The 72,089-nt window shown below is 41.0% G+C and overlaps 1 protein-coding gene across 2 annotated transcripts; it reads right to left on the reverse strand.

The window, feature by feature from the left end:
• Positions 1-1,351: 1,351 nt before the first annotated feature.
• Positions 1,352-23,890, reverse strand: LOC149300773 (ubiquitin-conjugating enzyme E2 E1-like). Of its 2 annotated transcripts, XM_089484833.1 has the most exons (5): positions 23,724-23,890; positions 20,223-20,273; positions 5,680-5,812; positions 2,098-2,245; positions 1,352-1,449 (listed from the first exon to the last, which is right to left on the reverse strand). In XM_089484833.1, the coding sequence occupies exons 1-5, from the start codon at positions 23,888-23,890 to the stop codon at positions 1,352-1,354; spliced, it is 597 nt and encodes a 198-aa protein (XP_089340959.1). The 2 variants fall into 2 exon arrangements, with proteins under 2 accessions (XP_089340959.1, XP_089340960.1); XM_089484834.1 differs by lacking the exon at positions 20,223-20,273.
• Between the last annotated feature and the right edge of the window lie 48,199 nt (positions 23,891-72,089).

Raw genomic sequence — 72,089 nt, forward strand, 5'->3', positions numbered from 1 at the left:
GCCTGCCCCCCACATTATAGGTTGTAGCCTTTATACTAAAGCATTGTTTTGGGATAATGGGTTATTGATCAGTTTGCTTACCCTGGGAAAGCTGATTTGCAACTGTTGTCTTATCTGAATTCTGTCACAAATGCAGTGATTAACAGACTTAATATTTTCAGGTCCCTTTACTGTGCGGTGGCTGTATCAGGGGGAATGTGATGGGTACTTTACAGACATATCCAGACAGCCCAGACACTTTCACACAGCTGGGGGGGTTGGAATAAAACTAAACTCCAGGTTTTGATCACATGACTGCTGACAAAGAAAGAATGTCCATTACCATAAATAAGTGAAAACTGAGGGCCTCGTGCCCCGTTTGGGTCTTCTGCAAAGACAGGAACAACAAATTAAGCATGAAAAAAAATGGGGGAAGCCTTATTTTTGTCCTGGCAGAGCACAAGTTGCGTTTACTTCATTGTTTAAGCCAGTTTAACAATGAGATCTGGCCCCTAGCCTGAACGAGCTTTCAGGCAGGAAGGGCTTATGAAAAGCTTTGAGGTCTCCATGTTCTGGTCCTTCATGTGGACATCAGTGATAAAAACGCAGGCATAAGCTCTTTGTTTTTCATTTTTTTTTATTAGCACAGTAACAAATGCAGACTTTATTAGCCCACAGACATATAACAATCCACTGAGTAATTCTTACCCACCTTTACAGTTAAACAGCTTAAGGTATATTTCACTACAGGTTCCCATAAACATATCTTTTCCTCAAGTTATTAGACATACAAAAGGGAAAACAAATAATTAAGATTCCATAATACACAATAATATCTGTTTCTTCATCTCCCAGTCCTGGGGATGACCACCTCTTAGTCCTATCGATAGCTGAAGACTGCAGATCAGAATTATGCAGGCTCGTCTGGTACACGTTGAACACCATAGTTCCTCCTTTGTACAACAAAAATTATTCAGATCAAAAACAAATTCTTTACATAGATGCCTACGGTATAAGCAGTGTAACTGTACAAAAACTAAAGTTGCTTGAAAAGTTTATATATTGCAACCTGAACAAAAAAAGCAATAAGGGAAAAATAATTTTACATTCTTTGTACTCCTTTTATAATAAGCTAATATTTCAGAGCTTGGCTGTCGTACAAAAAAGAAGTCCTTGTTCATACTACTGGTCTACTGCAGAAAGATACCTTAAGTTACAATAACAAAATTCTCTGGAAATAAAAGACTGAATAAAATCTGTTATAGAAATACCCTATTCTTTATCAATTCCCACCCTCCCTTGTCCCCATCAAATTAACAAGCAGCTCTCGCCATCACAGACAAACAGGTGAGATTTGGGAACCATATTGGGTCTATGTGGCATATCTCTTGGTCCACTGTCTGGCCATTCTGTCATGCTCTGCTCTGTTGGTCATGTACTGGGTGGCAATGCTTCCAACGAGAGGATCAGCTGGAAAAAAGAGGAAACAAACTTTGGATGAAGTAGGGAGACAAAACATTACTGACCTTTGGAAATGTGAAAACAACTAGCAAGTAAAATAACCACCTTATAGAATATGCAATTTCTACGCTTGTTAAATTGTTAGGTGAAAGTTTAGACTTCACTTGGTACATGTATTTAATATAGTGTACCTATACTAAGAGTATTTCGTGAATTCACAAAATATTTACATGGCACTGGTCACCGACCAACACAGACATCTCAGCTTGCCACATTTTCCTCTGAACTCTGCACATCTAAAGTGTTAGAAGACTCGGCACCACTGAACTACCAGTGGAATTTGGGAAGAGTCAGAGTAATATATTTTGTGCCCATTATAGCAACCTTGTGGGAAAATGAAGTCACTTGGTGTCGGACCCAAATACAAAATTATGAAATCGGAAACCCAAATCAGATACCCCTCTAATCTCTGCTTCAAGAGGGGTTTGTAACATTCTGGAGATGGACATGGCAGAAACTGCCATTGATAAATTCTATGTACATCTAATATGGAACCCCGTCTAATAAGGAGTTTCTGGGAGTTCTGCTTTAGCAGGAGCATTCCATAATGTCTTTTAGTAAGGGGTACATGCATTGATTACTAATCCAGCATCTTACCAGGGTTGCAGTCTGTGAGCAGTGAGCAGATGGACAGGAGGACTTTAGAAATGGTCAGTGCTGGGCTCCAGTTATCTTTCAGGATATCGAGGCAGATCACCCCCTGGCTGTTAATGTTACAGTGGTAAATCCGTGTCCGAAAGGTCACCTGTAGGAAAAGATAAAAAGTAAGTTTGTGTAAATCTGGTTTGACGTGCACATAACATTTTTGTATACACACAGAAAGGGCCCACTTTGCATGATTATCCACTATCTTTGTCCGCTAATATGAGAGTTAAAGAGCTGAAACCTGGCTCCTTACATATGCCAGGGGTCTTGTTCGAGTAAATAATGTTATAGTATAGAAAAATGAACAGCGAACCACCTGTATATAGAATTATTGGCTATTCCTGTAGTCTTCTGACCTCTTGTGGTTATACCAGGGTATTGCAATTACTAATAACATGCCTCCTACCATAAAGGCTATAATTATTAATAAATTCTCTCCAACAAAGACTCAATCGGAAACCAAGGGGACACCGTCACACTATAGGTAAATGCTTTACCCTGTTTAAAGCAGCTCATATAAATGTGACAAATTATAAAACTGCTGAACCTCTAACAGAACATTTTTAAAGCGTGTTTATAACCCAATCTAATCTGAACTATCTGTGAGTGGGCTCTTAAACCACTGCCACCTTAAACAAGTCAATGGGGGGGCAGCCAGTGCCAATTCAGATACCTAAAATAATGCACCCACATATTAATATGCAGTATGATGCATTAGAGTCCAAGCAAAATGGACTACAGCATGCATTAGAAAACTAAAAGTGCAACTGTTCATACTTGGCACCAAATGGCATTCTTTTCACTTAAAATACGTAGACGTTCCAGATTTTCCAGATACAGTTTAGTTGCGAGCACATCTACTTTGCCCTTATTTCCTGTACCATGAAGCATCCCGAAAATCTTATGTGCAGGAAAAACCGAAGTACAATATAGATTGATGTTTAGGTGGGTCTCCCATGCTCCAGAATCAACTTCTCTTATCAAGTGCAAGACCTGCTCACCTTTATGCGTTAAATATACACAAGAGATGTATAATTAACAACATGATTACCAGCTAAGACAACACCTTAATTACTAAATAATTACTAAATAAAACCAGGGGAAAACAGACATTACACACACACATGATTCGATTTTTGGCTTACAAATAATAACATCACAGTCATAACAGCATTATCAGTCTTTTATGTGCGTCTTTCATGGACTGATTACCTATGGAGTGGGTACACCAGTGTCTATACCTCCGGTCTCATCAGTGACGTATTTTTATTGTTTAACATTTGCACACCGATAACATATACATACAGGACTTCACTACAAGAGGGCAAAAGGTACCACATCTATATACTATGACACATGCTCATAAATAAACACACATGCCAGAATTACAACATATTGTATTTGCAGCTCCCAAGCGTACAATGTGCATTCTTTAACCCGACTGAAAAGGTACCTTTAAGAGAAGCTGCAGCTCCAGATCCGTGCAGTTTTCACGCCACTATTGGCTGCTTCAAATCAGCCAATCAGTGGCAGGAAAGTGCTCATACTGAAAATGGAATGCAGATTTAAAAAACAATTTAGTAGGGACCCTCTGCTATCACATGCTTTAAAGTGCATATGAGGCAAGGAACGTCCTTTTAAATGAATGTTTGGAGAACCACTGTTCAATGTTAGATTGATGCACTGAAGAGCTACAAAAATGTAGATGCATGAAAGCTTGCAGTGGGTTAAAAAAAAAAAAAAATTCAGAAAATTAAATAACCCTTAGAGCACAAAAAAAAAACCAAAACAGGAAAGTCATTTTGTGGAAATACATCATTAGGCAGAAAACTAGAGCTTGGATAATGTCTATTTCTTTATGACTGGTAGGCAAAATGGTTCATGGTTCCCTGCTTATTTCTACAGTGTATGAAAACAAGCATACATTGTTTGCAGTAAAATGCCTTCTGTATTTATTGCTCCAGTGTTTGGTATCAGAGTAATGTACAGATAATGAAGCGGCACTTAGATGCAATTTGCTAGTATTCAGGTAATTTGCTCAAATGCTGAAAATGTGTAATTTAAAAAAAAAACATCTTCATGTACATTAGTCATATCAGAAACAGACAGACTTTCTGAAAGCTTCATATAGAAAACTGCTATCTAAGCAAGATGCTTGCAGCAGCTGTGTATTGGGTGAAATGCCTATATTTCCAACCTTAGCCGACTCGGTGGATCATAGGTCCCTGCAGTTTCCCCTCCAGTGGAAGTTGCCCAAATGACAACAGGAGATTTGGGATTATCGGATTTCATGAGACTGTTTTAAACTAGCACGTAAGCAGCTAATTATTACAATATCAGAGTCGGGTCATCCACATTCATCCATCCATCCAATTCATTTTAACCAGCAGGATCTAAACCCAAGACACTGCCACGCGTTGAAACGAGAAGTAGATGGTGGCCGATATTTCTTGGAGACCCTGGGGCTGGAGCTATTCTAGAGCGAAATCAACCACGCTTCATGACCTCCTCCTGTAACTATATGTACACTGCTTCACAAAGAAACTGAGGCTCGACTTTGACTATAAAATATGATCTTTTTTCCCATACCCTAGTCTGGTTCACATGATATACATTCAAAACTTTTTGTATTGATGCATTAACACATCCACTATACAATATTGCAGAAGTAAAGAGTGCAATTCCTGTTAAGTCTAAGTGGAAGAGCAGCATTAATTTGCAGAACACATCGTGATGGTGCAAGATGTTCTCTTTTCAGATCATGATACTGTAGGGAGAAGAAAGCAGACCATGTGGTGGATGTGTGCCCCAACTGCCTTAGATAGCTGCTTATGTCTAGACCAGGGTTTTCCCAGTGGTCACTGGTTACTGTAAGTTTGAAAGAAAAATATTAACCCAATAATCCTCAACGGTTAGGAGAACATTTATGTATGTGTCTAGAAAAGCAGTCTTCTCACTCTGGTCTCTTGAGAAAGGGTTGGTTATTATAATCACACACACCGATTGCTATAAGCTCACTTTTTAAGTCTGTGCACCAGAATGAGATTTCATACATAACCCCCCTTATATTTTAGCAACATTGGAACAAAGCTTGAAAAGTTGTCCTCACCATTGTGATTAGTGAAATGGTCTTAACGCTGCTGACTGCTATGTTAATATGACCACTTCTCAAACATAATCCCCAGCGTCCTCTACGACAGAATGTATAGTACCTGCCCCATAAGGAGATAGCACATTGCAGTTGTCATATATACTCTATTTAGAACTGTTTAAAACGCATCACTCTTGCATTAAAAACAGATTTTGGAAAAATAGTTGCCTGTGTAGGACTATGTCACAGTACTCGTTGGTAGGTGTAGCCAACAGGTCAAGCTGTGGAATTAGAATTCTGATGGGGGTAACCAAAAGGCACACTCATAACCTTTATTGGTTTTGTCAAAGCATTGGGGCTTGCAATGTAGCTTCTTGTTGGCTACCCACAAGGGGGGGGGGGGACAAGATGACACAATCTGGCTTTAACAGTGAAATACTGACCTTCGGAGGCTTGAATGGGTATTCTGGTGTGAATGTGATATCCAAGAAAAACACCCCTCCTTCATATACAGATCCTGGAGGTCCTAGGATTGTTGATCTCCATTCATAGATATTATCTCCCTTTGGGCCAGCACTAAAAATAAATAAATAAAATAAAAAAAGATAAGACATTTAGTTTTGTTCTGTTATAACCCATTTTTGCTTTACTTGCTTTAACTGCTGAAATGTTTTGTAGTCTTTCGTCGTTTAACAATGTACTAGGATATTCGGAGGAAGAAATAATTTAAATACAAAACAACTCCACTAAAATTGCCCAGAAATAATCATATTTTTGTGCAATGTGGTGAACTACATGTTTTTTTTCCCCCGCAAACAAAAGCAGCGCAAACATTTTTAATAGCCCAGTAAGAAGGCAGCTAACACACTCCGCTCTGTCCAAGAAAGTTGGAGGTCTAAGTAAATACGTTATCAGAGTTGTGTGTGGATACTCAAGGGAGGAAAAAAAAAATTTCAATGTGACTGCAATGCCAGGATCTACGTATAAAAGAAGCAAAAATAAGATCTTGTTTAATATATAACAAACAGTCTTTTGTTGTATAAGCTGCTGCTTATAAGACCCACCACATGTACTAATTCAATCATTCTATTACACATCATAGTGCCTTCTTAGCCTCATTGCACTTATTATGTTCTCGGTGCCATGCGATATGGGATTCAGAAATCCCCTCCATGTTAAGGTCAGTCTGGTGACCACATAAGTCTACAGTGATTCTTTATCTTCAGTCATTGAGAGAAACATAGAATATATATTATATATATTCATATTCTCCAGGCTTTGTGTCTATGGTCACATCTCTCATTTTGGATGGGAACATGTCTTAATTGGGACTTTTTACGCGAATTCGCGATCTACTGATAGACCCGTCAAGGCATATTGTAGAAGTGTTTTTTTATTTCTTACACAGGAGACAACTTGTTTTTCCATTTGTGGCACATGGTTCTGAACACACTCACACCTAGCACAACAAGGAGAAACCAGGCGATGGAAAGGTACAGAGGGATTTGGGTCCTTAAAAAGGAAACTTGGGAGGTATGGTCTAACTAACAGCTTTAGCAATATATTAGATCACCCAGTACCATGCAAATACGAGGTTTGTAATACACTGAAACATTCCATGTGTGGGACTATTACAAATACCTAGAGGTTCATACGTCAAATTAGACTTCTGGAGTTTCCTGCTCACCTCTATAGACCTTCAGCAGGAAACACCCTCTTCTGAGGTTGCTATTTTCAGAACTTCCGCAACGTGTGGTCTGTGGCTTTCCAAGCATATAGCAAGCAATAAGGACTGTACACATCACACAAAAGGTCTACTTTTCCAGTATGCTCTTAACAGAAAGTCACAAAAAAAGGTATCCTTTCAACTGCTACTATAGATTTGCATGGCTAGAACTTATCTAGAGATGTTCACAATGCTTTTAGTGTAAAACATACAGATTAAAGTTAGCCATGGCATGATAGTTTACTGATTGAAGAGATTTACAGAATGGTGTCTAATTTGTATTCTAAATTCACTATATTATTCCTACATTATAGCAGTTGGTGGCGAGGAGTGCAGTGAAGGAACCTCAATGCCTTTCAGAATGGAACATCTAAAACATACGAAGATACAGCAGCAAGGTGACAACTCAGACAAGGTCCTTGCTACAAAAGACACCGAAGCAAAAGGAGTCTATATGAACAAGATCATGGGCAAAGCACCAACATTGTTCATGGTAGACATTTACTGGGGTCTGTGGTGGACAGTTTAATGATGTTCCATAGACCTTCTCAAACCTTGCCATGGACACTGGTGTCCTTGGGAAGACACTTTGCCTATCCCTGAACAAAATGTGTGCCACAGAGAGATGTCCGGCCTGCAAGGAAACATGGATCACTGGCTGACTTGTAAGACTTACAAATCGTAATTTGTGAACAACAAAATCATAATCTTCTAAACTTTTAACAGTGTACAGATCTCAAAAGCATTGAATTTTATATTGTTCATAAATCACCAATATTTCCCTGAAGCGAGAAGAAAACTGATGCTGGCCGAGCATTTTCCTGTTCCTTTAAAAAACATCTCACACTTTGAGACGGAATGCATTGCCTTTTCTGTTATTCATGAGAAAGGACCATGTACGCCAATAGCGTTATACAAAATAACTGGTTCAAAATGTAAAAACCATACGCTTACACAAAGCAATCAAATACGGGTTTTTTAAGCCATCAATAAAAACGTCTTTGTAAAGCCTATTAGTCACGGGGAGCACACACTACACAAAATTTGTATCACATTACCCTTGTTCTTTTATGTCTCTCATTTAAAACGGTTTCAAACTAATCTCAGTAACCTTAAGAGCAAAGCTGTGCGCACAAAACCTCAAATTTCCAGACAGGGCGACAGGAAATAGAAGACGATCATTCACAGCTATTAACCAAGTTCGACGAGAAGAAATGTGATTGGAATTAAAAAACAAAAAGACACAATAAAGGGTTTTTTAAAATATTAACAAAAATTGCGTGTAAAAAAACATGAATTAACAATATTTTATTGTATATACATACACGCATACATTTCTTATTTATTATTTCATAGACACACTTGGAGCAAACCACATTCCAAAAGTTTGATCAGCGAATTCAGCTTGTGAAAATACCGTATGGTTCCAATTATATGCTGCACGTTTCCCCCCCAATTTAAATCTTAGGGTCTATAATCTGGGGTTAGACATTCTCAAATTCACCCTACCTTACCCGCCAACAGCTTCTGTACCCCCGTCTACTTTCCCTCAGCTCCGCTTCCTCTCTTGCATTTTATAGCTGTGCTGTCTTAGTCAGATTGTCTCCTTGTTAGGCCACCCAGCGCAGCCCCCCCCCAAGGGGCGGAGCATCTGGGCTCCCCCCATTCCTCGACTGGAAAACAGGGTGAGCCTGTGTCTGGGACTCTGGTCTGCTGTGAGAGTACTCTTAATTTAGAGCCCTGCACGGGACTGCTTTTTTAATCCCGCTCCCGCTGTTTTTAATCCCACTCCCGCCCGCTCCGGCAATGTGGGTGTTCTGCTCCCGCCACATTTGTGGCCAATCCCGCCCGCCTCCTTACCTGATTTCCCACGCAGTCCCGCATGGCTGCCTTCGAGTTGTTCCCTCACAGCGTCTCTTCTCTTGCTTTGCCCAGGAACAAGGCGGAGTCACAGGAAGTGATGTCACATCACATGACTCCGCCTTGTTCCTGGGCGGAGCAAGATAGGAGACACTGTAATGGAGCAGCGAGAAGGCAGCCTTGCGGGACTGCGCGGGATTACCGGGACCCGCAGGTACAGTGCCTGACCGCCCGTAAAACCGCCCGCGCCCAAGGGACCCGCCTCCCAATGCAGTCCTCTACTCTAAATCGCCAGAATACCGCAGACAGATTCACGAAAAGAGGTGCAAAACGCTTCTCTTTCTTTGCAAATCTGTGCCAGGAAGCTGCGGACCCGTGCTGGGACGCCTGACAGAAGACCTGGGGAAAAGCTGGCGAAGACAGAAGAACAAGATGATGCAAGAGAAGCGGAGCTGAGGAGAGAAAGGAGACAGGGACATGGAAGCGGTCAGCAAAAAAAAAAATAAAAAAAAAAAAAAATAAATAAATTGTATTTAATGCTTGTAAATGTGGGGTTTTCTTTCACTTTCTCGAGGTACTCTTCACCACTTGGTTCGGAGGCATCCCATTGTGTTTCTCAGAACAAATGCTAGATCACTGCAGTGGGAAGGGTGTAGCGGTCTAATATATTGCTTCTGTGAGAACTTGGAATTTATTTGACAAACTTCCCCCAGTTGGCAAAGAGGGCAATAATGCCAATAATAATACTCAATTTATTAGAACATGAATGTCATTGTGGTCTGATGCTATTCAAATGTTATAGAATAACCAGCATTGTTGCTCGTTGCATATGGAAGCAACTTAAACATGCCAGCAGATATAAGGATTTATACATATTATACGTATATAAACAGTACTGGACGTACAGGGGTTTAATAAAAACAAGAACAGTTTAGTGTGGGTTACACAGACGCTGCACTTTCATTAAATAATTGGGAAGCCTCATACTGAACTATTAAATTGTATTTCCTTAATTGCCTTACAATATCCTTTTGTTTTTTTGTTTTATGTAAGTGGTAGTTTGTGAAATAATGTATTTTTCCCCAACATCAGCAACTCCGCATACACAGAGTATTAAAAGTCTAGACATTCCCAGTGTGGCGGAGGAGACAAGGATAGCATCTTTCTAGCTGTCCTTGTCTGATCTGCCATCTCGCAGTTTGGTGGAGCACGTCAGCTCTAAATCTTGAAGACATCTCTACGTGGAGGCACACGGGTATCACATAAGTTCTTGCGGGGTGAGCTTTGTGAGCCATATCCTTCCAAGAAATACATGTGAGAATCGTAGTAAAGAATATGTAATACCGCCAGCCTTACAAAGCTACAGAGCTGCCTTTTAATTGACCCAAAAGGCAATAAACACATACATTGGGACATTCAAAGGGGAACCAAATGGAAGAGAAGAGGATCCCATCAGGTGCTGAAGCTGCTGGAACCTAAAAGTTTGAACATACTTATTGCTTGGCCATTCACTTAGCCATACAGGAGAATTTGGTCTTTTCTTGGTCATCGCTAAGGCAATCAGCTACCACCAGAGCAGGCATTCGCTGGCACCCCAATTCTGTGGCATAGTTCCTTATTATACACGTAAAGGTCGTGTAAGAAATCAATCTGCACCAACTCTTCTCCTCGATCACATCTAAAAAGACCACAAAAACACACACCGTACACTCGTCCTTCGCAGAGAAGCGACAGCCTATTCGTTTTTCAAAAAAAATGCATGACAATTTCCTATGGTTTTTATTTTATTAGAAGGGACCATCTGCTCAAAAGATTCCTTACACAGGCAGCTGAATAACTGGAATGATGGTTCACCATTCACAAACGGTTAAAAAGGTAATAGCGACCAGAGAGAAAGCGGCCGTCGAGACGAGAGCCCTCGACGATACATCTTATTGCAGTTCTTCGTTGTCTGCGTTTAATGGGCAAGTCGTATTAATGTATGTCTATTCACCATATCCAGAGAATTCAGATTTATGGCTAATCTGTAACCATACCGTGCTTCAAAGCAAACACCTGTGCTGAACTGTAGCGAGAGATCATTCTGTAACCACGAGGAACAATAAAACTACATCTCTGGCTACTCCGTTCTGCTCTACTTCACACACGCACAATTCATGCCGGTCATACAGAAACCTTAAATACAGCAAGGCTACTAAGACTCCTGGGTGGCATATAGGAAACAGAGTGCTGGCAAATAAATACATAAATAAATCATGAAAAGGTAAAAAGATAAGATTAGAAACTGCACCCTTTTAGATTCGAGAAACGTTTTGGAAATCCCAATATCATAAAAGAGAATTTTATATAAAACATTTTTTATAAAAGTTTAGGTACATTCCATGTTTACAACACCAAATACTATGGATAATAAAATAATAAAAATATTAAGTTGTTAAGTATAAGCATTTTCTCATACCTTGTTCATGAAACCAAAATACCACGAAAAGGTGTACAACATACAAAAAAACACACAGAGACCTACGGAGAATATCAGTAAGGGCCACCAGATCCCCAAATATGTTCCTAGTCACAGGGAAATGGTTCTGGCCCAGTCCATGTTAGTGGCTATAGATAATTTCCAGGTTCGAGTTCCATTAATGTTCTAGGAGTGGCAAAGCTTTATGACAAGCGCTAGAAAACGGAGGCTCACAGGTAAACTTCTGTATCTGAACAGAGAGCCTAAGCAGACCTTGTGGTTTTTCTTGGCACAAGACAAACCCATGCCATCGAAGAAGAGACCTCCGAGGCCCCAAAAGCATATGTAACTTTACATTTTCTCCTACATTCGCCCAGTAAAAAAAGTATCAACATATATATCTTTACTCTTCGGGTAATACAACTACTGCGTATCGATATTTTGTGTAAGAGGGAGCAAGGTAACCAAATATTTCCAGAAAACAGTTATTTTACCTGAATTGTCTGGCCAGTTATATATATATATTATACACACACACACTAAAGAGAGAATTGGGTTTCAACTCTCTTAACTATTACAAGGGGCATGTTTAGCAAGCAAAGGTTGAGATATAATAGCTTTAATTATGCATTATGCGGGGCCAAATATCCCTTTAGGAAATAGAACCCAGAGACATGACAGATGAGCTCTTCAGTTTGTTTTTAGTTAATTTATTTATTTTTAGCAACAGGGTGGATACTTTGCTTTACTGTTCAGGGATCTAACATGGCTTTCCATAAAACATACAATAAATATAGTAAAAGTTAGTAGTTTTTTTGTCCATTGACAGATGGACTGAAGGCAATATTAAAAAATAAATAAAAAGGATTTCAGTATGTATAATTACACTTTATTTTATTGTAATCAATATTGTCTGTGTTAATTACAGACATTCAGTAAGAGTCGGTTAGCCACATGCATTCCCCTTATTTGTTCTCCAGGATAGCTTTATCCACATCCCACGCACACTCAAATTCTTTTATGGTTTTAACAAAAATAAACATTTAATAAACTTGGAATTTTCAATGTGTAGCTGTATTTGAACTCCGGGTGTTTAATTATATTGCTACATATCATTCCAAAGATACTCCGTGCCAACTATAGATTCAGAACTATCTTTACAAGAGTTATTCGGTTCATAATTTACTCAAGTGCTCGAGTGTCATTTGAAAGACAGAACTTTTGCCTCCTTTATAAAGGACAGTCAGTAACTGAAGAGGTAACTGTTGGAAAGCGTTGTTATTAGTTTATTAAACATGACCGTATAATAGCAGCCACCAGCGAAAGAACAAATTCTAGCCTCAAAATGTTTACACACGGGCAGGCAACACAACAACTGAACATTGCCACACACTCACTTTTAAAAAACAGAAAAAGCACTGCGAAATATATTCAAACCTTAAATATCAGTTTGGAAATACAGGAGATATCTTGGTTATAACCTAACCCTAGGACAGTAGTGTAACTATAGGGGGTCGCAGCTGTGATGGGCCCGTGCCTCTAGGGGACCCGGGGTGACCCCTGCAACCACTCCGGTCCAGGTCGGAAGGGCCCTTTCTAAACTATTTTGAACTGGCACGGGGAGACAGGAGCCAGACAGGAAGCTGCAGGAGCGGTAAGCGGGGCCTTGTCTGTATGTATGTGAGCATGAATGGAGTGTGTGTTAGTGGGTATGAGTTTGTGAATATACATATGTGTGCCGGATTTGTATTTTGGAAGGGGGGGGGGCAAGGGACAAAGAAGGGACAGTTTGAGGGCAAAGAAGACAAACCAGCTGTTTGAGAGCAAAGATGGCACTGACCAGCTGTTTGAGGGCACTCACAAGCTATTTGGGGCAAAGTTTGGACATGTTGCTTGGTAAAGTTGGGGGGGGGGGGCAATTTTCGCACCGGGGCCATATGGTTTCTAGTCACGCCCCTGCCCTAGGACGAGGAAGGATTCAACATACAGTCGTGTGAAAATGAATGTACACCCTCGGAATTCTATGCTTTTACATATCAACAATCATCTGTTCCCTAGCAGGGTAAATACAATCTCTGATGAATAACATCTTACATATTACACCATGTCCTAATTTATTTAACGAAATTCAAAAGGCCAAAATAGAGAAGCCATGAGTGAAAAAGAACTTAGTACATCTTATGATTCGATAGCTTGTAGAACAACCACCTTTAGCAGACATAACATTGTCTCTCACATTGTTGTGCAGGTATTTTTGGGCGCCTCTGCTTTACAAACTTGCTTCAGTTCATTGAGGTTTTGGGCATTTGTTTAGAGCTCTCTAAAGCTCCTGCCACAGCATTTTAATCGAGTTGAGGTATGGCTTTGCAACACCTTGATGCTTTTCTTTTTCAGCCATTCTGTTATAGATTTGCTGGTTTACTCGGGATGATGGTCCTGTTGCACAATCCAATTTTGGCAAAGCTTTAGCTGTCGGACAGATGGCCTCATATTTAAATGTAGAACACTCTGGTATACAGAAGAGTTCATGGTCGACTCAAGGTTCCTTGGTCCTGTGGCTGCAAAACAAGCCCAAATCATCACCCTCCACCACTGTGCTTGATAGATGTGAAGGCTGATGTATATTAGCCTGTAGTTGTGGGAGGGGCTATGGTTATTTAACCAACGCCTCTCCCTTCCACAGCTACGTTACAGCTCCTAACGTTGCCCTCCCTTGCCCCCCCCTATTAATTTCCTTCCTTTTATTTCCTCTTTTCTCCTCTATCCTTTCTTTCATTTCTATTTACGGGGTGGCCCTCTATAGGCCTACCTGGTACGTCGGTCATGGCACACCTCAGACCGAATGGACCCTCTCTGGGTCTTTGGTTCTCCGTTCCACTAATCCTATTCGTTTGCCCCTCACACAATTGGCATTAAGTGTTTGTTCCGATATGCTGTGTTTGGGGTTCACCAAACATGGCGCGCTTTGCATTATGGCCAACATATCCAGTCTGGTCTCATCTATCCATAAGTCTTATAACCCAAGACATGCTGCCATGTTCTTTTTAGAGAGAATAAACTTTCTCTTGGCAATCTTTCCAAACAAACCATACTTGTTCAGTCAAGTATTTCTAATTGTACTGTCATGAACTTTAACATTTAATATGCTGAGGCCTATAGAGTCTGAGATTTAATGGGGTTTTTTTTGCAATTTCTCCAAGCATTGCACAATCTGACCTTGGGGGGAATTTGCTGGGACGTTTTCCACTTTTGAATAATCTCTCACTTTAGACTGATGGACTTCAAATTGTTTGGTAATGGCCTTTATAACCTTTCCCAGATTGATGGGAAGCAACAATTGCTTCTCTAAGATCATTGCTGATGTCTTTCCCCCTTGGCATTGTGTTAACACACATATGAACGCTTCAAACAGCAAACTGCTAAAACTTTGGCTTTTTTATATGCTGTCACAATTGCTGACCATCAATTAATCCAGGGCATTTGATTAGCAGCACCTGTCTGCTACTCAGAATCTTAATTCCTATGGGAGCAGTAAGGGTTTTTCCCCCACACGCGGCTTCTCCATTTTGTCTTTATTTTTGTTGAACACATCATGACACGTAATATGCCATTTGTTGTAGTTCATCTGACCTACTGAGGATGTCATAATATGTAAAACCGTAGAATTCAAAGAGGGTGTACTTTCTTTTTCACATGACTGTACATACTTATTCCTACAATTTATGTATTTGCCAAAATGTTATTTTGTGTATTCCTCGTGTTATTAACAATGTACCACGACAAGCAGTGAAGTCAGAAATCAGCATTGCATATTGTATAACCGGAGCACAGCCTGTCAAAATTCGCCGCTGTTTACAGGTACCGGTTATCAATCTCGTGGCAAGATGACAGCTGAAGAGAAAATACAATTGTTTTTGTTGCAAATGCACTTTAAGTTATAAAAAAAGCTTTTTATTAGCAAGCTTGCACACATTGATAATAAATACTTGTTCCATTTACTAGGTGAGGAATTACTGCTTTAAAATTACAACAAAGTCAGTGATAAGGATATATGATTTGGCTGGGAATCATGGCTGCATAGTCCTCAATCCTGTATTGGATGACAACTCATGTGATGCTCAGCCGATTTTAGCAATCTGGTAGCACCGGTAAACTAAATTATTTCTTACAGTTTCAGAAACACTTGACTGGCTGAGCATAATGAGAGTTGTAGACCACATAAATAGCAGCGAAACTGTTGCTTGGACATTCAGTAATTGCACTGAAAAATCTATAATTGAAATCTATAACTGCACATCGAGGGGAATCTGTATCCTTTCAACATAACTGATACGATTACGCAATTATTTTCCGATCAGAACTAAAGCAACAAACACGGCGACTGCTCTTTGTAGCGTCCCCTCAGGTTTCATTAGAAATCACGTTTCTGGGACATGCATTGCTGTTAATTTGTAGCTGATCTTCACACAATTGCCTTTTGTGCCTTCAGACTAACATTCAATGTGACAATAACAATGATGGGAAATCCAGTAATGACAGCACAACAGCAGTCTCTAGAGAGAGAGAGGAGGCTGAGAGCTGCTACATTACCGCTAGCAGATGGATTCAACCACCACTGGAATCTAATGCCTAATTTAGGGACACGGGTTGTGGCAGGCGATACAAGCAGGAAATGCAGGAGGAGTGGAAAGTGTGTACGTTTTAATAAAAGGAAAAATAGTCAACACACACCGCAACCCTTTACTTTACTGAGTGTTCCCCTGTGAAACACCATGTAGAATGCACACCCCATGCTGGACATTGGAACGCATGTCCAGGCCACCGGCAGTTGTCGGCGCTAGGAGGAAATGCTGGATTAGTGCGTGTATGCGCAGTGGATGTATTTGTGCATAGGAAAGCACAAGCAGACGCCCTGTGCTGCTTACCAACCAAAGCACGGCTAGCGATTAGCGAAGAAAAACAATAGTTGCTTACGATGTTAACATCTAGGTTTTCTTTAGAAAGGTGTCAAAGGAAGCAAATTTTTTTCTAGAGCACAGACCACACGGAAGTATGTCTGGGTGTGTTAGGTTATTAAAGTATGGCAATTTAGAGCATTCCACACTCATCGGAGAAATGATAAGATCTTGTCCAACTACTTTGAGAAGAGTAGAAATGGAAACTAGGCCACTGAGCAGCCTGGCTAAAGGCCATACGCAATACGACAAAGACAACATGAAATTTAAAGAAAGCGTCTTTCATGTATTCCCTGAACATGCGCAAAGCAAAACCTGATTATGAGATAATGCTTTTGCGTTTGTGTATTAAATAAGCACGTGCTCTACAGCCTACTCCAGGAAAAGACGTTTACTATGCCAGCAGCAGCCATAACACATTGTCCACAACGTGATTGCACTTTGATGGCCAATTTTCAAAACAGAGCATGGTTATACTTTCTATCTTAAATCCATTACAAACTTCAGTCGTTTATTAGTTCTGTGACATCACTTTTCTCAAAGGTTTCTCTTCCTTCACATGTTAATGCAGACAGAAACGCAACGAACCTTCCTCCTCATTGCTTCAACTTCTCTACGTCGCACCAGAATGGCTCTTTATGCGCAACTCTAGTGGCTCATGTTTATAGAGTTATTAAATATAAAAGTCAGCCGGCAGGAATGTCCCCAAATTACCCTACATTTACACAGCTATAGATATCCCCACGCAGAGCACAATGTGCTTGTTTTATACAGGAGAAGGTCTATGGACTATAATAGGAATACACAAGGTGGCAGCTCATTTGTGATACCGTATATCACATTGTGGTGGAAGGAAAAGGGTTTATTAAAGAAAATTGGGAAAAGCGGACATTATTTCAGGAATACAATTCATTCGGTATAACACTGAAAGCCATTTAATATTCCCCGATTAGTTTTATATAGTAACGTAGTAAAGATAAGTGCTGTTATTGTAGAACTAAAGCTCTATTATTGTTTTTTTCTGGGAGAATGGCTTTAAATCTTAAAACCAAATAAAAGAATAATAAAAAAATAAAAAACCACCAAAAAAACCCCACATTTAATTTAAATACTATCCACACCACCGATATAACACGTCTCCCATCTCGACAGGAAACGCACAACGTCAAAACAATGTGTTCTCCAACAATGGAACGCAAAGTCAAGCACTACTTTTAACATAATTAAGAAGACAAATCTATCGTTGAGTGCCAAACGCCCCACATTCATTCTGACCACTGTTCTAGAATACAATTCCAGGCCTAATGTAGTTGCTACAGACAAAACAACTTTTTCTGTCCGTCTGACAATGGCTGTCACCTTGTAAACATCTAAATTTATAACTATGAAGCACAACATCTACTGCGGGGCACCATCACTTACTACTGAGGAGGAACCAAGAGACATGGACACAGTACACAATAATATTTCCTTTACCGAGTCCATTAGATCCGCAGGAAGCATTTAATAGAGAAGAGAAAAGAGCAGAAAGCAGTATTGAGAGTAAATGAAGTGCGCTTCAATATTTTGACTACTAAGTAGATGTCATTACTGTCCGCTACACAACATGTAGTTCTGGTATGTTTCAGATCGCTTTGTTAGAAAGGGAATTCACCATACTTCTAGCTTTCTTGACCTCTGTCTGTTGCATCCCATAATATAAGGAGTTCTATCGGCCCCATTTTAAGCCTAAACCCAAGACACCACGAGAAGGCACCAACGTGACCATCTTGAGTGCTGGTTACTGCTACTACAAGAAAGGACTACTTGGGTCTAAAGGTCAGGAACGTCTAAAATATAAACAAGAAATGTGATCTGCATGGGTTAAAGCAGAACAGGTATATATACTAATTAGCAAATATATTTTTTGCCGAGTGTGCCAACGGAAAATGATCTGTAGAGATCCTAATTCACCAGCAGTACGGTATTTTTGGGAGCTCAGCTTCTCAACAAATACAATCCCATGGGGTTCTACTGCGGAAGTCACGTGCAGGTTAACTTCCGTGAACAGATCAAATTTGTTTAGCTCACACTTCATAATGTTATTAGAAAACACAACTTTCTATGTAGTACGTGCAACTATAATTATGCTTTGGTGGAATTACAATGAAACGTCCTGGCAGGCAGCGACGCGTGGTTTTGGCAGCAAGACGAAGATGGAGTTACATGGATTAGTACCCTAAAACAAAACAGAGTTATACAGATGAAACATGGGACCTGCTGCGTTGTGTGGAGATGGATATCTCTCAAATTGGTAAGGACGTCTAGGCACTATTTCGCCATAACCATTCACGAAACGTCGTATCAAGCGAGTCATGAGGTTGCTCAAGATGTTTCTCCTGGTGGACCTCTTGAAACGAAGATATTTGCGATCAGCCTTGTAAATGCTCGCATACTGAAACGGTAGGCCTGATGATTTACGAAGAACCTGACGGACAACGTCTACACGTCACACGTTATTTACACGCGTGGGTTAATGAAACCAGTAACTGTGATTGTGTATTCATGTAACATGTGGCGGAGAGCTCCTTTTATTAAAGAAATAAAAGCTAGAGGCGAGAATTAAAAGGTGCGAGGGAGCAACGCAAAGGCGGATCAATGCATCATATCGGGTTTTGTTTACACGCGGCTGATGTGCTTTGCCTCGATTGTGTATTTTCTTTCCTTTCTTGTTTGTTTTGAAACCAGATTACCGATTCCCTTGCTCTGCGGGTTTCAAAGTATGTCACCGATCGCAAACGGAGGGGGAAACGTTAATCTGCGGAGCGCACAGTTTCTGAAGCAAAAGCCTCTGCCGTCAGTCACCGGGAACAATCGGCACTGCAATAGAGGCACAGAGGGACGCAGAGATACCCCGATATCAGATACTTCCATATAAAAAGAAAGCCCGACCAGCTAAAAACGTCTCTTGGGACAGACGACGTACCAAAGGCTGTACAGTGCTATGGTTTAATGTCATTATGTGTCCCTTGAATGGGAACGTACACAACTACTACATTCTAGCGATGAAACGCTGAAATGGCAATCGCCACCCTGCTCCTATAGTACAAAAGAACAGTAGGAGGCTCTGGCATAGCAATGGGGCTTAGAAGGAAGAGGATATGTTAAGAATTTAATGCCAGCTTTCCCCCCTGGGACACAAACGCATCGGATAAAGTCAAGTGCTCCCTATTCCGTTCTCCTCGGGTTCAAACAAAGAGGTTTTCATTTTCCCGAGGTTGAGATCTCAATTGGTCCCACAGTTACACTATTCGGTCATTCTTAACAACATGTCCATTGTACAGCGCTACGGTATATGACGGCGCTACACAACACAAGGACCAGCAGTACAATGCAGCAAATACCCAACCTGTTGCCTCTTTAATTGAATTTTTTTTTTTTTTAAACAATCTCGTTGGCATAGGGTGGCCGGTATAATGCTGCCTGAGAACTTCCCTCTTAATGTGCAGATACCCGGTTATTCTACCTGCAATTAAAACACGACGTTTTATATTCTAAAATATCACGGATAAGAAGGGATCCCTGACTCAATGCCGAAATAATGACATATTATTAACCTTACAAATCGAATAATAAATACAGAAAAACTCAGGGAAGTCCTGATCATCAAGTTTGAAGCAAGTAAAACAGTCAATTTAAAGGAAAAACTATACAAATCATGTCATTATTGTAAACTAAAAGTACAATATTCATAAACAGATGATATACACAAGCAATAGTAGTCTTTGTGAATGAAGCAATACATATATAAAATATACACTACGTATCCAAATATAATGAGAAAAATAGTAATAGGGGCTGGATTAGATAAATGTAGAGTTTAGAATAGATTAGAAAGAACACTACAAAACTTTTATAGAACCACTTTTATAATTATAATATTGGAAACAGCATTTTGCGGTTCAGAAGAATAGAAAAGCATGTTATTGTACAGAGGCTGTGACAGACCTGCAGTTGGGTGGTGGGTCCAAGGTGATATCCGCCAGCTCCTTCTGAATCCTGTATAAAATAAAAGACGCCGATTAGCCTTTAACTGCTTCGCTGAGGGGCTCTACACCTCCTTCCAATACGGGCCACAGGCTATAAACTATTAGGGATTACATAACATTAATAGAAATTTATATTTCTCTGGTGAGAAAGAATAATGCGCTGATACATAAAGCACCTCAATATCTGTTTATATATATTATTAACTAACAATATCCTAATAGCACTGATGTATTGAGTTTATTTCCGGTATACACCACCATTGTGTTTATTGATCTTGATGTATTAAATTGTAATAAATATATTGGGGCATTGAGTCATTTTAGCTTTGTCTTTTTTTATTTATTTCAATAAAAAAAAATGTCAAATTGGTGCAGTATGGAGAATAGATGGCAGAATTGCCAGAAAAAAAAAAAAGTCATTCTTGCACACAACCTCATTCATGTTGATATTATTCCTAATTATTATTGGTTGCTTTTAAGTAAACAGAGAGATTATTCAAGTTGTCTTTTTTTCTTGTAATCACAACTTACATCGCAGTCAAACCCTACACGTTTAGGGAAGGAGAGAATTTGGGCGACTCATTTTATTTCTAGTCCTAGCGCGTGCCAGGACGCGTGTGATCGTCCTTTCTGCTTGTTTATGAGTTAAGGAATGAACAGTCTGAAATTAAATGGCACAAAAAATTAATTAAAAAAAGGCTGAGATGGCATGGAATGGCCCCGTTTCTTTCACTTCTCAATAAGTGCTCCTGAAACGCGTTTCATTTGCTGAGTGCGGACAGGCACCTGCCACAACCTGAGACTGCTTGCAGTTTAAGTACAATAGGGTAGCCGGGGATCTTGGGAATTGTATTCCACATCTGCTATGGTCAATCTCATACGATAAATTTGGGCGTAATGTTTTTTGTCAATGTCATTGTTTGCCCCCTTGAAGCATAAACTATCCGTCTCTGGTGCGTCATTGGGACATAGGAAAAGATGAACGAATGTGAGGATGGATGAATGAATGAATAATTCCCCAAGGACCACTAGTAACGGAGGCTTTTGCCGAGGTCAGGGCTGGCCACAGGATATTTTAAAATGCCAACACTAGCTGCCACCTGGGCATATTAACGGCTTCTCTGCAGCAGGCGATCGCGGCTTTCACTTCTAGTAAACAGCCCAAGTGTCTTAAATTTGTATTGTTCATAGTGTGAAGATCGCGAGCCGGTGTGAGCAGGGCCCTCATCACCTGTTTCTTTAATTCAAATTGTTATATACTACCTGTTATGGTCTGTCTACCTTCTGTACAGCGCTACGGAATATGATGGCGCTACAAATAATCAACCCAAGTGGGTTTAAAGATGTTCCCGGCTGTTTTGTGGTGTCCAAAAAACACACAAAACACCTAACCCTGACGGGGACGGGGGACTGGTTTATTTAACACTTTGTTACACTTCACTCCACTTTCCTGAAATGACATTTTGATGTAGAGAGTAACGAAACATCAGAATCCAGCATCACGTTTGTAACACAGCTAGCCGGGTGATTCTTTTTAAATAGATTATTAGGGCTCCGGAATGCCCCCCCTCCATTGAAAGATCCAATCACACCCGACGTTATGGACTCCTGTATCATGGGAAAGACTTATCTGCTAAACGCTGCTTCTTGGTCATAGAATTCACGGATATCACCGACTTACAGCTCTCATTGACTAATAGCTTCATAAATACATCGAAACAACCACCATGTGACTCCGTTATCTCCAAAACACATTAGATGGCAATAAAGACAGACGTGTTCTAGCAATAAAATGGAAACACGCATTTATTATTTTTTAAACAGATTCCTGGGTTCAATTTGCAATGTTACTCGCTGTGGCCAGGCGGACAGTAACATTTTAACGACACTGTTAAAGATACCGTTCATGGGAATTGATCTGGAGCTAAAGTCCCGTGTGAGCGTATCCTCATTTTGCCCCGGAACCCATTCGCAGTTTTCCCAAGGCTGAAAACGGATTGTGCTCATTTTGTTCATGTGCATGAACCACAACGCAAAAAATAGCTTTCTATGGTAAAAGTGACCCAAAATCAAGGCATTTGCCTTAAATGTAATATCACTAAGGATTAATTCAGAGAGGGTGGTAGATAAGTGGAGCAGACTCCCAGCTGAAGTGGTATATGACAACATAGCGCTATATGAAACGATAAATAATAAAGATATTTAAACATGCGTGGGACAGACATAAAGTAGGCCTGAATCTAATGAAAAAACACCCGGCTCATCAGCTCTGACTTCTAAACTCAGATACTGCATTAGGATCCTAATAACTTGTCAGTTGAGTGATGGCTAAGTGTGGTGGGAGATGTAGTCTGCAAAGCAGCTAAATGCATGGCCATAAACCATTAACAAGTTACGGGGAAAAAAAGGGTTAAGGAAAAAAAAATACTGAAAAAGTGGAGGTTTTTAAGGCTAACCAAGTGTCGGCAGAAAATCCACGCGCGACACAACAGTCAGCAAATCGATCACTCGGCCAGGGATAAGGTTCTGACAGCGGAACATAACAGAGGCTGTAATTATGGATTATGCTGCTTCGTGCATTTAATGCGGTGCGATTCCCCCGAGTGGACGGCACACTTCTCCCCCCTCGACAGCGATAAAAAAATCCCCCACATCACGCGTGAAACCAACCACAAAGCACACACCGGAGGGGTACAACATGGCGGCCGCAGCCCTTACAAGAAAACCCCTTGTTGTCACCGAAAGGTCTCCCACCCCATTGGAGTGACATTATCGTGAGAGTCCCCCAAAGCGGAAACCCTCCGTGGATGGCGACCCCACGCCGCGAGGGGACCCCTGGAAGCTAACATGCAAATAAGTGGGCGGCACCCGAGTATGCAAACGAGCCACCGACGCTCCTCCCACATGGCTGCCGTCTAGCCCCCACAGCAGCACGTTGCATGAAGGGGGAAGGGGGCACGGGAAGGGTTAAACATGCCGGATACCTGAGCTCAGATGCCAAGGGACTCCCTTAAAGGGGAAGCGGGCACTTTCTTTTGTCCCCCCCCCCCCCATAAAAATAATTAAATAAATGATTTCACTACCGGGCGTCTCGTAGGAGACAGACCCAGGACCGAGTCCATTGTCCCAGTAACAGCCTCAAGCAGCGCACTGATCGCCCCGGCGCAGCCAGACACACAAAGGATGGCACCGGCTGGGATTGTTACAGCGCTGTAGGCCACACTGGGCTGTTAACCCTCTCCGCGCTGGCCTGACATGCACCCCTCGCCTATATAAACACAGAGGCTGGGAGGGCGGCGTGATGCCTGACACCCGGAATGTCCCCGCAGACAGCACACTGCCATCCTAATGTAAAGTACACGATCACGCAGGATGATCCCTTCCAGCTGATTAGCACTTCCTATGAGCAGCACACAAAGCATGCTTGATATGCCAGGAGAGGGGGGGGGGGTGCATTTACCTTTTAGCGCTGGTGGACAGGAGTTTGGAGTTCTTGCTCATGCTGACTTTGGTCTCCTTCTTCTTGCCGCTGGAGGAGTTGTTGTTGCCCGACTCCCTCTCTATCTGCTGGCCGGAGGTGGTGGATGAAGAGGAGCTGGTGCTGGCCCTGGAATCGTCATCCGACATAGCGAGATCACACACACAAGCCTGCACCAAAGCAGAGAGGGGAGGAGGAAGAGGATATGGGTGACCAGAATATCCTCCCCCCAAAAAAATAACACCGATCGATCGCCTCCCCAGTAACACACCAGTCCGGTTATGCGCTGGCGCTGGTCCCGAGGTGCATGTCTCGCTGGCACCCCAGTTGCCTTGTGCTTGCAAACAGTTGTGTGCACACAAAGCGGAGTCGGTCTGCAGCCGCACAGCCAGCCGCTCACACACCCCAACAGTCTCTTCCTATACGGGCGGGGGAGGGGGGAAGGGGGATTTAAATGCAAAGGAGGATCCAAAAGGTTCAGGGGGAAAAATGGTTTCTGCAAGGAAAAGGGAGCCTGAAATGAGAGCGATCTGCCACTTTCTGGGTAATTGCCATTGTCTCAAACACCATCGCATTTACTGCCAGCAGACCACATCTGGGGCCATTTTGGGACCACATTCCAGTAGCCCTCTGCTGAAAATGACCCCAAGCTCTTCCAAAGGGCTACCAAGAGAATGCAAAATAAATGCCTCTTTGTTATTCATATTTTGCATGGCAGTCCTTGTACCCCCCAAAAGTGCCATTCCCCATGCCAAGGGGCACATCTGGGCAAGCGTGGGTAGGGAAATGTGCCCCTGATTTCAAAGGTATATAATTACACTGGCAGGTCAATATACTAGGGGGGTATTAAGTAACAAGCTGATCAATAAGCAAGAGGGGTCTCATCCACCTTTCTCATTTCATGCGTACATATTCGATTGAAACATTAATTTCTCACAATAAAGTATACTTAATCGTATGAGTTCCTACCAATTACCGTTGTATGTGATAATTAAAAGTCCATATGTACAGGATGATGAACGTCCGCGTAAAATTTAAAACGTGGGCTTCTGCCCAAAACAGCTTTTCATGGGACCATCTCTAATGTGCCACCAGATATAAATTCTAATCTTCCTAATAGGTATTGAAGTTTAGTTATGTTTTTTATGTATTGGTGTGAATAGCTTATTTTTAGGTCTATTTACACTGGAATCGTGTGTATGTTCTGAATAAATACAATTATCCGCCTCTGCTCCCAGCGCAGTTTTTTTTTTTACTATCGCTACAGTGTTTGTTATTCTATAGATTTATTTTTAGGTAATTTTTTTTTTAGCTCTAGAGTGTAAGATTGTTACCTAATTTATCAGTTTGTCTGTGAATTCTAGTTTTGCCAGACCCTTTGAATAAATGTACTGTAAGAAGCGCAGCGTAAATTGTGGGAGCTATATAAATAAAATAATAATTAGAATAATTAATATTAGGGCACATCGCAGTTCTATTTATGCATATTTGTTTTCCAACTCGAGTAGAGCTTAAGGATTTGCTAAATAAACTGAACCTGAGACCTTTCATAATATTAAACTTTTTATAACAGCTATTGGTTTGTCTTAGTATACCAGTTTTGTCAGATAATAATAATGCAGAAATTGTAAAAAGCTGGCAGCTGTGCTAAAAAAATAGCTCTAATATAAAAAAAGGGAAAAAAAACTTATTAAAATAGAGATTTTTAAAGCTGGCGTTCCAGTAGGTAAAAAGCTGCCAGTTCATCTTAAGATACTGGTACAATCTCTCACAAACTGGGCTGTGTTTTAGAATTTGTAGGGCAACCAGCTCGAACATTCAATTGGTTTTATAAATAAGGGCCACATTGTCCAACTAAAAGAAAAAAATGAACATGCAAATGTGCAGAGAACGAACATGCCAGCGATAACCCCGCTATAGCCATAGATTTCAACAAATTCTGCTGTTTTAGGCCAAATTAATACAAATGACAAAATGATATCTAAGTGAAAATGCATATTTGGTGTTAAATTGAAAATGTAGCAGTGTTAATTGATATTCACGCATTGGCTTAATGCATATAACCCCAAACTACGTAGACCCTTCTGCTCTTTTTTTGTAGGAGCAGCTAGGTATAGCAGGATCCATTACGGAAATCATTGGTTTTCCTCTTTTAAAACCAGATTCCGGTGGGTAGTCTGAGCCGAACCACCGTGATAAATTAGCTCTGACGGTGAATATTGTTCAGCCAGCCTGCAGGGTGTAGAATTCATTGGTGTCCACATTTAAATGGCAAATCTTGGAACTCTGTTCTCAACCACGGGAAATCAACCAGAGGGTGACACCGTATGGAATGTTTCTGAATATCTCCTTGTGAGATGATCGCATCGGGGCCACAATTAATGTCATCATTTTTGGGGTGCAACGTAGTACTCCATAGAGAAATCCTAGACAGTCCCTACACCCTTTAGTCTTTTGACTTTGATACTACTTGACTGTCTGTCTTGTATGGTATGGATACTATGTAGCAGGGTTCATTGTTGGAGGCCATCACAAACGAATGCATCTAGAGATGAGACACACAACACACCCTTGTGCTTGTAAATATGTGACAACACACAAGTCCAGGATTAGTTTCATTATCCTGATGTGTCATAAGGGAATGGTTGGTTGGGTGGTAATCTACACGTGGAAATTCACCGTTTGAAGGTTCTGTTCCACCTACCCAATTTTAACACTTTTCTAAACTTTTCCAAACTTAAATAACTACACCCGTCTGCGAAATAACCCTTTAACTAACTAAATGTTTGCCAGGAACACTTAATTGTCATGTTACACTAAAGCAGGCATTTTGTGTGTGATTTAAATATAAAGTAACAAAATATACAAAAAAATATTTGTTGTAACCACCCAGCCTTAAACTTCGACTAATAAAAGTCTATGTAGGAAGGGACTTCATTGGAATTACCATAAAGAATCAGCTCAGTGTTTGAGCTGTGGAAGTCACTCAAAACATCACATGACCAACAACAATGGCCGCCTCCAGGTCTGCAGAACAAAATTCATTAAAACCAGGTTTTTGTCAATGTTAATCCACATTACTGTATAAAGCACTGTATTGTATGCTCAAGGAGACAAAAATCAATGGAATTTCCTCTTTAAAAGTCTCTGTATTGTTTTTAAGTGATTAAACTTTAAGAGGAAACAATAAAATATCAGTTCATACTAAAATTAATGTTTTGTCTAAGTGGAACAGCACCTTTACCTCAAAAGCATTTACAGCATTTAATTAGGTAGTCATACGGCTATTAAAGATACATCTTATCCAAATCTCCTGGCTGTAAATATAAACCGTACTGTGTCTTCTGAATCATGAAAAACATTTGTTTTACCCCAAGAAGTTATTGATGCATGATGTATTTATTACATCCATAGTTTTGCACCAAGATTTTAGACAAATTATGCACTCAAAGTGTTCTTCATAAATAAAATATACAGCTCTTAGACTTTAAATACAAGATTGGGGTTTGTTAGATTATCCGGTGTACACCTACAATAACTCTTGCCTCTAAAGAGTTCACCCCAGAACAGAAATGGTTAAAATGTGACCATCATATTAAATTCATAATATACGATCATTCAAACCTATTGCTCAGGAGCAGCCGTGACTAAAGATTTCTACTCTATTAGAGACTGAGTCCCCATTTTAGAGTGAAGATGGGCAGAATTGATTGTCTAAGTCAGCAACAACTCCCAACATCCCCAGCCACCCGAGTAGCTGCTGAACTATAAATCAGCATGCCAAGCCAATGAGTCTGGATAAGGATGATGGGGCAGCAATGCAAAGAAGGCTGCTATTAAAAGGGCCAGCATGTGCACTTTGCATGGTAGGTGTAGGGAGGGGGCTGTCTATATGCATTTGTCCCTTCCGATGCCCCCTGCTATTTTCTGCGTAATAATGTTGTATGCTTATGTTAAGTCAGCTCCAGCACCGGCTCGGGGAACGCCGTGGGCCGGGGTCTGCTTAGAACCCCCCATGCACATCAATCCAAGCATCCAATCAGTGGCAAAAATCATCAGACCAAGGTGGAGGACGGCAACTGCAGTTCCTACGTAGGGTAAGCGTGCTTTCTTTTATTGTTTCTGAAGTAGTCACAGAATACTATGATATGTATTCTTTATAAGGGCTGTCCCTATAGAGCTTAGAGACGAAAGTAAATTCAACTTCTAATGGATTTTAGCAGAGCTGTTGGGCATTCGCAAACACGCGCTTGTGCAGGTCTGCAAAGGGGTTAAATATATCACTTTCAGTATATTACACAAACACCCCTGTGTACTCAAGGAAGAAGACACCCTGCTTTACCACTGGAAACCACAGGGTCACGCTCAGTACACGCACATGTACATGTATGGAATCTGGGGGCCAACCATGTGTTAAGGCATTTTCAGTAGCCAAAGTAAATCAATAGAAATTTAGGGCAAGAGGGCATAAATCCAAAGGATCAAATAGCTGTTCTAAAATATTTAAAAAACGGCATTAGCCGGGAGGGAGTGATTGGTAGCCCTAAAGCTGTTTTTCTTCACTTTACTCCCCCCCTCACATAAAAGTTTTCTGCTGTAAAAACTTCAAACCTTAGTCCTTCATCATATATTCCAGATAGTCTTATATATGTTTAAATTCCACTCACTGTATCAACCTCTACCACTTCCGCTAGAATGCCGTTCAATTTGTCTACCACCCTCTTAGTGACATAAATCTTACATTTACTTTACAAATAAGCCTCTGACCCTCTAGTTTTACACCGTGACCTCTTGTCCTAACATTTCTCCTTCTTTATAATGTCCTTTGCTGAATACCTCTATGTACTTAAATGCCCCTACCACATCCCTTCTCCTGCCATTCTCCTCAAGGCTATACATATTGAGGTCATTCCCTGTTTTAGTAGACCTCTGAGCTCTCCCCAAAACATTGATAATCTTCTGGAGAGGTGGCCTCCAGAACTGTACCCAATACTCTAGGTGAGGTCTGACCAGAGGTCCGTAAGGTGGAAGAACCACCTCTCCTTTGCTACTAAAGTCTCTAGCTACACATAGCTTACATGGCCTGTCAACCTGTGGCGCAAGTGCTCCTCAGACATGATTCTCTCCCCTCCTGGTGTCCTAATACTATGTTTTGCCTTACATTTTTGTGCATCATGTTCACCAAGTTCTTTTTTAAGTTTAGTTGGAAATTGGACTTCTCTTTATTTGACTTCCTCCCTACTTTTACAGAAGATCAATTGACAAACACATAACATTAGGTACTGTGTATGTTAAAGAGGAAAGTCCCATGGAAAAAATATTCTTCTCCTTGAGCATAAAATACAGTGCTGTATACCGTAATGACACAAACTTGATTTTATCTCATCTTGTTCCACTGCATTTCCTTGAATGTGATATTTGGTGTAACGGATCAGACACCGCACTGAGCTGACTCTTTATGGCAATGCTAAAAAAGTCCGTTCCTCCGCAGACTTTCATTAGTCAAGAGTGTCTGCTTTTATGATCTGAGCCTCCATGGTGACAGTGTAGGTTAGCACTGTAGCTTAGTTAGGCTGGGCGTGGACTCTGGTTAGAACACAGCAGAGCCGGCGTTTACATGGGTACCGGCAGGTCCATGACCCAGGCAGTGTGATTCACAAAGTCCTGCTCTTACCGCTTTTTGCCCCTAGTTTCAAAAAGAAGGCAGGATTGAGCAGGGTAACGTAAGGTCACATTGCGTGACCCCATGTGTAGGTCTGTCTGGGTTTGGGCGTGTTTTGGTGGGCATGTTCTTGGTGTGGGGGGCAGCATCTCATCCTGGACCCAGGCAGCTTAATATCTTGGGCTGGCCCTCCAAGCAAGGCGAAGCCGTTAAAACCCTTAATACTGTTAGTATAACAGTGACACTGTAACATATATCACTGGTTTCATCTGAACTTTTCCAGTGAAGTCTACCGGAGAACTGGTATTCTATGACAAGCAATGAAGTGCCCTCTGTTGGAAAATTCTGGTCCCAGGTGTGAAAGGTCTTCTGCGTTAAACGATACTGTGGGGTTTATGTATAAAAGGTAATTCTGGTAAAAATGTTGTTATATGATAAACCTATCTGGGTCCTGCCCAACTCCTGCAAAATGTTTTACTTGATTTTCCTACAGTGAAGTCCATGTCTACTAGCTGGCTCTTTATCCTGCAGGTGTTCTGGAGCTTTGTTTCATTAATGACTTCCCTGGCCATCTTTAATTCCTGCCTTCACAAACGTGCTTGTTTGTCATTATCTATGATCGATCATATCCGATACGAATGGTTTAGGTGGTCAGACAGGAGAGCCATCAAACAACCAAGTGGCTCTTTACCTTCCATCAAGATGTAAGACGGTATACGGTGAGAGAAGCCAACAGACATGGGCCGGTCTGGGTGAAAATAATGTCAGTGTACGTTATACTGCTTTAAATTGATCATATGTGATAAATATGTGAGATCTCTCTCTCTCTCGCAAACACCGCTCTGGCTTATAATAAATTCCTTGTTTTTCCAAAGACATGCTTATAGGGTTTGTCGGAAGCAAGACCCTGCGAAGGTTATTTTAACACTTCTAGTTACGTCATCACTGGAATCCATGTTATCTGTAGAAACTGATGGGCTGGAGACAGGCCCGGACTGGCCATCGGGCAAATGCCCGGTGGGCCGGGCCGGAGCAGGGCCGTGGCCGGGCCAGCCAGGGCCGAATTGACTTAGGGGCTAATGGAGCTGCAGCTCCAAGCCCCTACCTTAAAATAGGCCCAGTCAGGACCGGACTGACTGGGCCTATGCAGTTGTCCTTAACGCAGGGCAAAAGGGGCACCTGCCCCTTAAGCCTGCAGCAACTACGACCGGGCCCGCTACTTACCGGCAGACGCGCGCGAGCAGCGTCCATTCCACGGCCAGGGGGACGCAGGAATCCAACAGAGCCATGTGACGTACGTGACGTACGTCACATGACCCTGCTGTGCGTCTGCTTCCCCTGTGCAGATCCGCGGAAGTCTGCGAGCGGCGCGTGCATCATCGGTTCAGGTAAGGGGGTGAGGGAGGCTGTATGGTGTATGTGAGATTGAATGAAAGAGTGAATTAATGAGTATCTGTGAAGGAGTGAGTGAATGAATGTTTGTGAATGAGTATATGTAAATCAGTATCTGAATGAGGGAATTAATGAGTATCTGAATGAGGGAATTAATGAGTATCGATGTATGAATGAATATCTGAATGAGTGAATGATTATCTGTGAATTAGTGAATAAATATTTATGAACAAGTGAATGAATATGTGTGTGTGTGATAGCATGGATGTGTAAGGGGGGGCAAAGTTGCCACAGGCAGGCTGTTTTGGTGGCAAAGTTGCCACAGGCAGGCTGTTTTGGTGGCAAAGTTGCCACAGGCAGGCTGTTTTGGTGGCAAAGTTGCCACAGGCAGGCTGTTTTGGTGGCAAAGTTGCCACAGGCAGGCTGTTTTGGTGGCAAAGTTGCCACAGGCAGGCTGTTTTGGTGACAAAGTTGCCACAGGCAGGCTGTTTTGGTGACAAAGTTGCCACAGGCAGGCTGTTATGGGGGCAAAGATGCCACAGGCAGGCTGAGTGAAACCGTCTGTGGAAACCCTCCGAATGCGGGTGTCAGTGTGGCAAAGCCTGTCCTGGTGTTTGTGATTGGGTGTCAGTGTGGCAGAGCCTGTCCTGGTGTGTGTGTCGGTGTGGCAGAGCCTGTCCTGGTGTGTGTGTGTGTGTGTGTGTGTGTGGGTGTCGGTGTGGCAGAGCCTGTCCTGGTGTGTGTTTGTGTATGGGTGTTGGTGTGACAGAGCCTGTCCTGTTGTGTGTGTGTGTTTGGGTGTCGGTGTGACAGAGCCTGTCCTGGTGTGTGTGTGTTTGGGTGTCGGTGTGCCTGTCCAGAGCCTGTCCTGGTGTGTGTGTCTGGGTGTCGGTGTGGCAGAGCCTGTCCTGGTGTGTGTGTCGGTGTGGCAGAGCCTGTCCTGGTGTGTGTGTGTGTGTGTGTGTGTGGGTGTCGGTGTGGCAGAGCCTGTCCTGGTGTGTGTTTGTGTATGGGTGTTGGTGTGACAGAGCCTGTCCTGTTGTGTGTGTGTGTTTGGGTGTCGGTGTGACAGAGCCTGTCCTGGTGTGTGTGTGTGTTTGGGTGTCGGTGTGCCTGTCCAGAGCCTGTCCTGGTGTGTGTGTCTGGGTGTCGGTGTGGCAGAGCCTGTCCTGATGTGTGTGTCTGGGTGTCAGTATGGCAGAGCCTGTCCTGATGTGTGTGTTCGGGTGTCAGTGTGGCAGAGCCTGTCCTGATGTGTGTGTTCGGGTGTCAGTGTGGCAGAGCCTGTCCTGATGTGTGTGTTCGGGTGTCAGTGTGGCAGAGCCTGTCCTGATGTGTGTGTTTGTGTGTGGGTGTCGGTGTGGCAGAGCCTGTCCTGGTGTGTGTTTGTGTATGGGTGTTGGTGTGACAGAGCCTGTCCTGTTGTGTGTGTGTGTTTGGGTGTCGGTGTGACAGAGCCTGTCCTGGTGTGTGTGTCTGGGTGTCGGTGTGGCAGAGCCTGTCCTGATGTGTGTGTCTGGGTGTCAGTATGGCAGAGCCTGTCCTGATGTGTGTGTTCGGGTGTCAGTGTGGCAGAGCCTGTCCTGGTGTGTGTTTGTGTATGGGTGTTGGTGTGACAGAGCCTGTCCTGTTGTGTGTGTGTGTGTGTTTGGGTGTCGGTGTGCCTGTCCAGAGCCTGTCCTGGTGTGTGTGTCTGGGTGTCAGTGTGTCAGAGCCTGTCCTGATGTGTGTGTTCGGGTGTCAGTGTGGCAGAGCCTGTCCTGATGTGTGTGTTCGGGTGTCAGTGTGGCAGAGCCTGTCCTGGTGTGTGTTTGTGTGTGGGTGTCGGTGTGGCAGAGCCTGTCCTGGTGTGTGTTTGTGTATGGGTGTTGGTGTGACAGAGCCTGTCCTGTTGTGTGTGTGTGTTTGGGTGTCGGTGTGACAGAGCCTGTCCTGGTGTGTGTGTCTGGGTGTCGGTGTGGCAGAGCCTGTCCTGATGTGTGTGTCTGGGTGTCAGTATGGCAGAGCCTGTCCTGATGTGTGTGTTCGGGTGTCAGTGTGGCAGAGCCTGTCCTGATGTGTGTGTTCGGGTGTCAGTGTGGCAGAGCCTGTCCTGATGTGTGTGTTCGGGTGTCAGTGTGGCAGAGCCTGTCCTGGTGTGTGTTTGTGTATGGGTGTTGGTGTGACAGAGCCTGTCCTGTTGTGTGTGTGTGTGTGTGTTTGGGTGTCGGTGTGCCTGTCCAGAGCCTGTCCTGGTGTGTGTGTCTGGGTGTCAGTGTGTCAGAGCCTGTCCTGATGTGTGTGTTCGGGTGTCAGTGTGTCAGAGCCTGTCCTGATGTGTGTGTCTGGATGTCAGTGTGGCAGAGCATGTCCTGATGTGTGTGTTCGGGTGTCAGTGTGGCAGAGCCTGTCCTAGTGTGTGTGTGTGCGTGTGTTTGGGTGTTGGTGTGGCAGAGCCTGTCCTGGTGTGTGTACGAACACAGAAAAGAACCCCAGCACTCCAATCAGTTTCCAATCCTTAGGTTACTTTGCTCAAAGAAAGCAAAACAAAAAAGCAACATTCCGGCCAAACAGGGTCTTTGTCAAGCTCAAACGGCCCTGTTTAGCCAAAACGTTGCTATTTTTGTTATGCTTTCTGTTTTTGTTTTGCCCTTTTTCCTGCTAGCTCCCAGCTTCCTGGGAGTTGAGTGCTGAAACATTTCTTCTTTCTTTAACTGTCCTGGTGTGTGTGTTTGGATGTCGGTGTGGCAGAGCCTGTTCTGGTGTGTCTTTGAGTGTCGGTGTGGCAGAGCCTGTCCTGGTGTGTGTGTCTGGGCGTCGGTGTGGGAAAAGCCTGTCCTGGTGTGTGTGTTTGGTTATCTGTTTCCTTAATTTACAGTGGGAACTATTTCATTTTAACTTATCCAGAGATAAAATGCTCCTGAATTTGTAGTGACTTCAGGGGACAAAACATTCAAGGCCCTGAAATCACCCTGAAATAATGGAAAAGATAAGGTATTGTGTTATTTACTCTATAATATTTATTTCAAGGATTAGTCGCACTAAATTGTGGCTTCAGGCTTCCCATGTTGAATGACCAAGTATTATGTATATGTATGTACATATATGTTTTTTCATAAAAATGGGCTGCTCAGTCTGAAATGCCCGGGCCTATTTTTTGTCCCAGTCTGGGCCTGGCTGGAGATCTTATACTTTCTTAGAATCTGAACTTCCATTGTGCAGCCAAGGAGTTTGTACACCATGTTTAAAGATCAGTACATTAATACAGGATGATATGGGTGGTTTTGTAATTTCTTCCCCCTTTAAACTCATCCTTAAAGCAGCTAAGGCAAGTTTTGGTTTGGCAGGTTGATTGTTTAAACCCTCAGACTATTCTGGCCATCACAGGGTTAATATTAAGTACTTTTAATTATATGGAAGGGGGTCTCTTCTCTTCCCCTGTAGTCTTATATAGGATACGGTCTCCCTCGCCCTATATGATCACCATGGGGATGTATGGCTCAGTCCTATGGGGGTTGTTCATAGCTGCAGACGAGCACTGATCTCATCAAATGCAAATAAAGAGTCCCTCTTGCTACTGGAAATGATATAAACGGATTGCTCATCATCTCTTGCAGGAATACTACTCCCATCACATTATAAATTGCTGAGGGTGATGGGAACTGTGATCCAACAACCGCTGGAGGGCCGCAGTTCCCCCACCGTGGTGCTAATGAGTAGGTGATCCCCCCCCCCCCCCCGTTGCCTCCCGGCCCCCCCCACCCTGGCTGGGTGATCGCCCCCTACCTGTTACCGGGATCGAGTTTTTACCCTGCTCCGTGTCTTCTAGTACTGGGTTCAGCCGGGCCCGGGACTCGTGAGACTCACAGCAGAAGCGGAAGTGCAATAACTAGTGCGAGGCAATGGCTGCTCCTCACTACACGAGACATGCTGGGACTGTCACTGTGCCAGAGGCATGTGGAGAGACGGCCGCAAAGGCACTGGCATGGAAGCGCCTCACCCGGCCCGAGGTGCAGTGGCAGATAGGTGAGTGCGAGCAGGAGATAGGTGAGATATATGGCCCAGTAAGAACACCTGGGCTCTGGCGCAATTGCTCTGTGTGCTCTGCCGTTAATCCGACCCTATACATTAAGCTTTTGAGACTTCGGAGGTTTCATTCAGATGAACAAAGATACTTTCGATGTCCCAATAGCATATGCAAGTTTCATCTATATTGGCCCAATAAAAGGTGTCAACTTCCATTAAAGACTCCATTTATTCCTGGGCTAATAAAGCTTTATCCTGTTTTATTATCCTTTAGATCTAAATTCCTCTGTCTCTCTTTCCACTACTGATGTCTTTTTTTTATCTAGAAGCTCAGAATGCTTGCTGGGTATGAGTGTGAGTGTGAGTGTACACAGTACTCCACAGCCCTAAAAGCCACAACGTTTTTGGAAAGAACAGAAAAGCATATGATAGCTGTGTGGCCCCATTACATTTTTTTGTGCCCCCCTGCTCCAAGCAGCCAAACAGTGGCAAGAACTGTGAGACTACAGGGGTCAGTAGTTTTACATCAGGTCAATAAGACTATTTTTGTTCTGATCAGTTGACAGTTTCTGTCTTGTAGATGCCCTGTAGGTAGGAGGTATGGTCCACTCTTAGTGGAGCCACTTGCGGGAACAGCAGGAGTTAGATCTATTCCATTGGATATGTTCCCTTCTCCTAGTACTCCAAGGAGAGCAGACGCACTCCACCCCATATATAGAGTTGTGAAAGAGGAAACGTGACTACAATGTGTTCCAGAGTTGGGGACACCTGAAAAAGTAGACTGTTTGGGGTATGTACAGTTAACCTGCTGTGAGTCAGCTGAGCTGCTTGTGTCCAGATGGTTAAAAGATGGCCCAAAGAGGCCATTCCTTTAGTGTCCTGCACCAGCCACATGGAATAAATTAGTTAAGACACTAAACAAATTACAGTAATTTATGTGATGTAAATACACAGGTTGATAGACAGTACGGTTTAAAGCTACCCTGCTCTTAAGACATGCTACCGCTTTCTATCACGTGACATCAGGTGACCTGTTTCCCCCATGCGTGCTTCTATAAAGAACAAACGGAGGATTCCTGTTGTCTTCTTCTCTTGAAAGGTTATGAAGGCGTCTTAATTAAAAACAGAAAACCATAGAAACATACATGGCAGATGGGAACCATTCAGCACATATAGTCTGACCACTTTTCCCTGTATAAACCTGACACCTTATTCGGCCCCCCATCACTGTATTAATATGTTGCAAGGGAGAAGAACAATGATGAGAAGCTCAGAAGAATTCTGAGGACCATTTCATAGACAAACTATAATAAAAGTAAGGACTATGCAAGATATGACTGCAAACAATAATGAATTAATCGGCTGCTGTCATACTACAGTGAAAGGATTACTTTCTTGAAAGAATGGCCAGATTGTGTCACCCGAAGAAATATGAAAGGTTTGTCTAGCTGCAGGACATGCATAGACAGCGGTGTAAATGGCTTTTCATATCTTGGTAGGTTCTTAAACATGGTGAACGGTAATTATATAATAAAATATCTATTACAAGGTGCATTCTAAATGCGGACAGTGTCTGCATCCGTTTCCAGAACTGATCGTGTAAGCCTCTTATAGTAGATGAGACAGACAAACAAGGAATGGATGTGTAAGACTGCAAGGCACATGAGGAATTGACAGGCCACGATGGATGATTTAGAACTGTCAAGAGTGCAGAAGGCAGACATTAAATTATCAGTGTGCATGAACTGACAGCTGAAGACCTACCAACACTGCTTCACCACATTAGATATGGATTGACTAAATGCTAAGGAATCTATAGACTAACCACAAAAGCTATTCCGCTATTGTCACAGTTTGAGGGACATTACATTAGAGAGACATGATTAAAACTGTTCATTATGTTGAAAGGATATCTGGCGGTCAGAAATGAGAACATTATAAGGTACTATTTCTTTTATAGAGAAGACAGTATTGGTTTTTAGGCAATTTACACATACATTTTTTGGTGCTTTTCAGATGAATGGAGATAAACAAACTGGCATTTAGTGAAACAGATGAAATAAAACATAATGGGATCCCTGCTTGTCAGTGTTGTCTATTTAAAGCAGGACTGTCAATACACGACCAGCCCCACTACGGTGTGTGGAGGTGTGGGGAGAGGGGGTGAGTGAATAAATAGAGGAATTAAGGATTCAGGGCATCCTCTGAGCTCCCTCTGACACCTGTTTCCCCCCCCTTTCTTCTTATCTCCCCCCGAAAGCTGCAATGTGCTTGGTCTGTATATTCAATGCTGTACCTTCCCAACCCCTATCTGTTGCTCACCTTTTTTGTCACCCTGAAGAAAAAAAAGCGAAAAAACGTTGTTTTACCAAATAAATAAAGCAGGATTGTCAAGATCAAAGGCTACGAACTTCCAATGATCTCTAGATATGTTTGCTTCAATATAGATGGATCTATTCAATATCATTAAAGCTGATTTACATACCGGTGTTTAAGCTGTACAATCCAGAAATCCCATCTATAAATGTCTGTTTTGGCTGGGAATTTTACAATCTGGAGGTTGGGTTGGAGCCAGAAGGTGAGAGGCAAGGAGTTACATGGACATGGAGCAGCACAACAGGAAGTCTTGAAAACAAATTAGAAGCTATGAAGAAGGGGATGTAGAGGTCACATACACAACTCATATATGGAGTATTAAGTTATTGTCCTATGCTGGTCTTGAGTGTAAAACTCTTGGGGAAGAGTATTTACCAATGAACTTGTGCCTAAAGCGGTAGGCAATACTATGATAAAGGAATGTCCAGAGGCCGCAAGAAGGGAAGACATTCATCCTTAGAAGAGGCGGGGGTCAGAATGACTTTTGGTCAAATACTGGCTAATGTTTGGTACGCAAGACTTAACAAGGTAAACATGCACTTTTTGGAAGGTTAGTTCCAGAATAGCTCAGGTGGTTTAAAGAAGGGATGTAATAGGCTGCTAGGTAAATTACATTAACCTATGAAAACAATAAAGCACACAAAGTTACAGCTTCATGGGTTAATGTTTGGTGGAGACAGTATCTAATACCACCTTGTGTGTTTCATGTCCATGCACCAAATCTGGCTTGCCCTATCCTAATACACTTCTTACTCCCAGTAATAACATTATTTAGGTAATTGTTTACCCAATGTATTGCTTTATCTTAGTATGTCATCTCTAGTCTTGTCATGCCCTTTAAGTGTATGAACTGTAAGAAGCGCTGCATTAAGCACCATAACTCCTTTGAATCATCTACTAGTAATAGAGACATACTAGAAAAAGTTGAAAATTTACCAAGAAAGCAGAGAACGGTGACATTGACAAACCCCTGGACGGGTTGGTGTGGAGATTTGAGTTGAGCCTAGTGTGGGATGGGGCCTTCACTATTTACATCCAATAATGGTTTTATAATAAAAAAAAAATAATAATAATGTTTTTTTTTTAATAATAAGCCTCTGAAGGAAGGGTCTGATGGACCTTAGCCATTTAATTTATCTCCCACTGTTTAACTTTGTCCTCAACAACCGGCTAGATTGTAACCTAGCAAGAACAGGGCCCTCTTCTATTTTGTATCAGTTTGTTATTGTGTGTGATTTAAAATTATTTTACTCACTGATGGATATATATATATATATATATATATATATATATATATATATATATACACATAATGATGTTTTATATATATATATTTTAAATATTAAGCATCTTAAGGAAGTGTCTGATGGTCCTTATTCCAATTATGGTAACTTCTCAGGTCTATTTCCTAGAGTGACAGGGCATGTCAAGCTGGAAGGTCAGATAACCTAAATTTAGCCATTCTTATCTATCATACTTTCATCTAATTTAACTTATCAACATTTCACCTCATGCCTCAACATGAAATAATGGGAGGACACTTCAGAATCTTGCCAGTTAGAATGTTTGTGTGATGATGTCATACACAAGGAATGTCCAACTCTAGTCTCTGAGGGTCAACAATAAACATAAATGGAATATGGCTGTTGTGGTAGAACAATAGTAAATAGTCAGAATATTAGGCAAATGCATATATTGTGCGTATGACAATCAGGAATAGACTTTGTTTATACAGTATTTGATGGATTACTAAGAAGCTAGAGTTTGGGAGGCTGATGTCTTTACTATTACTATTACTATTTTTTACAAGGCAGAGGTGAAAGCTAACATTCCAGCAAACAGGTAAATCCAAAATTCTTAACTTCTTTAACACAAACCAGTGCAATACAACAAAAAGGCTGTCAATGAGATCATTTAAAAACTTGTAAGGGGACTTTCCAGTCAGTGATTTAACAAAAATGGCAGGTCCCCCCATGAGACTTAGGGGACCCACACGTCGCCCCCTCCCCATGCTTTTCCCTGCTGCTGTATAGAAGCACGCATGGGGGAAACAGGTCACCTGATGATGTCACGTGACCGTGCACACTTAATGAGCGGGGTCACACGACATTAAAGATTATAACAAGGTTAAAAAAATTGAAGATTCCCTGATGATGTCATAATCTTATTATGTTGATTTCATAAAGAACAGATCAAAGTAACATTAAAAAGATCTTTTACATCACAATTTGGATATTTTAAGATGTATGGATTATCCTCCAACGATACCATGAAGATGTGGTAATTGTATCATGAAAAGGTCTTAATGAAAAGATCAAAACAAGGTTAAAAAAGATCTTTTACAGTATGTTTATATGTTTTGATTCCCTAATGATGCCACGATAATGTTATAATGATAATGATGTCATAACGAAAAAATCCTAACAAGGTTAAAAGAGTTACTGTTTTTTAAATATTTGAGATCTACATCAGGTGGCCCGTTAAGCTTCAGTCTGCTCGCACCCTGCGACACAAAGTATCCTGGCAGCTGGAAGTAAGCCAGCAGCAAGGGAGGGCTGGCAGTTGCTGGCCTTGGGGGGTAACCACAAGACATTGACCCAAACACCATCCTGCTGGCCTGTGCTTCTGTTTATTACTTTCTTTTACACAGTAGAGATATGAATCTTAAGTATTTATATGCACGTGTTACATCTGGATCTGTTTTCTTTTACACTTGCTTACATTATTTTATACACTAACATATCCATACACAGTGATTTAAATATACACACACGCATACACATATACACTACCGTTCAGAAATTTGGGTTCACTTAGCTGTTTTCAAGGACATTTCTAGCTGTGTAACATAATCCCGAAAGGGTTTTCTAGTGATCAGTTTTCAGCCTTTTAAATTGAAACTTGGATTAGTGAACACAACGTGCTGTTGGAACACAGGAGTGATGTGAGTGATAAAGGGTCACTGTTTTTTGATCCATTTCTTGTTAATTTAATGGACGAAATTTGCTTTACTTTCAAAAAAGTGACAACCTCTGTAATGTTCCCCCAGCACCCCATATTGTCCCCACAGCCCCTATAGCGTAATGTTTTCTTTTATCCTTACACACACTGAAATATGCACACTCACATATAGATACAAATTTACATTTACATACACACATGTATACAAACCAGAGGCGTATCTAGTGAAAATAGCGCCTATGGCAAGCACTGAAATTGCGCCCCTGTCCAAACTTCCACACATTAATTCACACTCTTTACTACCCCCTCTCCCTCCCTTGTCACTTTCTAACCCCTTTCACTCCCCTTTCCCTACTACCCTCTTCCTCTCCCCCTTTGTAGTTCTCTCACCTTGAGGTCCAGCGACGGGAGTCTTCTGTCTTCCTGCACTGCTGCGGTGCCCGCTGCTTCACTGCTGAGCGCCGTAATATGACGTCATATTTCGGCGCTCAGCAGTGAAGCAGCGGACACCAGCGAGCGGCTTTTAAACGCTGTCTTTTTTTTTTTTTGATGCGGGGGGGAGAACAAGGGGCGCCGAGCCGTTGCTAGGAGTCCCTCTCTCTCCTCCGCATCAAAAAAAAAAGACAGTGTTTAAAAGCCGCTCTCTGGTGCCCGCTGCTTCACTGCTGAGCGCCGAAATATAACGTCATATATAACACTGTTGCTAGGCGCCCCTCTCTCTCCTCCGCATCAAAAAAAAAAAAAAAAAAAGACGGCGTTTAAAAGCCGCTCACTGGCGCCCCCTTTCAAATGGCGCCTATGGCACGAGCCATAGCTGCCATACCCTAGATACGCCTCTGATACAAACACATCCTGTGTGAAAGACTGCTGTGGTTTGCAGTTTTCCCATAGCAAATTATTGTAAAAGTTTATTTTCAAAGTTTATTGACAAATCCATATTTCTAAAAATATGCTGTCGCAATCTGTGGTAACAGTTGCTTTTATAACTTTTTAGAATAGTGGCACCTATATCTTTCATATTAAGTGTGTACTCTGGTTTCTATATTGTTTTAATTCGGTATTGTTTACATATGTAGCTGTTGCAATGGCTTAAAGTGGAATGGCTTAAAGGGGAAGTCCAACCATACTTCTATATGCTTTTGTCATATGGTTGTAAGGACTGTGTATGTAATACTTGTCACAAAAAGTTTATCCCTATGTTTTATGCGAGTACTGGATGTCGCATGTTGATCTGAACATAGCACTGATTACATTACATGTAAGGCAATGTATGATGTAATCACATAATTACTGATGCTACAAGCCACATACAGTCACAAAAATGCCAAAATGCATCTATGTTTGAAACAATACTCTTTGTTTCAAAGACGGCATCTGAAGTCAGCTCAAGCTTATACTGGTGCCTAGTGTCCAAAGAAAAGGCCACTACCTAATAGGTGAAGGCCTGCATGACCAGGTTTGGCAGGGAGTTGCCAAAGTACGTAGTTAATAGGTTGGGAGATGTGGTAATTGGAGGGGGTTAGGAGGAAGAGGTCATAGGGTGGGGTTGGGTGTTTTCTTGTAGGTGACAAATATGGAGCTGGTAATGCGAGGCATTGAAGGACCATCCTAGTGTAGAGGCTGAATGTCTTTGGGCCACCAGCTGGGGTCACCAGCCTGGAAGCTCGGTGTGGGCTTAACCCGTGGGTGGTATTACTGAAGAGTCCGTGCTGTGCCCCCAGCATGTGGAGTATGCAAGCAATGGCAAGTTCTCAAGTTTGTCTATTGGGGTTTCCTGTGGGCTTGGTTGAATATGTGTTTACAGAATGTTACCAAGTTTATTAATATTATTACTTTATGTTTCCGATTATCTTTGTGTTTAGTAAACATCTTGGCCTTTTGAAACCCACCTTTGCCTCTGTCTCATTTTTATCTTTGGACAAGGGATCACATGACTTGAAGGTACCTCATCAAGTCCAGTTAGGAAAAATGGCATCTGTAGTTAATACTGGATGTAGTGCCTAAAAATCACACTGGGAAAAGCGGGAACTAATTATTAGGTAAATATGCAAAATAAACTGTGAGTTCCCTTTTAAGTATGTAACTATTTTTACTTCTCTAAAGGAAGCAATAAACAAAATGTGAAGGCAGCTGAAATGAAGGAAATGGCTTATTGCTAAAAATACCATACTTGTGAGGGGGCATTAAGCCAAGACTGCCAGCTTGACATGAACTAGAAATTTGTTGACTCTTCTGGACACTTTTCTCAGTTTTGTGTAAACTAAAACTATGGCGCGTACTAGATACCATAGGGAAGTTTCAAAAACAAATGACCCTTTCACAGTGTGAATGAAATACCAAACATAATAAACAAGATATATTTTGATGAAAGTAATCCTTCTTGTATTATTTATTCACTTTTGTGTGTACATTTACATACTAGTTTATTTTATTGCTGCAAATGATTTTAAGGCACTGGGTTATGATGTCATAAAACTAAGTCTTGAATCACCCAAATCCCATAAAGTTTCGCACGTGGGCATCTCAAGTGCACATAGACTTTGTGCTCATCAAGTGTCACAGAATGAAATATTATTCTTGTGTGTTGTTTAGACCAGGCTGATCCTAGACAAAATGACACCCTAGGCAATCCCTAGATGAAATGACATCCCTTTTGGGCAACCCTGTGCATTTTTTTCATTTTAGATAGCATTATGTTTTTACATAAATATTGTTTGTATATACAAAACATTTTGATCAGAAAAGAAGTACATTGAGTAAGGAATGAGTGGCACAGGGACTTTGGCCCCAATAGGGCATGGTGCCCAAGGGCTGCCACCACAAAAGACCTGCTTCCCTTGGAAGCATACCCCATTGTCCAGCACCCCCATGATTTAGGTACCCCAGATCAGTAAAGATGGTAGCAACATTATATTTACAACTAGAAGTATGTTTTCAAAGTCAACCCTGGACATAAAACAAGGGCCAACTAAGGATTTAACTTTTACAATTATAAAATACAGTTTTTGGAACAATACATTTTGGGGTCTCATGCTTGAAAAGCCACTTTACACTTGTAAAGCATAATGGTATTGGGCTCCAGAGCTTTTGCACCCATTTATGGGTGTACTACTGATGCATGCCATAGAGGTTCCAAGTATCATAGCTGATTCCCAAGCCTCCAGGGCAGTTTCCATTAGAGATGTTCCTAATGCACTAATAATCGTCCAGCGTGTGCCTGGCTTGGGAGTGAGGTCATTAGAGGCAGCGGTCCCTGCCTAGGTAGATGACCTCTAGATTGTAAGCTCGTTTGAGCAGGGCCCTCCTGACCTGTTGTCTCTGTAAGTCAATTCGTTATGTTACATACTACTTGTTACGTCCTGTCTACCCATTGTAGAGTGCTACGGAATTTGATGGCGCTATATAAAACATTAAATGATAATAATAAATGACCTACAATCATGATGGGAATCAAATTTCAGAGAGGTTTTTATGGGTTTGTTAGGTGTAAAATTATGGGGTTTACTTACTAAATGGAGAAATATACACATTCCATGCAAACACAAATATGCTTATTGTATCTATTAATATAGGTTGATCTCATTTGGCCGGATTGTTTTGGCTATGATGATAACCTCTTGGTTAACCCTCATAACCACACTTAGAATACGTACATCTAGCTGCTAGAAAGGGGTTAAATAGCAGCTTGTGCTTTGAACTGAGAGCACCTGTAAGTCTTTTCGAGCTTGCTAGACTGCAAGGCAAAGTTATCTATGTTCTGCTTAGTTACCTGTCCGTAGCTAAGGAGACAGACAGGAATGTGGAGACCAATTATCCACTGCTGCATTGTTAAACAGGTATTAGTCTCACAGGCCTGAGGTCTAGACTGGTCGTCCAATCTGAAGTTCTGCTGAGAGTTTTACCTTTACAAAGTAGTCACTTTGAGGTTTGGCTGCACATGCATAATGGAGGTCTACACGTGATGGTTGATCCTATTTCTATTTTGCAAACTTTGTTCGATGAAAATGACCTACTTGGTATTTATGTAGGTCAGTGTAGATAATGTCCATTCAAGGAAAAAGTCAAGAATGATTTCTTTTTACTTTTGAGACAATATTGGATGAAAGTCTTATTGGGGTTTTTGCAACCTTCTTCTGGGTCAACAGTTATGGCTACTTGGCAGATGGCTTGAGGGAACTCCATGAGTTAAAAGTAGACCCAGACAGGCCATTTGGCACAACAGGCGGCTGCCAGGCATTGCACCATATTAACCCGATCTGCTACTCCAGTGGCTGATTGGGTGCTCTATTGTGTGGCCACTGGCTGTATATGGCATAAAAACGTAAGGTGCGGCCCATCATGCTCAGCAGCCATTCCATTCTTGCGTCAGGCAGCCACCAGCCTTAAAGTACCGGGGCTGCCTTGTTGTCCCCAGTAAACAATAAGAGGCTCTTGGTTAGCGTACTTGCTTTTGCTCCCATCCCTAGCGGTAAAGAATACCTTGCCTTTGCTTAGTCCTACGTTTTCTGACCCTATACGGATCAACAGGATACACTTTATAGCCTTTAAATTCTTCACAAATCTAGACCATTCCTCTATCACTGAATAGTTGAGGTGAGGTAGCTGTAGACATTGAGCAGTGTTGCTCAAGTTTCCTGTGGTACTAAATGACAACTTGATCTACTGTTTATTTTTGTAACCTTTTCTAGCAAAACAGATTTTCCCTGATACCTCTGATCCCTTATAGGCACCACTCTACATCAAGACCTGAGTGTCTGTCTATACAAACGAAGAATCTGATAACAACAAATCTGATTGCCAGGATAAGATTAGGTTCTAGGGCCTCTTAAGAAAATTCTTAATACCAAAAAGATGGCTAAGATTGACATTGTTTTGGGCCAAAAAGGCTGGAGGCTTGTTCTTCAACACAAGGTCTCTCATCCTCTGCTCATCTATTATATTATGTAATGAATTATCAAGGGAAGAAGTTATGTAAGATATGGTAGATTGATAACCATATGTCTAAATACCCAGTGGGACCATTTACCCCTGCCAGTTCCTCACCACCTCATTCTCATACAGTGATCTCAGGTTGTTATAGAATTAAGATCGCTAAACATTTACAAATGCTTAGATTCTGTTCTTACACATTTGTATTCCCAGTGCAGCTAAATGATACTTCCGCATGTACAAATACCTTAAACCATTGAGATAGCACAAACATTATAATGTGTATGTTTTGTAAATGTATAAAATCATTATTGTTATAATGATCTCCTGCAGCTGAGTGAGATGAGAACATGGGAAGACTGTGCACCCTCCATGTGCAAAATTTGACACCAACATCAACATTTGATGTTTGTACACCACACTCTAATGATTTTTGAAATTGCTTTGTGGCATCATGCTGTAAGAGAGCAATAGTGTAAGAGAGCAAAGGCTAATTGCACATTCTAGCTTATGAGGGTAGGGTAGATAAATTTAACATAGGAAATTCATTTAGAAGGCTTGGGCATAATTTGCCAGAAACCTCAACTTCACTGAGAAATAAAAATTAAACTACCGGCAAATACCTCCAAAACAATGATACCTCCTGGGAAATAAAAAGCTATAGGTAGTTTTGATAAATCCATTGAGTTATGCTAAAAGCTGTGAAAGGGACATTTTGCTGGCAATTGCTCCAGGCCCTTTGCTCAGGGAGGCCCTACACTATTTTCATTTATCATGGCTACTGGCATTAGATGTAATAAAAAACAATTATTTCACCATGACTGTTGATGGACACAGTTATCAGTGGGGAGTCCTCCAACAGTCAAGCTGCCCTACATTCCACATCCCCCCTACAGATGTCGCTGCCCTATAGACACATTCTGAAGCTGTCTAGAGGGAAAATGCCTACTGGGCCACTGTATAGTGTCACAAATACCATTAAATATCAGTAAAACGTGTGTCAGCCCTGTGTCTGTAGTATCCTTTATTGTTTCCATAGGTATCCTGTATTATATAGCTGAGGTTGCAGCCCTTTTTAGATTGTTGCCTTGCAAAACCTAAAATTTCATAATAGATTGAAAGAAAATCCCATTGAAAAATCTAAAATAAAAGGAGTAGTTTCCCAATGTCGTGTATAAACTGAAAATAATTTTGTATGAAGACAATTGAAAAAACTTTTTGTTTTTAAATTGTGCTATTATATTCTTGGAATTGTTTTTGCAAAATTGATGTCAATATTGTCAAATATGGCATAAATTATAAAGGAAACAACATATTTCATAAATTGTGTGCTTCAGATATAATTTGCTTTTAAGCATGTTAACTACGACACTAGAAGATAAGAGACTGAAAACTATTGTTATTAGAAAAAAAATTATAATTATTTGCCTAATGATTAACAATGAAATGAACGCAACTATATGATATACAGTTTTCTAGTTCACTAGGATACCATTCACCTTCGTTTGATATCATATCTGCCCAGATTTGCAAATCTCACATCAAACAGATGCACAAGACCAGTCTATTCAGCATTAGAGGGTCTCAATCAGATCCTTTCAAAGCACAGATGTGATCCTTTTCCTGAGTAATTAATCACATGTACTATGCAAGCAATTACAGAAGAAAAAAAGAAGGGATAGCAGCTGTGGACGGGATATTATGTTTAGTTTGTTTAAGTGTTGTATTGTTTTCTTGATACAAGTCTTTTAAAGAAGCACGTTAGCTCTATTTTCATGTTACATGAACACTGGAGGGCGTTTTGGACTAACTATGACACATTTTACCGCATGCAAATAGGTACAGGCTTTCTTTAGTCATTGTAATTCTTCTGTCCCATTAAACTCCTCCCTCAGCTCCAGCTACTGAGAGCAGAGAGCATACCATGGTATGCTTTCTGCACATGCTAAGTAGAATCCCCAATTCTTGTCTATGGGAGTGAGCTCCCCTTGAAATCAATAGGCGTTGCAGCAGCCAATTACCTGTATGCTCTCTGAACGTTGATACTTTGCTAGCATACACGTGATTGGCTGCTGGTTCGGTAACTTCAGTGGGAGTACCACTGAGCATGTGCAAGAAATGCAACGTGCTAATGCTTCCTGGTTTTAGTAGAGAATGGCAGGCGTTAAATGAGAAAGAAAGTGTCACTTTCTAAATCCTGTAACTAAAAAATTAACTATTTTCATCCAAAGAGGACTGGTGAATTAAGAAATAAACAATTTTTTTTTCTTTCACATTAGTAGCAATGCTCCCCCCCAGGGTAGATTTGAAGAAAACTAAACATAACAATTACATAGAAGTGATAAAGCTATTCAAATTGTCTTTTATTTCGCAATCATTGTGTTATCATAAACTTGTAGAACAAAAGCTAATAAACTCCCACTACTAAAAAAAAATTACAATTGTGCTGCTAAAGAGCCAGTAAACATTTTAACACCTAAAAAATTATTAACCCCTTTATGACCTTAAACTGCTTTTTGCAGTTTTCACCACGTGTTTGTTTAACCAAATATTTTGTTTTTCATGGTTACTGTGCACAGATCATATGTTTTCTTTTTCATGTGTTTTATTTGTACCAATGAATAATATATTAACAAAATAGGCGCAATGGGAAAAAAATAAAAATATATTTTTTTAAATTCCTCAGGTTAGGTGCCACTAATTAAAATTTCTTCAATGTATGCGTTGCAACATCTCTCAGATGCCCTAATACCTGACACACATTGGTTTCCTTTATGTTCTGGACGGAAAAAATGGCTCCCGTACAGAGTACATGTTTACTTTTTTTTAAACTTTTGGTTTGTCTTTCATTTAAGTTTTATTTTCTTAAATTACAAAAATAAAGGTATTTTTTTAATCTTCCATTTCACCATATAACATATCATTTGCAGGGGCACAACATAAAAATGTAGATATGATAGCTGGCGTGTCCTTGTAATTATCCGCATTTCCTAAAGACACAATCCAATGTCCCCAGAGCCGGCGCTTACATGGGTACCAGTGGGTCCAATTTGCCCCCCAAGTTCTGGATAGATTCATGCACCTCTCTTTCTCCACAAGTCTATCTGCATTATTCTGGCCTCTTGTGCACTTCCTCTCCCCCTTCATCTAATCAGAGTGGAGGGTGGGCCATAAGCTTTACCCTTTTGCGGAAGTGCACCAGGAGCAGAGGTGCACTACAGGGGAACCAGAGAGGCAGGAACGTAGCAGGATCACATAATGCGAGGTTACGTGACCCCCACAGTTAAAATCGAGGCTACGCAAAGCCAGAGGGATAGCTGCAGCTGAGGTAAGGGGGGTGAATATGAGCATGTATCTATAAATGTTGGTGAGTGGGCATGGAAGTATATGTGTAAGTGTTTCAACATGGATGTGTATGTGTGAGAAGGAGTATGTGCATGAGTATGTACTTGTGCAACTGTGATGGTGTGTGTCATAATGTGTGGCAGTGTTTATGTGAGTTACTCGGGTTTGTTTGTGAGCATGGATGTGAGGGAGTATGTGTGTTAGCCTGAGTGTGTAAGTGTATGTAAAAATGTGTGTATGTGAGTCATCCTGTCAGTACTGACACATCTATTGCACTGCAAACACCTGGGTGGCCGGGAAGTGGCAAATGCATATGGGAGGATTCTGTAAAATAAACACCACAAAAATCGTACACATAAGCATGTATACAATGGCTGGAGTCTCCTTTTAAGTTAATGTCCATATCTGGGAGCTTCGCAGCTCCGGCTACCCGGAGCCTTCCCTTGCGGGACGAGGCCAGGACTGCACACTGACGTCGGTGGGCGGTCCCACTGACGTCGGGGGGGGGGGGGACACCCCATGTAAAAGAAAAAATGGGCGGAGAGCGGGGTGTGTGAAGCTCCCACGACTTATATGAGCAACTGATTTGTTTTAGCACTCTTTGTAAAGGTAAATGAAGGGGAAGGTGTAATCAATGAATATATTAGCTATGCCCCTTTTGCCACAAATCCTATAAACATAAACTTGTAAGTATAAGAAACAAAATACAGTTATCCGATAGATTCCTTATTTTAATGTGTGACATCAGCCACCAAAGATCTATCATCAGTCCTTTGAGTGGATACCAAAATTGACGCGTCCCTAAAGTGAATGCCTATCCATATCATCAATGATTGCCAGTGTACTAAGATGCAATTGTATTAATATTACCCATTCCTTGTCTGTTTTAAAGTGGCCTACATTGGAGTTTATTTATTGTGAATTTGACAATAATTATCTTTAATTAAAATAGCTCAATTACTAAAACTAGCACTATCACTTTATTGTTAAGTAAATGTATTAAGTGCTGTATTTATTGTATGTATAGACTAGCACACACCTCCACAATCAGTGTCCTTTCAACTGATTAACAAAACAAAGAAATAAAGTGCTGCGCAAAGTTTACAAACGACACCACAATATGTGCGGAAATTAAATAATACTTAAGTTCATTAAAATGGATTCTTCAATAGGTTCCTCTGTTGAGAAGCCCATAGAGCCCCTTCTGGGGAATGGAGTTTCTTCTTTGTACCGGTGTACCAGAAAAGACCGGAGGAGAAGGAGTTAAAAAAGTAGTAACTTTAATATAAATAAAAAAATATAGTATCTTACATATAAGAACACTTTAACGCTCCCGTGGGAAGGACCGGAATAATGCTGTGTTATAGCAGGAACAGCTTGGTTCTCTCAGGATTCCTCTGTGTCCACTTCCTCAATGGGCGTATTCAGCACAACGCGTTTCACCAATCGGCTTCCTCAGGTGCATAGTCTCTCCACCTCCAGTCTTCCCATTTATAGAGCCATTAACCTCTTCTCTACCAATCACTTGATTAATTGAGTCCATTAACCCCTTCTTTACAAAGTCACTCAATTACCATAAAAATATAGTTAATAGATAAAACACATAAGAACACATAAAAAATACCAGTGTTCTAAATGAGGTAGTTACATATAAAATAGCCACAAATATATCATACAAATCTTTTAACATTGGCATTTACTGTTTAGAATTATCTAAAATTTTGACACGTGACCCACGAATAGTATTTAGGGGAGCTAAAAACATCAGTAGCAGTCTATGTAATGTAGGCACCAACATTAATACACCAAAACACTTCTTAAATTGGGGAAAAGGTTTCTATAGGTGTGGTACATGCTTAGCATGCACTAGCACCAGCTTACAATATAACAAACCAGAATTGCTGGTTAAATCCTTTAGAACCAATAAAGAATTCCCTATAAAAACAATTATTACCTGCCATACAAAAAATGTTATTTACACATTGAGTTGTAAGTATGGACTACAGTATGTAGGCCGCACCATTAGACCATTACATGTTCGAATTGGTGAACACGTGCGAAATATCAGAAAGGGATGTGGTAAACACAGTGTGTCTGCTCACTTTGGCAGCTACCATCAATGCAATCCTAGAGACCTAAGTTTCATGGGAATCTATGCCGTCACTAGAAACTGGAGGGGAGGTGATTTTATTAGAAGGATAGGTCAGGAAGAGATGAGGTGGGTCTACCAATTAAAAACATTACATCCATTTGGACTCAACCAAGATTTTGATTTGTTTAATTTTTTATGATTTTTTGAGCTCTGATACTGCCTTCTCCATTCTTTCCTTTTTCTGCAGGAATTTTATCCCAGAATATTTACACATTCTTTGATATACTTAATTACGCAGTATTTTTAGTTAGTCACCAATGCTGTATTAGTTAGATGTGTTTATTCGTGACTCAGTATTTTATTGAGATTAAACGAGGAGCAAAGTTTAATGCTGCTATGTGTATGCAGGTGATGTGTATAAACAGACAGACTCTGAAGCAGTTTGCCCTTTAAATTAACTATTGCAACACCAGTATTCTGCTATAATTAATCTTTTGCATGTTATGCAGCACTTTAGGAACATATGTAATTATTTGCGTTAAAAGATTTGTATGATATATTTGTGGCTATTTTATATGTAACTACCTCATTTAGAACACTGGTATTTTTTATGTGTTCTTATGTGTTTTATCTATTAACTATATTTTTATGGTAATTGAGTGACTTTGTAAAGAAGGGGTTAATGGACTCAATTAATCAAGTGATTGGTAGAGAAGAGGTTAATGGCTCTATAAATGGGAAGACTGGAGGTGGAGAGACTATGCACCTGAGGAAGCCGATTGGTGAAACGCGTTGTGCTGAATACGCCCATTGAGGAAGTGGACACAGAGGAATCCTGAGAGAACCAAGTAGGGCTGCAACTAACGATTATTTTAATAATCGATTAGTTGGCCGATTATTTTTTCGATTAATCGATTAATCGGATAAAAAAAAACAATATGCAAATTTTTTGTTTATTTAAAATTTAATGAACTGAATGTTAAAAAACAACTTAAAATTTACATTAACATTTTTATTTTGTTATGATGTAATAAAAAAACAATATGTTCAAAGTACAAAAACCCAAACACAAAAATAACCCCAAACATTCTGAAAAGAGGTGGACTATTACTGTTCAAGAAACTTTGCCCCAGCCCTGGCACTTTGCACCCAGCACTTTGCACCCAGCACTTTGCACCCAGCCCTGGCACTTTGCACCCAGCCCTGGCACTTTGCACCCAGCCCTGGCACTTTGCACCCAGCACTCAGCACTTTGCCCCAGCCCTGGCACTTTGCCCCAGCCCTGGCACTTTGCACCCAGAACTTTGCACCCAGCCCTGGCACTTTGCACCCAGAACTTTGCACCCAGCCCTGGCACTTTGCACCCAGCCCTGGTACTTTGCACTCAGCACTTTGCCCCAGCCCTGGCACTGTGCACCCAGCACTTTGCACCCAGCCCTGGCACTTTACACCCAGAACTTTGCACCCTGGCACTTTGCACCCAGCCCTGGCACTTTGCACCCAGCCCTGGCACTTTGCACCCAGCCCTGGCACTTTGCACCCAGCACTTTGCACTGTGCCCCTGCACCCAGTCTCCAACTCTGCCCTGCCCCCACATTCTGCCCTGCCCCCACACTCACACCCTGCACCCACTCTGCCCTGCACCCACACTCACACCCTGCACCCACTCTGCCCTGCACCCACACTCACACCCTGCACCCACTCTGCCCTGCACCCAGTCTCCAACTCTGCCCTGCACCCAGTCTCCAACTCTGCCCTGCACCCCCACCCCCACTCTGCCCTGCACCCAGTCTCCTGCCCTGCCCCCACACTCACACCCTGCCCTGCATCCCCACCCCCACTCTGCCCTGCACTCAGTCTCCTACCCTGGCCTGCCCCCCCACCCCCACTCTGCCCTGCATCCCCTGAAACCCCACCCCCACCCCCGCGAACCGCTCTGTGCGAATGGAGCCACTCGCACAGAGCGAATCGCTCTGTGCGAACGGAGCCACTCGCACAGAGCGAACCGCTCTGTGCGAACAGAGCCACTCGCACAGAGCGAACCGCAACTAAAAGAAGGCGGAGAGTGCAGCGGAAGCGGGGAACGCTCGCGGAGGTAAGTAAAAGGAGCCGAGTGCTCCAACAACGAATCGATCACTCGATTAATCGATAACGGAAATCGTCGACAACGATTTCCGTTATCGATTATTATCGATTTTATCGATTCGTTGTTTCAGCCCTAGAACCAAGCTGTTCCTGCTATAACACAGCATTATTCTGGTCCTTCCCACGGGAGCGTTAAAGTGTTCTTATATGTAAGATACTATATTTTTTTATTTATATTAAAGTTACTACTTTTTTAACTCCTTCTCCTCCGGTCTTTTCTGGTACACCGGTACAAAGAAGAAACTCCATTCCCCAGAAGGGGCTCTATGGGCTTCTCAACAGAGGAACCTATTGAAGAATCCATTTTAATGAATTTAAGTATTATTTAATTTCCGCACATATTGTGGTGTCGTTTGTAAACTTTGCGCAGCACTTTATTTCTTTGTTTTGTGTATTATCCTTTACACACTTGTGGTCAGTGTGTTGGTTCTGCAGAACCAAGGTATTATACTTGTTTAAGTTGTGTCATTACACCAGATATCTGGCATTTTCATTTTAAGCGCTGAGTATCACTTTTTCCTTTCAACTGATTGTCTAGCCTACCACAAGCAAGTGCATAGATCAAAAGGATGTTTTGAATTGCTAATTGTGACAGTTTATTACATCACTATGTGGGATCAAACAAGATTGGATTTTTATTAGGAGTTAATTTGCATGCTACGTCACAGAGAGAAGGCTAGCAAAATCCGGTAATTATATACAGAAGAATAAGAATAATTAAAGGCAGCACAACTAAGTTGCAGTTCCACTATTGACTGTTTTAGTGTCCAATACCCAGCCAGTACAGTTAACACACAAACTAGCTCACAAAGAGCCAGAGAGGAAAATCATTAGAACATAAAATGGAATAATCATACTCAGTTTTTATCCTTTGTTACTTTCCAGTATTTGTGATAAGAGAGAACACAACAAACACTGAGATAAAAAGCAAATCTCAAATGCGTTATTCATTCTCGGCAATTAGGTTGTCACTCCAGTGGGCCAGAAATCAACATCTTGAAAGATTTGTAAATATTTCAATGTTTTGCAAATAATACTGCTGAAAGAAAAGTCACAAAGACAGGAGGATCAGTGAACACAAATTCATGGTTGTTTTTGACACCCGGGGATGAATTTCATGTCCTGTTATACATAGAAGCTTATATGACACTTCAAATCCCCCAGACTCACAGACTCTTCACACCTCCGTTCTAATGAACACAAGCTTTTCCCCATTGCAAGAATCTGACACTACTTAGATCATATCGCATCTGTACAGACCTTCTGTCATCTTAGTTAATTCTCTCCTAATTTGCATTTACTATATCCTGATTTGACATATCTACTACCTAATGATTAGATAGTACAAGCACTTAGCACTTTGTGTGTATGTGTGTACAAATATATTGGAAAAAAGGGAGCTTTGTATGGGGTTGGAGCCCCCAGAGGCCGGAAAGGCTCACTTTCTCACACTCTTACTCGTTCTCTCGCAATGTCTCCCTACCTTCTCCGACGACTACTTCTTTTTCCCTGTCTCCCTTTACATAGCTTCTTCTTTTGCCTCTTCTTATTTGTCTGACTTCTTTCTTTTTCCCCTTCTCACTGGTATCAGCTGTGTTACTCAGGCCTCTCAGAGCTCTTCCTCAAAAGGGTGAAGCCTCCACAGACACCCCTCCTACTGACTTGAGGAACAAAAGATGCTGTCCCTGTAGGGTGCTCCATGGCCTCACCCTTTGGCGGAAGTACTCAGAGAGGCCAGAATAATGGAGACAGAGTCGTGGAGAGAGGTGCAGAAACACTTCTGGAAAAAGGTTGAAGCCGCGGGGACATCCTCTCCCCCATTCCTCCAATCAGGGGGAGAAGATGTGAGGCTCCGTCCTTTTGAGGAAGCACTCCAGGAGGCCCAGTTAACAGAGCTGGTAATGGGAAGAAGCAGATAAAGACAGAATAACAAGAAGAGGCAAGAGAAGAAACAGCTGCAAAAAAGACAGAGACAAGAAAATGCTCGGTAGAGAAAGTAGGGAGAGTAAGTAAGAGTGAGAGTGTGGATCAGGAATATTCTTGCATGCGTCAGGGAAGCAGGAGAAACTACAAACTCGCGGAATTCCTGGGAGGCTTGGGAACCCTGTGCGTATATATACGGTATAGATACAGTATATATATGTTTTCCATAGTTTCTTTGTTAATGTAAGCTATATCTCAAGAAGAGGCCATTGTGTCTTGAAACACTATGGTGTCTTTACCTCAAAAATGATGAGTATGCAACTCTTATTAATATTAATGTTAAAATCAATAACTTGGACAATCCTCTGGAGAACCACAAAGGTGTGCTGTGCACCAAAAAAACCACAATAAATACAAAACAAAAATTGGTTTCCCACATTTTACAGAGAAAAAATCATGACTCCTGGAGCTCGCATTCACACCTTACACATTTTGTGCGTTACACATTTACTCATAGGCTACAGAAATCCCAGAAGGACAGATTATATTGTATTCTCATACCCACGGAAATCTATCGCAAACTTAAAATCATCCTACTGTTTAGCTGCAAGCTGCTGTGACCCCAAGGAAAGTGCCCTTTACCTCCAGTGCTAATTTATGCATAATTTATAAGAAAAAGTCCATAATAAATCATCTTAAAAATTATAAAAGAAAGAGGAAGCAACACTGTGCTTTTTGCATCTATTGGATGTTAACAAATAAACCACGTTAGCTTTCCTCTCCACGCCATGTTTCACCACTCCAAATACACAGAATTTTTTATTACTACTTGATATTGAACTCTGGGATGAAAATCTAAAAATCTGTTTGTTAAGAAAACTGTTTCTTGTGATATTTATACCCATCAATTGGTGTGCTGTAATGTCTGAATTTAGATTTTTTAATTTTTTTTTAAAATAGCATTTATTTATTTTATTACTTTTAATTAATTTGATTTAACCCATTCGGGTATTGAAGCGTTTACAGTACGAAACGCATGTTTGTGTCTGCATGGATTATTGCTTTTACGTTCTTTTATACATATTTGGACACCTCCTTGAAGTCCTCATTTTTTTGTTTCGTGTTGTTTGCATCTGCTACATGAACGTTTTTTCCAATTATCCCAAAGCTGTGTAATAATAGTTTTCCACTAAAGCGACATCAAAGCTTCAAGGAGCTGACAGCTCTAGAAATGTTGCTTCATCACATACATGAAATGACGTTTAAGTAAATGGACACTGCCATTGCTTTAGCTTCAGTTCTGATAGTGTTATTGTCCAGCCGTGAATCTTAATTTACAGGGCCAGACACGCAATGTTTACATAAGGCATTGGCATAAAAAAACCCTAAGGCTTGAATAAACATGTACTAAGACCAAATCACTTAAGCATATCACTCAATTACTGTGATTAGACAAACCTCACTACTCTCCTAATTAAATAAGCAAATAGCCATATTCAGCGTGTCTGGGCAAATGATAGCGGGTGCTAAGATCTGATGGACAGTGATGTGCTAGCAACTGGGGAAAGCTCTCAAGATAGCCTCTCATTGTAGATGCAAGTGTGACCATTTCTGTGAGTTTACTTAACCTTGGCTAACTCAGACTGTTTAGTGGTGGGGAGTCAAGGTGTAGCGCGGGGACATATTGCGTGTTTGAGGATTCAAGATAAAAGAGAAGAGGGCCCAGTCTATTAGAATGAAACCTACCCTTCTCTTCATCATTCATGTGTAGTGGAAAAACCAAAACAAAATGAGTGTTTTTTTTCCATATGTGATATGGAATCACAAATGTGATACATACTGGAATTATTTTGACTTTTTTTTATCAAACACAATGGCATATTACCCTGTTTCTACCCCGTAATCCTTTGCTATGCTTTTCTCACGCTATAGCCAGTATTCAATTTAATGGGACACTCCGATGCCCCAGGGAAACACCATAAAAACTTTTATGTGTATTGTTCCAAAACATGCATTTGCAAAAGGGACACTACATAAATCACATGTAAGCTCACAAGAGCCGGGCCCCATTCTCCGATGCTAGTATGAGCTCTAGTGTGTTATTGTCAAATTGTATATTGTCAATTTTAATGTTATTGTTAATTTTGTTGTGTTGTAATAATGCTACAGAATCTGCTGGTGATCTACAAATAAAATAAATGTAATGTAACGTGGGAGTGAGTGGTTGTATGTGCAACCAACTCACTGAACAACTTCAATAAAAATAAAGGTATCACCATATAGAAATAATATTTTCTGATCTCATACATGCACGTCAGGTGCTTTTTACAACAAACACATTTTTTCATAATTTGTCTTGAAGAATAAGAAGGTCAGATTCAAAGCATTTAGTGTATAATTAGCTGCAAACCACAAAACGGCCTGAACCGAGAATCTCCAAAGTTTGCAGATCTGGGAAATCCCTCTTCCAGCACTCAGCGAAAGCATTCCAGATATGTTCATTCATCCCCAGGGGCAAGTTTCTCCATGGAAATAATGTAACTGAAATAGACTAGGGGAAATCATGCCAGCATTCTTAATCCACAGACATAAAAAAAATCTTGGTCTAGAGTATCCTACAATATTTTGGATTAAAATTATATCTGGAATCTTGTATTATGAGAAAAAAAAACAAATATATGTGCATGTACGTAGATTGCACAGCAAATTGCATAAGGTCACATAATATACATTAAAATTACACACTTCTACAAGTATGACAATCTTTCTGTACCTCTATTGCTCCAGCTTCTAGGAGCTACGGCTCCCACCATGGTCATCATCCAAATTAAGGGTGATAGAAATTGTAGTTCAGGAAACGTTTTTTTTAAAACCATTTATTTTTTGCGGGGGGATGGTGGGTTTTGAAAGTTTTGGGGGAGGCTGCATGCTCACAGGGATCAGTTTTTTTTGCTGCATGTTGTCCAGCGGATCTCATAATAGATCATCTGGCAGTATTCTGCAGCTTTTATTTATTTATTTTTTTACACTATTTGCCATGTTAGGAAGCTGTTGACCAGTCTCTTACTAGTCAGAAGCGTTCTGTTCTCCACAGACGAAGCCTGCACGTTTAACACAGGGCTTTTGTCTTTAATTGGGTTTCCTGTATATAGTTAAATCACTCAGGCAGCTCCACTTAACCACAGAAATAGTTTAGGATAGGGGATCCTATAGCCACACAAGCTGCTTTGATCTGAGGATTTTGGTTTAGCAACACTAAATTTGACAGGTTGCCTACTCCAAAAACTTAAGGCAGGACCTACGCCATGATTGGAAAGTGCACACCGAGCATGTCGGGTGTGCGAAATGCAGTTTTGGGCTGCTGTTGTTGATCTAATTTGGCTGTCCTGAAAGTAGTCTGCTTACTTTGACATCTCCATCCCTATTCATGCACTGCGAGGCACCGCTTCTACCCCGCAGGTATCTCATACTAGTTGAATTGTGGGCTGCAGGAGACAATGGCTCCTTTGTCTGCCTTTGCAATGTATGACTTCTTTTGTATAGGCTCATACTGTAATGGATGACTCCTTCATGATTGTCATCCAATATAAGGGTTATTAACCTTTGTGTACAGATAAAGACACTGTATAAATAAAAAAAATGGTTAGATCTATATTTAAAATGAAGCATTGTTTTAACATTTTACTACGTCTTTGAATATTTTCCTAGAAGCAGATCACGCTAATGACTTGTAATGTGTGACTTGAAATTTGAGACATGCTTTTTTCCCTTTAAATCTAGATATTTGTATAAGGTATAGCACACAATGACAAGGCAAACACATATGTCACCCCAGCACAGTTATCAGTTATTTAAGCTTTAGTCACTCTAGTGCTTGTGGAGTAGCACTGATACATTAATGTATACTGAAAAGAACTGTGATTTTACACATAACTCCAATAAATGTGTTTATATGCAATTGTTGATGTTGCTATTGTAAACAGTTATGTGATATTTTATATTTCAAACGCAACCACACTAAGCTGGTAATGCTAACGAAGTTCTACCTGTGTAATGGAAGTCAAAGCTTAGTCAGTAGGTCCTGCTGGGTAGATAAGACTGAGAAGTTGTACCAGTATAAGAATTTGGTGTGAGAGTCTAGTGGATTTAGCCAAGATAACAGTCATAATGGTAAATACATACTAGGAACCACCATAAAGGAACTGCGACCATGTTTTGGGTCAGGTCATGGTTAATATGGAGATTGTGTAGAGAATATTGTTTCCAGGGTTGCCACCTGGCTGGTGTTTTACTGAGAACTGAGCTTTAAGAAACCTCAAGTCAACCTCAATCTCTTAGAGTCATCCTCCACCAATTTTGTAGCTCTAGCCTTTTGTATCTCGGCCCTTGTTGACGCACAACTATGGCTGCTAAATTTTTTTGAGGAGAAGGTTGTTCCACAATTTTTTTTTATTTATTGTACTCTAAAGAATATAAAGCAAATACAGATCCATATATTTTTTAAAAATTCCCTCTAAGGGTTTAGTCAAAAAGAGTCTATGGCAGCAACCAATAAGTGCCTACAAGAAATCTGAATCAGAAAATTTGAAATGATTAAAAATATTCATGGGAAGGATTCGGGTACTAGGAAAAGTGTTACATAGTAGAGTACATGGAACAGCACATTTAAGTGATGCTACTATTAAAAAATGAAGAAGCTAATTTTAGTGCCTGATAAACTGTATATGAATCCAGTGCAGCAACCTGTGTGTTACTGATTTTAAAGGGATACTCCAGTAATTATAGACACTTTAACGCATATGATAAATGTGTGGTCCCTATTAATTTATGTGGTGTCCCTCTTGCAAATGCTCACTTGTGCCTATATGCTGGGAAAATCTCCATTCACATATTATTCTGATTCTGCCCTTATGGGCCGTCCAGAACTGAAGCAAATTTCCACTGCATCAGGGAACTATAACCCCAGATGTACATATTGGCCTTCATGGGTCTCATCACTGGGGTGCAGTTGGTATCACTCTAGGCTCACAAGAGCAAGGATCAGACTGACATGTCGATGGAGAGTTTTTCTCTGTAATGGCACAAATGATTGAGGGTTTTTTGTATGCGAGGTACTAAAAAATAGTCTTAAATAAGAGACTTTCAGTCAAATAACCCTCCTGTTTATTATACTGTAAAAAATATTATAGAAAAGTTATTTTTCTTACTAATTTTACTGATACATATCAGAGGCCTAAAGTCTACACATCAGATTATGGCATCACAAGTAAATGAGTCCCTCTAATTTGTATTTTGTTTAACTGCAAAATGAACCAGGAGCAAGTTTTGCAATGAGAAATGTTTGAATCCTGGTAAAACAGAGAGAGAGAACTATAAAATCTCAGTTCACGTAAGTTTTCTCAATAAAGGTATTTGTGCTCTATTTTCTGTGAATTTACTTTAAGGAGCAGTTTATAACATTGTAATGCAATGTGAGAAATGAGAAATGAAAGCCTACTGTTAAAACAAATTTGCTATTATGGTTCTCGTTATTATGCCTCCCAGAGAAAATATAATTTGACACAGTTTAACAAATGATACTTTATCAGTTTGAATGTATTCCTTTTGACTTGATAATAAAGCGTTCGGATTCTAAAGAAAAAAAAATAAAAAAATGCATTTTTCAATAATAATTGCAGCTTGCCAGGTTTTTTTCTATTGTTTATGGATTCTGCTCAGTTCTTTCCTTTTGCTGTGTGGTGCTTTATACTAGACGTGAAGCAATAGCCAAAATATAACCTTGAATGGAACTTTACATGGTTGTCAGAAAGGAACCTTGGCTCTTTGGTAGCCTGAATGAAACGTCAGATACTCGTTCAGATGGAACCCTGATGGAACTGATTGATAAAGTAGACTTGTGGCTTAGTGGTCAGAAGGAAAGTCTTGGTGTTCATTAGCCAGAGAAAAAATTCAAGTGCTTGTCAGATTATCAGAGCATTCGTTAGAGTGGTATTTCTTAACCAAATATTCCCAGTTTTGTTTATAATGATCTCTAGGCAGTTTTGATGCATAATCATAACAGAATTTTTAATGTTTCAGTAGCATGGGACACAATTAAGCAGGATTCCTTCCTGCCCTGTCTATCCTATCATTATGTCACAGTCTAAAGGGAATCCAATAGATAAAGAAAGGCTCCAGGCACTCAAGAATTCCAGTGTCAGGCAGATTATTCATTAGTCTATCTATCTATCTATCTATCTATCTATCTATCTATCTATCTATCTATCTATCTATCTATCTATCTATCTATCTAAGTCCAATCACTTTTGCTCCATTAATAGGGCCCAGACAAACCTATAAATTGTAGGAGTGTCTCTTTATATATAAAATAGGAAGGCCCTTTCATTCCCTGATGACTATTTAGTTTTAGTTTGAACAAGTAGCGTACCTAGCGGGTGCCGCTCGTCAGGGGGGTGCCATGGGCTAGGGTGACCACATGTCCCAGATCCCCGGCAGCCTCGTCACTTTTTTTTTTACACGGAGGAGAGAGGGGCGCAACCGCTCGGCACCCCTCAGTCTCCTTCGCGAGGCCTCTAACTCTGTCGCGGTGCCGGCATGTCATGCAGTGAAGCAGCGCAGTGGCAGAGCAGGAAGCAGCGGCAGAGCAGGAAGACGGAGGCATTGTCCTCCCACCGCAGAACTTCTGGATGGTAAGTCCAAAACCTTTAACTACAAAGGGGGAGAGGAGGGTAGATAGTGAGGAGGGATGAGGGTAGATAGTGAGAAGGGAGGGTGGGAGAGGGGGGTAGATACTGAGGAGGGAGGGGGTAGATAGTGAGGAGGGGGTATATTGTGAGGAGGGGGGTATATAGTCAGAAGGGAGGGGGTAGATAGTGAGGGGGTAGATAGTGAGGAGGGAGGGGATAGATAGTGAGGAGGGAGTGAGGAGGGAGGGGATAGATAGTGAGGAGGGAGTGAGGAGGGAGGGCATAGATAGTGAGGAGGGAGTGAGGAGGGAGGGGGTAGATAGTGAGGAGGGGGTGAGGAGGGAGGGGGTAGATAGTGAGGAGGGAGTGAGGAGGGAGGGGGTAGATAGTGAGGGGGGTAGATAGTGAGGAGGGAGGGGGTAGATAGTGAGGAGGGAGGGGGTAGATAGTGAGCAGGGAGTAAGGAGGGAGGGGGTAGATAGTGAGGATGGAGGGGGTAGATAGTGAGGAGGGAGTGAGGATGGAGGGGGTAGATAGTGAGGAGGGAGGGGGTAGATAGTGAGGAGGGAGGGAGGGGGATAGATAGTGGGGAGGGAGGGAGGGGGTAGATAGTGAGGAGGGAGGGAGGGGGTAGATAGTGAGGAGGAAGGGGTAATATAGTGAGGAGGGAGGGGGGTAGATAGTGAGGAGGGAGGGAGGGGGGTAGCTAGTGAGGAGGGAGGGGGCATATAGTGAGGAGAGAGGGGGTAGATAGTGAGGAGGGAGGGAGAGGGGGTAGATAGTGAGGAGGGGTAGAAAAGGGGGAAAGGTAGATAGTGAGAATGAGTGAGAGAATGAATGAATGTGTGGATGAATTGTCTGAATGAGGGAGATAATTAATGAGTTTGTGAGAATGCATTAATGAATGTAAATTTGTGTGAATGAGAGAGAATAAATGATTGTGTAAATTAATTATGTGAATTAGTGAGTGACTGTTAAAGTGTTTGTGTGTATCATAGATATATAATTGATTTGTGGAAAGGCAAAGATGGCACAAGCAGGATGTTTGAGCCTTGGGGACCAAGATGACACAGGCAGGGTGTTTATGGGACAAAGATGACACAGGCCGGGCTGTTTGGGGACAAAGTTGACTCATGCTGGGCTGTTTGGGGACAAAGATGGTAAATCCTATGTGTGTAATCTGGGTGCTGGTCAGGTTCTATGTGGGCAGTGTGGACGCCAGAGCTGGCTTTGGGTTGTGCAACCTATCATCTATGCCTGTAGTTTTATCTCTTGCTATGTTTCCATACATTATTATTGTATACCTGCAAATACTGGATTTGTATGTCTGATTCTATGCCTCCAGTGCTGAGTTCACATGTGAACAATAATAATAACAATATTTATATATATATATATATAATTGCTAACAGCAATCACACTCCTATCATGCCAAGTCAGCTAGTACATGCTGGAATCTGGGTGTACCTGGGCATGATAGGAGTGTGATTGCTGTTAACAATCATATATATATATATATATATATATAAAATATATTAATATTGTTATTGACATTTTTTTGTCCTATTTTGCTGTGCTACTTACTTTAAATAAAAGTGTGAGATTTTTTTTATGGTGGGGGGTCATATTTGGTTTCGGACAGGTAAATGCTGGATTTTCGGTTTCAGTCCAGAATTTTTGTTTCGGTGGATCCCTAAGCCAGACAATGAAGTCGTAGGCCTACACCACATCAATGTTTGGGTTAGTATGTAGTGATAGGAGTTATGCTGCACTATTATCAGTGTCTGGCTCAATGTATAGTGATAGGGATTACGCTGTACCACCGTCAATGTCTGCCTCAGTATATAATGATAACAGTAATGCTGTACCACCTTCAATGTCTGCACCAGTATATAACGATAGAAGCTATGCAGTTTTAAAGTGTTTGTGGGGGGGTGCCACATACAGGATCTGCCGCAGTTGCCAAATACTCTAGATACGCCCCTGCTTTGAACTGTATATAATTTATTTTCTTTCCAGGAAAGGTGACCAAAAAATCATAGATTTGAGCTCCTCAGCCGACTCATTGGAATCATGAACACTTTTTATGATCACATACTCATAATCACTAAGAGATGTACCAAAATGTGTGCAAGCCTTGTAGAAGGATAACGCTGAATTATGCATGTGCAAGCATATCTGTAGCATACAGAGCATCAGGCTATCCACCTTTAGTAACATCTGTCTCAAACCAAATCAGATTCCTTAAATCTGACACAGAATCCAACGCTGACAGGTTTATACAGATTAAAGCCTTGAAGATACACATGCTCCAAACATCTCCTAATTAGAGACATTCAAACAAGCTTAATTAATTCCGGCCACATATGAGCATAAAAAATCACTTTCAATTGAGCAGTGGTGACACTATGCAGATAAACCAGATGAATGCCTTTTGGAATGTGTTGGTTACTTCTGGATGGGAAATACATAAACCATTAAATTCTTTTAATAAAGTTGCTTTAATGAATTAACTCATTAGGTGCTGTCCTATTAGTGCACAATGGCTTGCCTGCCTCTTGCATTCCAAACACAAGCAAGGTTTTCTAAACCTTTGCTGTTATAAATCTATTAAGTGCATTGTTATGTTATGTCTAGTTTTTTTTTCATATATATCAAGACAAGAGAGACAGAAATGCAGTTCTTCTGGCAGTATACATCACAAGAGCAATGGCTTCTCTGCATTATGAAGCCTGGGGGGTGAATTTGGGCCCCCTGGTTTGGTCCACCATGGTGTTCGGGACATGTGTGGTAGTACGGGGCCACTTTCTTTTGCATGCATCGTGCCAGGATTGGTAAGCACACCAATTGCACTCTGGACCCTTGATTCTGCACATTTTTTGCTGGTTGCTGGTGGTTGATTTAAAAGAAAAAAAATACATGGGGCTTGTAACATGGCACTTGAAATCACACGTCACACAAGCACAATTTCTTTAATCTTTTTTGTGCACGTGCAGATTTTTTTTATTTGTGGGTGGTAATCCTCGACATAATGTCTCCTTTTCCTCTCTCTTCTTCGTGATTGTGTGACACAATATCAGCAGGTAGAATTGGCAGTTGGCCTTATGTCCTCCAGGAAGAGCCCAGTGCTTACATGTCTTGGCACATGGTAGCACAATTACCAACTTTAAGATCATTAAGTGTCAGCTATAGCACCCATAACTATTTCCTATTAATGAAAAATGAGAACACTAAACTGCAAAACCTTGCGATAAATCAATGACTTCCTGTAATAAATGTTGTTTGCCTTGTGGTGGTTTAGCCAGAGTGTTTCCTGCAAATATTCTTTGTAATTATGTGACATTTGCTACATGTAACCTTATCAGGAGGAACAATGTGAAACAGCATTGTTTAAAATAGCAGGTAACTGCATGTTTTCAAAGCACTGGCATTTTATAATCGGGGAACATTCCTAAATAGATATAACACTCAGAACATGTCATATAATAATTTCCCATGGATGGAGCTGCTGCCCTTACCAAATCATTTAATAAAGTGACAAAAATGCCAACGCTGAATTATGCTCTCTGTCATAATAGAAGATAATATTAGCCCTGTAGCTCCAGTGCATTAATTACATTTTTTCCTTTAGTTTATTTAGTTTAAGCCGTAATTATTTTTATAATCTTAGTTTACTTTGGTGATTACCTAAATTGTTATAACATAGATTTATAGTCATTTATTAACATTGTAAATTATTGAATATTTTCTTTACAAATAGTTTAGTGCTTATTTTTCCCTTTCAATCAGTGTGGATTATAGCTTTTTATTTTATATTTGTCAGGGTATGGGCTGTGGAGCCACGGTGAAGGGGCGCTCTAGCAATGCCCAACTGACAAGGTTCAAATGTTAAAAGGCAGCAGTGACATAACTCTCAATCCTATTGGTCAAGGCAGGCAGCACAGTTTTAGTAGCAAGTTTCCAAAGCAGTAGTCAGTGGTCGGTAGCCAGGCAACAACCAGGGTGATCCTTTAAACAAGTCAGAGGTTGGTAGCCAGGAGAAAAAAGGGGATAATAAGGCAAAAGCACAGATAGCGCAGCAAGGAAAATGGTGCAAGCATCGGGTGCTTACACCACAGCTTGGAAGACAAGCACTGACCTGTAGTGATCTGGTTTTACATAGTGCGGCAGGTAGACACTCATCCTCTCTACACCTGTGAAGCCTTTTTTGGAGTGATATTGCTTTAGGTGATGGATACTATTCCCCCTTGTCTTATCTCCCTTAGACACGGCCACTCAAGCGTTGCCACCTCAGTGCTTGCAGGTCCCTCAGAGCCTAATAACCGCCCTTGCGACTGTGGGACCCCTGTGTGTATTGTTTGTTTTGCCAGGGCTGATTAAGTCTTGCTTATGCTTCCTTGCAGACATTTATAAATTAGATGTTTGGTTAGGTAGTTAACATCCCTGGGACTTCCGGGGGTAGGCTACCTGGAGTTCTTCCTCTTTAGAAGGAGTGGCTTTGCAAGGGGGCAAGGTAGCTGTACACATGAGTGCGCGTGTTATTTTTGCAAAGTGGGGCGAGGCAAGTGTGGGGACAACCCAAAATCGAGTGGAATGTTTGAGAATGGGAAGGCAGGGAGTGGACATGGCTAAATACCGCTCTCCTGCCCAGGAGAAAAGAGATATTTCACCAGAAAAATCTTCTTTTTGGGCTCACCAGAAAAATCTTTTTGATATATTAAATAAAAAGGAAATAAAATAAAATGCAACTTTTTAATAAATCATCCCTAGAGATAAATAATACCTAATGGGCATACAACATTAAAAAGAAGTACACATCCTCTGGTGGATGAAACTGCCCTGTCTGTTGGCAAAACTCACAAGTTAGTACTATAATGTATATTTTTGGGCCTCCTCTCCCAGTGATCCATAATGGTTTTTTTCCTCTCCCTACCACCGTGATGTTAAGACTGGTACAGTGGAACAAGGGAGGCTTTTTAATGACACATGCCGCTAATTCCCACCATAATATGCTAGTGTTATCTATAATGATAATATACTAAATGAAGCTTTCACAATAGAAGTATAAGAAGCCCTGTACAAACTGCATTATGTCGTAGATGTTTTACATCAGCAATATTGACATGAAAGGCTATGTTGTTGATCTGATAAAAACATCTCATTGATTTTCAGATTTTTGTAATAAACACAAGAACTAAACCAATTACATAGATGAGTTTTCCATTGAAAGATATTTCATTTTCTAATAAACTAATGAGCTAAACTTCCCTTGATAAATTGCCATAACAGACATGTACATCTTGGCAATAAAACAGTACAAGGTCAAATAAATATATGAACTACAGGGCCAGACTGGGAATAAAATCAGTCCCAGAAATAATTGAATATCAGTCCCTTATTTCATGGTGCCACTATTGTGCACACGGGGACCATATGTGGGGTCCCATCCCAAATATCTTTTTTTGTTTCATATAGGCTGAATAATTATTTGCTAAACAGTCCATAAAAAAGCTATGAAGTGGTCTAAATGCGTAAAACTTTGTTAAACAATAATTAATGTCATTACAGTCCTAATAACCACCTGGGATAAGGTCAATTAATAGAGGTAAGGAAGGGACTATTTGCTATGAGATAAGCAAGGGCCAGTACAAATATTACATATTTGGTTTATTTAGGAAATATACTCTGATTGAAACTAGAACATTATAAAACATAAAGACATTGAATATTTCAAGAGTTAACATTCCTATTCTTAATTATATCTTATTTACAGTGGTCTCAGGCAGGGTCGTAACAATCGTGGTTGATCACCACTTGTCCCGTTTGTCTGCCCCTTTAAAGCCAGTAGGTGCGGGTAATACCAAAGCTAGTGGCACGGAAAGTGTAAAGATCATCCCTCTTACACTCTCTCCCAGTGTCTGACTAATCCAATGTATAGGAAGAGACATCACTTCAATGTTCTGCATACTGGATGAGTCTGCAAATAGCACGGAGGAAGAGAGACACCCCACTCTTTCAGGTAAGTGGTGTGGGCAGGGGCAAAGGCAGGCTGGTTAAGGGCAATGACAAGCTGTTTGGGGGCAAAGATGACAGAGGCAACCTGTTTCGGGACACTGACAAGCTGTTTGGGAATAAGATGGCACAGATAAGCTGTTTGGGGGCACTGACAAGCTGTTTGGGACAAAGATGGCTCAGACACGCTGTTCGGGAACAAAAAAAGCACAAGCAAGATGATGCAAGCTGTTTGGGGGCTTAGATGGCACTGGTAGGCTGATTGGGGCAAATGTGGCACTTACAAGCTGTTTGGGGGCAAATGTGGAACATTTCTGCTTGGTGAAGTCGGGGGGTCCTGTGGAAATGTTGGCACCGGTCCCTGTGGTGTCTAGTTACACTTTTGGCCTTGGGTATAGCAAATTGTTTGCCTAATACACCAATACATATGCAGAACCACAATGCCTTGGCATTCCCGTTTCTCTTATAGGGAAACAGTTAACTTATTTTCCGAGGAGCATTGTTCTCTCTCTCTCTGTTTCCTGTTACACATAAAACTATGATTTTAGGCTTCTAGACAGAGTTCAGTTTTGTTTTCAGCCTCTGCCCACAAACAGTCTGAACATTATGGTGGGGGATGGTAGAGGCTAGTGCTCTAGGGAACTACAAGACAAAGCATAATGCAGGATCCTAACTGCATGTGTGTGTGTGTGTGTGTGTGCGTGCAATGCCACAACATGCACCAGTCAAAGAACAAAGTTTTTTTTATTTTACCACATAGTTGTGGCATGTAGTTGAAATCAATACAAAGGTAGATTCGATATGCAATAGGAAATAATTTGGTAATGTTCCTGTGTATCACAAGACATACATTTGATTCTGATGTTATAGGCCACAATTGTTTGGAGCTATAGTTACCCAGAAACCAACTAAGACTATACTAGTTTTCACTAGTTGCCCCCAGACATTAGTTTTCCACAAATGAGAAAAATAATTAGTGGTCTCGCAAATCCCTGCTTGAGAACTTGGATAGAATCAGTAGGTTTATGTACTTAACATGCAGAGTTCATTGTTAGAAGCAAAGGGTCATTAAGACCAAGAGTATCTACTTAAACATTAAGTTGGAATGAAAGCATAATAATCAGAAAAATACAGATAAAGAGGAAATGTAAAAAACACATATATGTTGGGATGATGAAAAAAGAAAGGTATTTAGAGATTACCTCTAGATTGCATGCTTGAGAGCAGGGCCCTCTTTACCTAATGTATTAGTTAATCTTTGTCAATTCTAGTTTTTTTATACCCTTTGAATATATTTTATGAAGCACTGCATAAATAGTTGTCTCTTTTTATTTATTTGTGATATTACAGAAGGTCATAATGGTAATGTATGTTTTTTTGCAGATGATACAAAGGTCTGCAACAGGGTAAAGCATCTGGGCAGAACAGTTCAAATGGAATATACCTTAAGTAAATTAGAAGAATGATTGCATGTGGCAGCTGTAGTTTAATGTTGATAAATGTAAAATAATGCACTTGGGGTGTACAATTCCCAAGGTAGAATATAGCATTGGGGACACTGTCCAGTCAGTGACAACAGAAGACAGAGATTTAGGAGTTATTATTAACGATGACTTAAATGTAAGCAGACAATGCAACAAAGCACTGGAAAAGCAAGCAGGATGCTGGGTTGTATAGCGAGAGGCATTAGAAGCAGGAGGAATAGGGAGGTGGTTATGCACTTTACAGATCTCTGGTCAGGCCTCACCTACATTACTGCGTACAGTTCTGGAGATCCCATCTTCAGAATGATATTGACACATTGGAATGAGTTCAAAGTAGGGCTAAGGCATAAAGCTATCCTGACTATGGGACCAGGGACGGATTAGTCCTTATTTAGGAAAAAATGGCTAGGTGAGCCAAATGGTTCTTATCTGCCATCAAATTCTATGTTTCTATGGTGTATAAATAAAATGTAATAATAAATAAAATGGATTTGAAAGACAAAGCAAAGTATGGACTCCTGGAGGTAGTTAAGGTAGCATGACAGGAGCTCAACCTGCTACATTGTACTGCTGGTCATAAAAATGTATCATTGGTTTTTGGTATTCTATTACTTTTCTTCTGGTAACAAAATCTATTGGAAGGGGTGATGTCAAGTAACTGTTCGTGATAACATTGTATGAGCGTAACTTTGTGATACATGTCAGATTGAACTAGTAATGTTATAATTATGGAACAAGCTACTATTTTACCTGTATACTATTCCTGCCTGACATCAGATGTATGTGCTACATTAACAATGCTGGATTATCCTTTGGCAGGAGTAGAATAGTTTTAGTTTTTTTAGCCTGTTGGACACTGTTCTGTATTACCTGTGCATTGTCTCTAGGCACATAGAAATACTTCTGGGGATTTGGAAGCCTACATTTTTCTCTTTGGGACGAATTAAGCGATGCAGCATAGAGGTGGTTAAAAAAGGACTGATAGTTGACCATACATAGTGCAGGGACCTATTGTTCCCTTGCAAATTGTGGAGTGGGATTGTTATTGTTGTTTGGTATATTATGTTTTTTTGTACTAGGCTCAAAGAGAACACTGCTGATCTGTGAGAATTTATTACTGCAGTAGAATATACCACAATATGCATAATAACAAGTGTGGCTTTTCTGCAGAGACCTGGGGTAACAAACCTGGTACCTATTAATAAAATTCCCACTTATAATGAATGACATACCAGTCTAGGCATGTGCAAATCTGTTGGTATGCAAACTGCAGTACATATGTGTCTAGAACTGCAAATTCCAATGAGCTTTTCACTGTTATAATACATCCTCTCGCGATGAACATCTGTATTCTAGCAAACTGATTATTTGCATTACTCCATCTTCCATACACTTATTCTTTCCAAAAAGCACAAGCCTCACAATGGCCTTATTGCTACTCCCTGTCTGACCTCTAACAGGACACAAGCTATTATCCACAATCATAGAGAGACCTCTGCCATAAAAGGTCAAAGTGTACAATGCCCTTTTCATGTGTCTCCTGAGGATAGACCACCAAGCACATCCCCCGTTGACCTCTAGCCCTTCCCTGTCAGCACTCTGTGGCTAATAACATCATTGTATGTAGTCAATAGGAGAACATATTTATCAGGGTGCAGCAGTACACATATCTGTCAGTATTTAAATATGTCATATCACATCTCCTCACATCAGCTGGTGCCCATACTGTGGTGTGATGTCAGCAATGAATATATTGTTATTGTCTCAAGGACATGTATTTATTGAGAGCACAAAGCAGCCACAGCATGCTTGATGGAATCACCATTAATGACAGATAAAAAAACAGGGGTGGAATATGAGTAGTATACCATTTAGATAACATTGACCAAAATCTTAACCTGGCTGAACTAAGAGCTGCTGGGCCATATATAAATCAGGCGTTTAAATCTATCTATCTATCTATCTTCCTGTTTATTTCTCTATCACAATTGCTCTATGTAAAGAGCAATTAACCTGATTTGCATATACCTACCCAGAATCCCCATGCACTACAAGATTTCTGTAGGAAAAACAAGTCTTCGGGCTTGCCTGATGGATGTAAGTTAGTGTTTAGCAATGCCTCCATTATTTGTTACATTTCCTCTAACGAAAAAATGATGCTTACGTTGCCTAAAGTTGGCCAATGGTCAATGTCTACATGACTGACTAATATTTTATACCAGAAGAGGTGTGAACGCCAGCAATGCTGCATCCATTTTACAAGCATTGAAAAAAATGGTGATCTTGCGCCAAAAGATTTTTCCCTAACGTAGAAGCTTGCAGCTCAACGTATCATGCATCATTAACCCAACTGATTAAACTGTTATTTTAATCATTGTAGAACTCATTTGGAATGGATATCCTCTTGTATCTTAGCTTTAACTCTGCACATTTAAAATGTTCTTTTTGTCTTCATTTGATAATTTATTTATTGAGTCATTAATAAGCAGGAACAATGCATCATCAGCTGTTTATACAAATGAGTTTATTGAAATGTCATCTTACTGACTTAACTATCCATTATAAAGAAGGCAATAGATACTGGATGAGCTTTTACAATGCACAACTGGTTATATTATTGCAATCGTTTTTTTCCTTTTCTTCCAGTGGAATGCAGAGTACCAAACATTTCATAGAAGAGCGGCTAACCAGGCCCCAGGTCTTCCGAGATGGCATTTCCCAAATGGATATCCAATAATATCCTTTGCTCCCTGGCCAAAAGCCATCAGGAAGGCCAGAATCTTCTTGGTCCCCATTTAAAGAGGGGGAGTCTTCAAGGGAAGATGGCCAAAAATCCAGTCCACCTCTTCAGGGACCTCGTTCTGTGGCAATTTCTGTGCTCAAAAACGGCATACATTATCATCTATCTATGTATATCATCTTGACAGTGATAAAATATAAAAAAATTCAGTAAAGAAATCATACTTACATATGCACAAAGCACAATATATGAGAGAAATTAAAGCTAAAAAAGTGTCATTGATGGACCCACCCTATAGGGTAGGCATTATAAAAAATAATTTACACCTGGTGTGCCCCTCACCAAAGCAGAAACCATGTGTCTCCTTCATTCACAGGTACTACTCTTGATCAAAAGACTGCTATGCACCATTGTTGTTGTTTGTAGCACCCTTGGAATGTATGTTGTTACATACCTCGTTAATGTATGCAATCGCTCCATGCTAAATAAAGACCAATCATACTAGGATTCTTTAGTAAAATTCAGATAGTTACCATTCAAGTGTTCCTGCCTCTTTATGATAAAGCAATAATTAGCTAGTATGAAAGATCCAATTG

This window comes from Sceloporus occidentalis, unplaced genomic scaffold (genome assembly GCF_023333645.1).
Source record: "Sceloporus occidentalis isolate IW3139 unplaced genomic scaffold, rSceOcc1.0.p SCAF_23, whole genome shotgun sequence".
NCBI classification, from domain to species: Eukaryota; Metazoa; Chordata; class Lepidosauria; order Squamata; family Phrynosomatidae; genus Sceloporus; species Sceloporus occidentalis.

What these genes read in the sequence shown, in the direction of transcription:
- LOC149300773 (XM_089484833.1), bottom strand. Translation starts at nt 23,890, where the DNA reads ATGTCGGATGACGATTCCAGGGCCAGCACCAGCTCCTCTTCATCCACC. An exon ending in CTGTCCACCAGCGCTAAAAG is followed by an intron (nt 20,274 to 23,723) that starts GTAAATGCACCC and finishes TATTTTATACAG; the next exon opens with GATTCAGAAGGAGCTGGCGG. An exon ending in GACCCACCACCCAACTGCAG is followed by an intron (nt 5,813 to 20,222) that starts GTCTGTCACAGC and finishes ATTTATTTTTAG; the next exon opens with TGCTGGCCCAAAGGGAGATA.